General features: G+C 38.0%; 1 protein-coding gene and 2 pseudogenes across 3 annotated transcripts; 1 reads left to right on the top strand and 2 right to left on the bottom strand.

Moving 5' to 3' along the window:
- Window positions 1-7,168: 7,168 nt before the first annotated feature.
- LOC143567565 (heat stress transcription factor C-1-like) lies at window positions 7,169-8,879 on the bottom strand (annotated as a pseudogene). Its single transcript, XR_013141436.1, has 2 exons — window positions 8,513-8,879; window positions 7,169-7,794 (listed from the first exon to the last, which is right to left on the bottom strand). The product of XR_013141436.1 is annotated as a heat stress transcription factor C-1-like (transcript).
- Window positions 8,880-12,116: 3,237 nt separating this feature from the next.
- Window positions 12,117-22,960, bottom strand: LOC143567566 (DENN domain and WD repeat-containing protein SCD1-like; annotated as a pseudogene). The gene is made up of 29 exons (XR_013141437.1): window positions 22,735-22,960; window positions 22,049-22,142; window positions 20,063-20,264; window positions 19,845-19,986; window positions 19,666-19,766; window positions 19,083-19,146; window positions 18,878-18,991; window positions 18,122-18,339; window positions 17,862-17,916; window positions 17,691-17,774; window positions 17,397-17,599; window positions 16,730-16,859; window positions 16,583-16,643; window positions 16,136-16,180; window positions 15,955-16,030; window positions 15,764-15,837; window positions 15,642-15,692; window positions 15,369-15,525; window positions 15,205-15,252; window positions 15,057-15,114; window positions 14,876-14,959; window positions 14,543-14,795; window positions 14,281-14,456; window positions 13,737-13,801; window positions 13,460-13,583; window positions 13,185-13,366; window positions 12,692-12,966; window positions 12,430-12,608; window positions 12,117-12,355 (listed from the first exon to the last, which is right to left on the bottom strand). The product of XR_013141437.1 is annotated as a DENN domain and WD repeat-containing protein SCD1-like (transcript).
- Window positions 22,961-30,289: 7,329 nt separating this feature from the next.
- Window positions 30,290-32,824, top strand: LOC143567562 (indole-3-pyruvate monooxygenase YUCCA2-like). The gene is made up of 3 exons (XM_077053954.1): window positions 30,290-30,962; window positions 31,988-32,236; window positions 32,583-32,824. Exons 1-3 carry the CDS (start codon window positions 30,327-30,329, stop codon window positions 32,754-32,756), a joined length of 1,059 nt encoding a protein of 352 aa, XP_076910069.1. The 5' UTR covers window positions 30,290-30,326; the 3' UTR covers window positions 32,757-32,824.
- The last annotated feature ends 29,580 nt before the right edge of the window (window positions 32,825-62,404 follow it).

Raw genomic sequence — 62,404 nt, 5'->3', positions numbered from 1 at the left:
CACTTATGGCACTGAAGCCATGGTCCCGGTCGAAATTGGTTTACCCTCACCAAGGGTCTTGATTCAGCCAGAAGACAATGATGTGGAAAGACGGTTAGACCTAATGCTAACCGAGGAACGCAGAGACTTAGCCGCAGTGCGTGAAGAGAATTACAAGCGACAAATGCAACAGTACTACAACACGCGGGTAAAACTCTGTAACTTCAAAATAGGAGACTACATACTGCGTAACAACGAGGCTTCGAACCAAGAACGCCCAGGAAAGTTGGCCCCGGTCTGGGAAGGGCCATACATCATTAAAGAAGTCCTGGGAAAGGGCGCATACCGGCTCGAAAGGCTCGATGGCACTCCCATCCCAAGAACATGGAATGGAGCTCATTACGCAAATGTTATAAGTAGATCAATTCCAAACTTGTAAAGAAAAGGCCTAGAGCCACTTCTAATGGAAATGATTCTCCTTTCACAATGTGTTGATAGCCTTACCTTTATACTTATGAACTTCCCACACTATTGTGCCGGTATTCACTGCATAAATGGGGGGAGAAGTAAGTCGTTACGTGTGGAAGGCGGCAAAACCCGCATAAACACAACGCTAAAAATGTTAAAAGTTTTAAGGAAAACCTACACGCAGGTCAGATGTAGGTAAAGTTTAGCCATCCTTGTAAGTGCAAGTGACGGTCTTACCCGCACAATCACAAACAAGGAAGCAAAACTTCAACCTATCATCTACCACGTTCAAAGGTTAACTTATTCTGAACACTTAGAAAATTTCAAAGGAAAAGATGAGGAAAACTTACACGCATGTCAGATATAAGTAAAGTTAAGCCATCCTACTAAGTGTAAGTGACGGTCATACCCGCACAATCATGAAAGAGGAAGCGAAACAAACTTATAATTTACCACGTTAAAAAGTTAACTTATCTAAGTACTAAAGAAATTGCTAAGTTAGATCAAAACATGCGTAAAATAAACAAGGCAATGAACAAACACAATCTTTATTTCATCAAAATTCAAATATTACAAAGAGCTATACAAAAGCAAAAATCTACGCTAGTGGTGGAAAGGGATCTTCAGAATCAAGCTTCAGGACCACTTCCACTTGGATCCGCTCCATCAGTAGAGCGTGGTGGTTCAAGGAAAGCTCTAAGTATAGCAAGCCCATCATCAGCAGCAGCGACTTCGTTCACCTTCTCCACCACCGGATGCGGGAAGGTGGCATACTGGTTCACTGCTTGGTCATAAGCAGCTTCAGTATCCACATCAAACAAAGGGAAGTTGGAAGGCGGGATGCCTTTCTCAACGAACCCTAGACCAAGCAGGAAGCCGGCCTTTTCCCCATCCTCATGAGAAGCGTTGAGGGCTGCGCTCATAGCATCGTCATAAGACGTCTCTGAGAAGACCCGATGCACAACCTACAAGAAAATATACAAGTATCAGAACCCTTTCTATTTACAAAGAAAAGCGTAAAGACATGAAAGCTTACCTGATACAACGCTTCTCGAAGAAGCCATTCCTTGGCAACCAGAGCTTCTTGGAGGGCAGCTTGAGCTTCGTTACGGGCGCGTTCGGCTTCACTCTTGTTGAGGTTGGCAAGCAACACTTCTTTAGCCGCAACCTCTTCGACGCCCTTTAGCTTCCGCTCAGTATGGTCAAGCACCCCCCTCTGTTCCAAGATCTCCTGGAGCTTTTTGGCGTCTTCCATCGCCAAGGCATCATGAGCCTGCTGGTGAGCCTCTAATTTGGCTTTAAGCTCTTCATTCTCCACGCGTAGAGGCTCAGCAACAGCTTCAGCCTTGGTGGCCCTCTCGGTTGCGTTCCTCGCAGTTTCCTTAGCCAGCCGAAGCTGTTCATTAACAGCTTGGGCAGCCTTGGAACGGGCCTCGAGTCGAGCCTGAACTTCAACCTCGAGGGCCTTGAAGGCCTTCTCCTTTTCCGCAGCCACTGCGGAAGGCCTTTGGTTCTCCTCCCGGACAGCCCGCACCTGAGCCACTTCTTTAAGGCGAGCTGCTTTTAACTTGTCGTTTTCACGACAAAGCAGCTCGACGCGCGGCTGCATCCGGGCGAGGAGAACCCGAAGCTCATTGGTTAGCCTACCCTCCTGGTAGCTAGCCATGGCTTCCCCCAACGCACCACTGGGAGCAGCGTGACGAGCCCATTCCACGCACTCCACAGGGGTTCGAAGGGTTGTTCCTCGGCGAATGTTCCATCGTGGAACATACACTTCATTGGAATCCGACACTGCAAAAAACATAAAGCAGTTAGGAAAAGATGATAAAAAAAATATATGAAAAGGGCCAAAAGAACCCTACGCACCTGTAGGGTCAATAACAGGCCGATAGCCGCCGAACCCATCACCTGAACCCAAGGGAAATCCATCCAAGAGGTCAGGCAGATGGGAAGGTGGCAGAGATTGGCGCGAAGCCCCATGCGTACCTGATGGATCGGCCGTCGATGACGGGGGCATGGTAGCAGCCGCCGCAGTCGCCGCCGCGGAATCCGCAGCAATAGTAACCGCCGGCTCCGTGAAAGATGCTGTAAAAATCGCACTCACAGCCGGCGGTGACGTCATCTCAGCTGGAACAGTCGGCTCAAAGGAGTGAGCAACTGAACCAGCGGAAGCAGGCGCAGGCGCCTGGCTCGACGCCTCAGGTAGGCTGACCAAGCCTACCGTCATTGGCAGGGAGGTACTCCTCTGCGCTCCACCCTAGAATGCGTCAACATCCACGCCTGCGTAAAGAAGATAAGTGTTAACGATATTAAACTATAAAGATAAAAGCTAAGGTTGTACTTACGGGTTTTCTTGAGCCTGGAAGTACGGACGGGCGGGGACGAACCCGATGGAGCCGGCCTCTTCGCGCCGGTTACCGTCGTCTTCTTAGGCTCTCCGGAGGTGACAGTCGCAACCTCCGGAGCGGTGGTCTTATCACCACCGGGATTCCCCGCCACCTCTTCGCTCTCGGTCTCCGAATCAGACCGAGGCGCTGGATCGGCAGTGGAGGCCACCTCCTTTCCCTTCCCGCCGGCAGCCTTCTTCTTCCGCACCAACGGAGGACCATCTGCGGATTCCTCATCAGAACATACGATTAGAGGAATTCCAGCAGAGGTTTCAACATTGAGGGGTCGAGGGTTGAAGAGCGCCTTACCTGGCCTCCTGGCGCTCAGGATCTCGTGGCCTAGCGGGTAGACCTCCACGAACCGATCCGCAGTCTGTTCTAGGATGGGCAACTCGTTCTCGTCTAGAGCGCGAGTACCCATCCGAGCGGGACCGTCAGCCTCCCGCGGGTTCAGGAGCGACTGCAGGTCGTTCCCCTCTGAAATAAACAGGAAAAAAGTTAGAAGAAATTCAGAATCAACAAAAGGAAACAAAGCATACCGTAAGGAACAGAGTTCGAACCGTATTCGAGGACGATGGGAACCTTTTGCGCATCCGCCGCCTTCCACACCCGGCTCATCCCCAACATCACCATCCCGGACTCCGCAAACCGGTAAACCGGAGATTGGACCCGGGAAATCCTAGAAAACCATTCCGCCTCCTCGTAGTTGGAGGCGTGAAGGCTGGGAAGAGCTTGCCCGTTCTTAAACTTCATGGCAAGGGGGATGGCGCGAGCGGATATGAAGAAGAACTCCCGCTTCCACGCGCGAAGACTGCGCTCGGTCGCGCAAATCTTCAAACCCTTGATTCGGGTAATCAGGGTATACCACCCCTGGATGCACCTCCAAGTGTAGAAGGTCATCAGGCGGTCAACATGGGGCTCAATGCCCAAAATCCGGCACACCCACTCAAAGTGGCGAATCTTGGCGATCGCCATGGGGTGCAACTCGGTCAAATGAACACCGTGCCTCTCAAGGACACGGTAAACAAACTTTGTCAATGGGAACCTAAGATTCCCATAAACAAAGAATGCAGCATAAACCCCGATCTTGCCTCTGGGGGCATCGTACACCGTCTGGTGGGGTTCAGGAAACTCAGGCTCGAGAGACTCGAGCATGAACTTCCTGACGACGTACCGATATAGATCGCCAGGCAGAGCACACTGGCACTCACCAGCAGTACTCTTGTCATCAGCTGTAGAATCGATGTCACGAGACATCTTGTAAAAGAAGAAGAAAACGATTTCGGGAGAATGCTTGCCTGAAAAGGATGAGTATTCGCCGGAAATCGCTTAAAAGATGAAGAGAAGAGTGAAAGTGTGGATTACAAAGAACCCTCTCCCCCTTTATATACTAATCGCAATTAATGCGATGCATTTAATGCGGAAGAGAGAGAAATCGAAGGTGCAATGAAACTATGACACGTGGCAAGAAGCAAGCTGGCAACAGCTGTTGATAGGACGCATACCATTAATTTAGCGGCCACGCGCCCGAAAAATCGCGCCCACGCGCCTGAAAAAGCGTCTGGAATGACCATGTACTGTCACGTCACCATAACTTCCTGCACGTCCTGACACAGTCAGAAGAAACCGTCGCACGACGTTTCAGATGTTTGGACTGTTCCTATCTTTCCACCAACTCTTCGAATTTCGAAATTCAAAATTCAAAAAGATTCAAAAGTAAGCGGGAAAATACCCATTACCTTGGCAACCAAGTAACCATAAGATGGGTGCGGGTACAGTGTCAAGGCAAAACCCTTCACATACTTAGCACCCGCAGGGAATTGACGCCAAGAATACCTTGGAAATAAAGTAACCGTAAGACAAGTGCGGGTACAGTGTCAAGGCAAAACCCTTCACATACTTAGCACTCTGCAGGGAATTCAAACCAAGAAGGATCTTCTGGGCCATGCTTGCGGAAACGGGAATAACATCCCCGCATGACGGGAACGTCGAGAACTATATTGTTTGAAACTCCAAGATGGAATTGGTGGTTTTAGCATAATTGATCACTATGTTGAAAACTACCAAGACCCCATGGAGAATCCACACAAGTGGGACTCAACGCTCCTGACGTGCGAGGAGGTTACAAACCTACCCGCTTCATACCCAAATATCAAGCAGAAAAGTCGGGAATTTCTGCGTGACATCAGGAAAACCGCGGGAAGAATCACCACGGAAAACCTAAAAACTAAACCCTTTTTCAAAACCCCTTGCTAAGTCCAAAAGTTCACCTCACTTATTAATAATTCATGAGAAGAACATTGGACTGGGGGGACTTGAAGAGGTAGGTCCCAGCAGAGCCCAGTTGGACCCGCAAGACTCACCTTGAACAGGGACGTCTGCGCAATGACCAACTGCTCCAGCAGGACACACCATGCTCAAATAACCTTACGCGCAGTACGCCAGCTGTACCCGCAGGGAAAGCCTCCCAATGGTGAAGTACCCCGCCTGTTCCCGCAGCTGCGGATACAAGCCATCAGGGAAGGCTACCCGCACTAACAGCAAGGCTACACGCACAAGGCATTAGCTACTTCAGTAGTCACATGAAGGAATGAGCAAGGCGGGAATACTCCCGCCCAAATGAGCCAGTCCGTATGCTTCTGGAAGGTCTTTCGTACTATACCTACTAAGGTATGGGCGGAACAGACAAATTGACCAGAGCAGCCCATGAACCAATCACAGGGTGACAACTCACCGACAACAATACGAGGAGGAGCACCCTCTAGTACTGTTTGTCACTATTAGCCGCTGCCTACTCACCAACCCTTATGAGGGGACGTGCGCAGCCTACAGTTGGTGGAACAGTGCGTAGCCGGCAGTAAAGGAACAGTACACAGCCGACCTTTACTGTTGGCCGTAGCCTACCCACCAACCAGCATGGCCTGTGCGTAGTCCACTGTTGGTGGAACAGGAATACTATTCAGCCGGCTGTACCTTCTAGGAAACCTACCTTCGGCTATAAATACTCCAACACCTTGGAATGGTAAGGACATCATCTGATATCTCAATCTTATCTAGCAATCTCTTAATATACACTATATTCAGAGCAATCTAGTCTGATTCTCACGCCGGAGGGTGGTCACAAGGAGGAACCCCCCCTTCTCAGTGACGAGCTTACGGTGTCTGTTTTGCAGGTCCCCTGAAGAACAACTCTCTGCCGGACCTCATCCTCGTGGGAAACATTACTTAACCCCCAGATTATCTATAATCTGTCCAGGGTTCACTTAGTGTTTCTTCAGGTGTGGATTATGTAAAAGCTTGTGTAACTTCTTGTGATATATAGAGAAATCAAAACACGGTTTTGATTTTATGATTCGCCTCTTGGTTATGTAAAAGCAACAGAACAAATGAATATGAAAAACAGACAGAAAAAATGTGGGTAGTAAATAAAGCTTATTTGATTGTATATATGATGCAGTCTTTTGTAAATATTTTATTATATTGTTTGTTATAAGTTATAAACTTTAAAAAGTGCCAATATTCTTCATGATTATAACATGAAAATATTTAAAATCTTGATTTTGTTTCTAGAAAAAGTGCATGATAAGATTTTGTAAGGAAGCATGATTTTTGCCAATTTAGTCACATGAAAACATGTTAAAAGCAGAATGTGCTTGTATTAATTAATAAATTAAATTATCTTAATGTTTAACCTCTTTTTATTAGTTTTATTATTATATAACATATATATCATAATACTAAATAGATTTTCTAGCCCACCTTGAGCTAAAACTCGTTCAAAATAGCTTAAACTTTACTTGTTTTAAGCTCTATGTGTGAACCTGGTGTCAATTTAACAAACTTGGAGTTGAATTGTTTATTATATATTATTATCATTCATTTTTACGTATTTTACTCGTCTATCAATATAAACTATATGAGTATATGGACGGTCGTTATAGTAAGTCAATTTTATATGATATAAAATTATATCTGGTTATAGCTCTTTAGAAATTAAATATATAGTCCAAAATATTTAACTTGCCAATGTTTTACAACTCGTTTACAACCTACCAAATCATTTACAACTGTTGAAATAAATCACATATTTTAAAACTTCTTGATTACCGATAAGAATTTAACATGTAATTTGACTTATATCATTTTTATTATCTAACTCGTGTACTATTGCAAATTATACATTTAGCAATTAAATTAATTGATTTTTTTTAAATAATTCAGAATTTTAAACTGGATAAGAAGAAAATAAGAATAAACTTATGACTTTTAGAAAACAAAAATTACAAATAGATAAAAAAAAATAAAATAAAAAGGAAATTACATCCACCTAATCATATTTATAATAATAATACCAATAATAACTAAACCGACTACTGTAGCTAAAACCCACCACCCAATAGTGAAAACGGATATTCCGGCACCGGTTCCGGCGAGTACCCGCCGGAGCTATCCATATTGTAATTTGCATACATGTTAACATTGTCTCCAATGTCCGCAGTGTCATGTACAGAGTTGATACTGCTAGTACTGCATGTACCAACTCCGTACATATATTGTGCATCCTGCAACACTGGTGGAGACATTGTAGCATTCAAAATCCGTTGGCGCTTTTTATGTGCCAACGGTTTTGAACGTTGACTTTGACTTTGATCAGTCATCATGCGCGGCAAGATCTGAGATCCTCCGCGACTTTATTTAATAATGCCATCATTTGCTCTGGCCGCCGCTCGGTGGCTTCGAGCCTTTTGCTCATTCCAACTAGCTCTTGTTCCATGGCTATTTGATCTTGTTTTAACCTTGCAATCTCTGACGCCATGTCGTCGTCTTCTTCCTCGGTTCGGTTATAGTTTCGGGTTTGAATCTTGCTTCTCCTCCCTATGTTCTTTAGTAAATGTGTTTGTCCTCGCAAAAACCACTCGTTTGCGAACTCCCATCGGTCCGGATCCACCTTTTTGAAACCCTGATTTTATTCAAAACGCACGTTAATCCCACACTGTTTCAAACAGCTGTCTAGATTGAGAAAGTAGTTATGACAAAAAAACTTTCAAAATTTGACTGTCTATGGTTAGAATGGCTATCCATATATTGGATGAACGACTGTTTTTACCAATAATTTTCAAAGTTTAACCTAGTATGTTTAAAACAGTAGTCTGGATATTGTTCAAACGATCGTTACCAATAATTTTCAAAAGTTTGACTTTATTAGCCAAAACGGTTGTTTTGAGTGTTTTGTGGAAGACCATATTTACCAAAAAGTTTTAAAGTTTACTGTCTATGGTAGGAACGACCGTCCAAATATTGGCCGAACAACTGTTTTCACCAATAAATTTTAAAGTTTGATGGTCAAACGGTCGTTCGGGTATTGGTGAAACAACCATTTTGATCTATAATTTTCAAAATTTTGGCATTTACTCGTCAAAACAACCACTTAGACAAAAAAAATGATAATAAAAGTTTGACTGTTATGGTTAGAATTGTTGTCCAAATATTAGCCGAAGACAGCTCTAACCAATAATTGTCTATGGTCAGAACAACCAATAACGAATATTATTCAAACGACCGTTCTAACCAATAACTTTCAAAACATTGACTTTTTTTCAAAGTCAAAACGGTCGTCTATCTCTTTTATAGACGACCATTTATAACAAAAAGAAACAAAAAAAAATAGTAACACTTACATAAGTGTTCAACTGACGAACGAAACTCGAGAAATTGTTATGTTTAAAATACGCGGGCAACAACCGTTGTGAGAACTCGAGAGGCTCGACGACGATGAAGCTATTGTTACCGGGGCCCCACCGAATGAACCCGTCGAAAGAAGGGTCATTGACCATTTGATAAGTCTTGAGGACAAAGGGTGCAACAATGTTGTCATATGAATCCATAGAGTTGTTGTTATGTTATGTTATGACTTATGTTAGTTCATGAGACAATATTTAGTGTTTGTGTTGTGTTGATAATATGTATATATAATATGTATATGTGAAGAAAAACAAGAAGCATGGTTGTCATGGTTTGTAGGTCCGGGTGTTTAAGATTTTTTGTCAGGTGGATCACGCGCCAAAATGAGAGTAAGTAAAATACTCAACTTGTTCAAGTTGTAATAAAAATAAAAGAACTACCCAATTAAATTCAATATCTAGCAAACCAACTACGTCATTTTTTTTATATATTTTCATGTGTTTTAATAATTTCGTCAAATCATATTTTCTTGGTTTTCACGTATAGAGTACCAGTAGTACCAACTTTTCCAACAAAACCTAAGAAAATTATGAGAATTTTTTTAAGTAAAAAGTCGGATCTAGTTTATACTTTATACTTTCATTTTATTTACAACTTGCATAATTATATATAGATTAATGAACACGTAGCCTTATGCTTTAGTGCCACATACTCGATTTTGATTAGATAAAATAGTAACGTGTTTTGGGGTTTGTTTCATGTGAAGAAAAAGGATTATAATAATAATATTAGTTATTGTTTAGTAACATCAGAACCGGTCTTGAGGATTCATAATTCACGTATCTTATACAACCCAAAAAAAGCCACAAATGAATTATTAAACGCTATTACAATAAACATAGCAAAATCATAGTGTTAAAACGACATATCATAATAGCTGAATGATGACATACCTATAAATTTTGCATGCAAAAAAACCGTATGCTTGAGGCCGTCCTTGAGTAGCATACTGAAGAAACATCGTACCCTACACCTACACATACTATACCAAAAAAATTGATGATTATTAATAAATATTAATTATGTACTTATAATAGAAACAACGGACGAGCACCATTTTTATATTTTGTTATACTTTCACAAATATCTAATATATATAAAGCTTCTATAACCTATTTCACTTTTGTGACATCAAAACTCTCTTTTACTATACATAGATATTATCTATATTTATTATCTATTTATTTATTCATATATAATTGAACTAAATTTGGGCATCAATGTAAGCTAGTATTAGAACAAATCTTAATTTTTTATTTAATAAATCGACCAATGAAAAGAAGCCAACAACACGCCTAAAATTGCATGGCTATAAAATTCACGTAATTATTTATTGGTATTATATGTCTAAAAGCATATGTTAATTTAATATAAAAGCATAGCCATTATTTGCCCCAAAAGAGAAGAAAATAATTAAAATATTTCTTATAAAGGTGACTAACCTCTTTAAATTGGAGCGTGAGACTTCGAATTGATATATTAAATGTTTTTGTAATTTTTTATTGTATTTTAATTCTCCTTATGGATAATAATATGTCTTTAATCTTGTTATTATAACATCCGGGGGCAATCTAGGAAAAATTGTTCATAGGTAGCCTGTGTATAAAATGAATAACGAAAAAAAAAACGGTAACACTAAATATGTACTTCGTCAAAACACAAATAAGGGTTCAACCTATGCTAGATCAAAACCTTCTCATTATATATATATTAACATGGTCTTGGATTCTATGGTTCATAGTTCCATTCAGGATCTAATTTCTTAATACACATTTCGATAGTATAGACGCAGATAAAGAAAGCGTTAAAAGAGACACAATGTGAAGTCTACGAGACTTTCTTTAAAGCTCGAGTCAACCCATTTACAAGAGGGGTTGATTTTGATTTCATGGGAGGAGAGATACTAAACATATGAATATATTGATTTAATTCTAATGGTACAATATACTAATTATAACCATAACCGACATATCAATTTTGTCGATTAGTTACGTTATCTTTATTCGGTCCCATAAATTTGAGGGAGTGCCATCAACTTTCCATAGTTGTTTCTTGGTCTAAACGGTGCACCGTTCCTAGTTCATGTTAAACCTTAATGAAGCTCTTCTTACCTTGCTTGAAGATGCTAGACCAAATTGAATTATAGATTTATAGTTTCTCACTCGTCTTTAAAGTATATTGAAAGCCTTGACGTGATTAGAGACATAACATGTGTTTTCAGAATATCAGGTACATCTACTCAACTATTAATTCAAATAGTCAATAAAGATGTATATTGATATGGTCATAAGCCTTAGTCATGTGTATATTTATATTCATATTATATGTTAATAATCCCCTTATGGTATTTATGTCATAAACAAAACGTATACTGGATTATTCTAGTTTACTCGAACGTTATTCATTTATTCTAATGATCCTTGAATGCGAATTAAGTCAAAACAAAAAATGTACTACAACCCTACTTCACTGTTAAGTGATCTAATTCCGTGACTTGTGACTACATATCAACATCATAAATAATAAATGCTAACATGTTTAATTACTTGATATGTACGCAAAAATCCATATTACATCAAATAGATTTTTTAGATTGGAAATTTGAGGTTTACCAACCAATTATATTTGTTGGAACAACTTTTTCTTACAAATATAATTTTATTGGTCGGCAAATTACAAAAATCAATTTCATTATTACTTTTTAACTTCTAAAACTATTTTTTTTATTATTATTATTAGTACTATTATCGTATTTTGATTTTCTTTTGTAACCTTTAAGATACGATGCATTACAAATTTTCGAATTATGAATAGTGGTATACAAGTAATCGAACCACAATTTTTTGAATTTGTCTTTATCGTCCAAAGGAATGACATCATATACGGGACAACAGACAGGTGTCGGTGGCCTTGTCTTTTCCGGAAGAAGACGATGCATGAGCGTGTTGCAACGGATTTATCCAGTTGTTGGGAAGAGAACATACACCATTTACCCGTTTGTTGTTGGGGTTCTGCTTACGATGATTTTCAAGTCGGCTATGAAACCTCAAATAATTGAGATGATTGAAATACCGTCACCCAAACTCTTTTATTGACTTTGAAAAGATTAAAAAGCCGGTGCCCACCAAAATCTTGAATCTGGATTAATTTGGAAGATCCTGTTTTTGTCCAATCACATATTTGGCCAAATTTGTGTTTTAACCAATTACACATTGACATGATTACAAACCTAAATCCCATGTTCTTTTTAGATTTAGTGACACTCACACGTGTCTTCCACTGAGATGCGATACATATAAAATTAATCTATTAAATATAAAAATAAAATTAATCTATTAAATATAAAAATAATTAGAGTTCTAAACTAAAATAATTATGTTATAAAAAGTAAAATATTTCAGTACCGGTACCAAGAATTTCCGATTTTCGGGATCGGTATTTTCGGTACCGGTACTGTACCATGCTCATCCCTAGATAAAACTCTATTATACACTTGTTTGGGTATAATAGAAATTTTGGTAAAACAACGAAATATTTGGTCTAAAAAATCAATCGCAAATAATAGCATTCAAAACATACAACCAACAAGTAGAGGCACTTTAGATTCCATGATTATGTATACATACATACATACACTTGAAAATAAAGAAAATATATATCATAAAAATAGAAAAAATAATAATCTAAATATTGATGGTTGCATCCCAGAGTCTAAGCAGCCCATTACGGCCACCGCTGCATATCCTTTTTCGTTCAAGATCCGAAGCCACGCATCTTACCTGATGATCAAACAAAATCACTCAATCAGTACGACGAAATTGAATCTAAATATGTACGCTAGATAGTTAGTTACCATAGCTAGTGACTTCTGCGGTGTTCTGTATAGCTGCCAGCTAGACATCTTGTGAGGGCGATTAAAGAGCGACATTGTATTATCAGCAGCTCCTATTCCCAACCAATTTTCCCCTGCGTTAATCGACAAAACCGCACCGCCGTGAATCGTCACGTTCTTTGAACATTTCAATCCTCCCCCTACACACAAATGAATTCCATTAATCTTTTTATAAATTTTTCTATATTTTATTTGTTTAATTAATAATAATAATAATTCTCACCATCCTCATTTTCCCAAAACCTCACTAAACCATCACTTGAACCGGTTATGACTCCTCTGTCTGACTTGGAGTAGTCAACACAAAGAACAGGGCCCGCATGACAAGCCAACACAGCGTCACATGTTCCTCGAGATATGGACCACATTCGGGCCGTCCAGTCATCACTACCAGTGATTACGGTATCCCCAACCATTCTTATGGACCTGATCCATTTTGTGTGCCCTAAAAGTTTGTGCATCTGTCGACCAGACCGGATGTCCCATATGTTCGCAACTCTGTTCATTCAAAACTAATATTATTATACGAAAGTTGATAACAGAAATCTGGGAACCAAACTTGCAATATGGTCAAACGACAAGGACCATTTGTGCAATTTTACCAATTATTATTATTATTATTATTATTATTATTATTATTATTATTATTATTATTATTATTATTATTATTGTTATTGTAATGAAAACAAAACTGTGTTGTTGTAAACACAACATACCCGTCTCTTCCAGCAGCAGCTAGGACACCGGTTGAGTCATCATATTCCATGCAAAGGACAGCACTGGAGGAACGACCGACAGTAGCAACACATGTATCGGTTCTTACATCCCACATTTTTACTGTTCCATCATATGCTGCTGTCAGCACACGCTCCCCAGATAGCATCCGAGCGCAGCTAACCTAATTGATAAACAAATTATTACATCTTCAGTTGTCAATCAACAGCTCCTTTGTTAAAAGATATGAAATACATAAGTAAAACAAGTAAACAACCACAGCATCATGGCCCTTAAGTTCTTCTAGAAGCTGTGTTGTCTGTTTATCCCATACAAGCACATAGTGATCATCGGATCCTGACACGATCTTGCCTCTATCAGAACTAATCGCCCTTACGCTCCTGCATACAATACCATGTTTCAGAACACAATATTCATATAATAGAACTCAATTGAAAAAAAAATTAAAAAGAAAAAAAAATATAATAATAATAATAATAATAATAATAAGAAGAATAAGAATAAGAATAATAATAATACACTTGCAGCATCACCTTGTATGTCCCTTGAGAGTTGCCCTGAGTTCGTTACCACGAAGACTTGGATCCCATATCTTAATCTGCATCACATTCATTCTTGGTCAAACATAGTAGAGGTGCAACTGATTTTCATACATTTTAGCCATCAGTTAGCCGTTAGCTATTACGGTATTTGATTTTCATGCATTTGAGCTATGTTTTTTTTATTATAGCGTTAATCGTCGTTTAAAAAAATTAGCTTATATGTCGTTACTCGTAAGGGCCTATGGGCCTTTTCATTTCGGGTCGGCCGAGGTATTTAAATCCTAATAGATAAACACAACCTTTGCTTTGTCTATCCTAAATAAAAACACACCGACAAACTAAAACCGACTAACCCAAAAATATAAATAAAAAGGCAATTTTGACCTTCATTTAATAAGCAGACCCATGATACCAAAACTCTTTTGTTCCACCAAGTTCCATGCACCCCAGTTAAGTCACCAACAACCCGACCCGTTTCGTGAAACCAAACGATTAATAAAATAGTATTAGATATGATTATACAACTATAGCATACCGTGCAGTCTGTACTTCCGCTTATAAAAAAGCCTGCATCTTCACGGTCACCAACCAAGTCCCAAACTTCTCTCTGTGTCACACAATGCAATGCAGTGATTGCACCATTATGACCCCTAAGTGTCCGGATGCTAGTTTGTACTTTAGTTTGCCCAGTAACACCACTCTCACTATTAGCTATATTCTCATAATAACAATATCATAATTAAATTTTATGAAAAGGAAAGCAGGTTAGTATATCAAAATTAATGAAAAATTTTAACCTTGATCAGTTGTCCATTTACGGACACGAGTGAACGAATTCGCGCGTAAAGTAGTAGTTTCTCTGCTAAACATGCTCTGAACCCAACTCCTTCCGGAAGCTTCTGCGGGTTGTTGATTGTCAATGGTAACATCTTGAGGCCGAGGAGAAGGTAATCCCAAAGAAGAAGACAGAGATTGAGATTTCACTGAGTAAGTGCCCCAATAACCGACACATAGTTGCTGTATATGTGACATATGTCCCCTCAGCTTAATCTGCCAAAAAATAAATGTAATATATCTAATAAATATACAGATTCAATGATATTCAATATGTGACTGTGTGTTTAACTTACAATATGACTGTAACCAATGTTATTCTTCCCTGCAATTGTTTCAATGATGTACCATGAATCCGTGTCAGAGAGACCTAAACCAGCCTTCATAAATTATAAACGACTATATCAGTATAAAGGGTAAAAAAGGATGAAAGAAAAATAATAACTTGTTGAGAAATATATATACAAATATATATACCATGTGTGTGGCCAAAATGATTAGCTGTGCAGTCACCAAAGCCGCGTAGTTAGTTGACCTGAAGATTTTGGACAATAACAAGGTTCAAGGTATTACTATTCAAGAATTACATCATTTCTCAACAAGATAATAACAAATAGCTACTTACTTGTTTGAAAAGCATTCCATTAGATACTCAAAGTATGCATCCCAGAAGCTGCAATAAGATATAGAAAACAGCGATAAATAAAAGCAAACAAATTAATGGGTTACTTGAAAAGTAAACAATAACAATAATAATAATAATAATAATAATAATAATAATAATAATACCGTAACTCCTCCCAGATAGAAAGAGAAGACAGTGCCGTTGAACATAATCTGGAAGATTGCTCCTATCTTTCTTGTACATTTCAGCTGAAACTTCAAGGGCATCTCTAATTGTTGCTATATCATTCCGTGATGTAGCACGAATGATTGCCGTTTTTAGCTGCATTAACAAACAAAATGCCCTTTTTATCATCTTAAACTCCAATTTCAGGATGGAGGATATCATAAACGAAAAATGTAACAAATAATTATATAAATATTTCAGAATTGGCATACCAGTTCTTTGACTGCTATGAACTGCTCTTCAGTCAAATGACCTTTCCAACCCTGCGAACATGTAGAACATGTAAGCTCCCATTTACCACAATAAACATCAATCAACTTACAATGTTACATACCGAGTGAATATGTTCCCTTATGCATTCGACAAACCCACTACCACCAATCCCTTCTGCGTCTATCTCTATCAAAGCTGCAATATAACGATAATCAAACTATATATGCCAATGCCAAAGCCAAAGCCAAAGCCAAAGCCAAAGCCAATAGCATTATTATGCCAAAGATGAATTTGTACTAGTAATCAGCGTACCAAGTGTTGTTCCGTACTCAAAGGATGAAAGGGGATCATCAGTGGTTTCCATGTTCAAAAGACGTAACCACAGACCCTGTTTAAACAAGATCAACATAACAGGACTTTTTCAGTTTATCAACTCCACAAGAACAATTCTCCCAAAAGAAAAACATAAAAGAAAAAAAGACCCTGATCTCACCTGCAGCTTCACTTTTATATCCAAGACCATGCGCTCCCGTTCAGCCTGTAATTTATGTTTAAATGTATCAAATACTAGAGATGCCAGCATATGAATTTGTGATTAGAGGTGGCAAAATTTACGGGTCCAGAAGAATGAGTATCCAAATATTTTGGTAGAACGAAATAGACCAAGTTGACTCAAATCTCTTCTTATTTTACTATTTTTCTTAATAATTAGGGTTTTTAAATAAAATTCCAAAATGCATAAAGCAAATTAGGAGGTTGTATTGTATGCATTGAAAGACACTATAGGCAACTTCCAACTGGATCAACCCGTTTCCATTTTAAGTTTTTAACTATCATCTGGTATTAGACCTATTTGACCCGTTACAGATGAACATAGCCCAAATTGACCAAGTGATAAAGACAACGGGTCAAAGGTATCATTGTAATGAAAAGAACTTACAGCTCTTTCTCTAGGGCTTAAACTTCCTCCTTTGGAGTCTCCATTGTACATTGAAGGAGAACTGATACAAATAAAAACATATAAAAAAACTAGCAACAGACCTTGATGAATGATTTCTCACTTTTAATATATTATAAGTTTTTTAACCTAGGAGTATGCCTGACAGTGTATTCAAGAGCTCCACTAGCCGCTGACAGTATCTGCTTCCTTTTCTCCTCTTGTTCTTCTGTTCTATAGTTGGCAGGGAACCTCTCATAAGTGTGTCTTTCACCAGTTCCTGAGTCACAACAAATTTTATAATTATGGTTTATTTAAGAAATAAGAAGCAGCATGATTCTATGATAGTTATTTCCATGGTATGTGGTACAGAGTATAGGTGATACCGATAGGTTTCTTAGTTTTTTTTATCTGTTCTGATTTGCTTTTTTTGTGGGGTTTTAACCATTACGACTTGGTTATTCTTTTCTACGGTAGTGTTTTATGCTCGGGTATAATTTTTCTTATTTCATGTTTAAGGACGCCGCAACGAGCGTGGCTCAATACTAATTATAATTAATGCTAGTACAGCACTGGAGTACATAAGTGATACCATGTGTTGAAGCATACAAAGTGTTATAAAAAAATTGTGTATTATTAAAATATAGCAATGGGTATGTAGAAAAGCCCTATGAACCAAGGTTAATATGACATTATGACCATATCTAACCTCACTACATCTTCTTTACTCATTCTCAAGTTGAAATGTAGATATCAAAATTGACAAAAGTAACATAAAAATAAATGCATACAATAAAACTAAACAGAGAATTATTACCTGATATTCCAAGACCAGGGTCTGATATACTTATAATCTGAAACTCTGCCGAGGACGAAGATGAGGGAAAGATAGAAAGAGGATCTTGACCGCGTCCAATTGCATCTTGTAACTTATCAAGAAGATTAATAACCGTTTCCATTAAAACCTAAACCCCTTTCTAAGTAATCCAGGAACCCTTGAGACTCTAGAAACCGACTTAACTGTCAAACAGTAAATAAAATTCAGAAGAAAAACAAATGATCACTTATAAAATTATGCAGAATGTGTGAGTATTCTAAGTGTAATAGCTACCATTTCATCTACTGGTTGTTGAGTCGCACGAGAGCGCTTCTTCAAAAAAGCTTGAGTGTTGAACACTTGATTGGCAGTATTTTCCTAGGCATATGATGATCATATCAAATAAGTGTATTAACAACATATGCACTTTTTATACAAAAACAAAAACAAGGTTACATTTCTTACTATGAAGTTGCGGTAGCCTCCCAAGATTGAAGCAAAAAACTTCAGAAAAATAATCCTGAAATACAAGAGAATGAATTCTCAAAGAATTGGCATCTATTAAATTTTCTTAAAAAGTAATCTTATCATATTGAACATAATTATGTAAAGTCTTTAAGATGAAAGAAGAAATATGCAAACAGTTCATATCGTTTTTCATTTTTATTTTTTAAAACCTCCGGGAACATCATTTGTTTTATGTTTATTGTTAGGTTAAGTATTACCTAAGGTGAAGATCATGCTGTTGTGACCACGGCTTGCTATTAAATCTTGCATATTGTTGATAAGATTCAAGATCAACCTTCATTGAGTCTATCCAAACAACATTTGGATGCAATAACTTAAGAATCTCATTACGTAATGTACTCATCTCTGGCTCTGGTAACAGAGGAATTTCCTCCGATGTCGTTATGCAATTTTTTTCAAGATCAACAACCACTACCTACATTATTATAGCTACCTAATGTTAGACCATTATATGATATAAAACTAGATTACCATAAATAAATGTTTTATTAAAAGGCAATATGAGCATATGAAACTAGATTTCCATGAATAATGTTTTATTAAAGTGATATTCAACAGTTCAAACTTCAAAGTCGAATTCGAATTCTGAGTAGTTTCATGTAAATAAAATGTATATCACAAAAATTTGTACTATTTAAAATTCTGTATATTTCTGAATGGTCAAAACTTGTAAATATATACATAGGGAACGAATCAAAGGTAGATATAAAACCAATAGTTTAATCATAAAATATAAACCATAAATTTAAGAAATAAATGTACTTTTTACAATTAACTTTCGTGGGAAGTTGCAACTATGAGGGCATCTGTTACTGTTTTCATGTAAAGTTGTCACTATGTATTATTATAAACTCTTTATCACTATGATGGGCTTTGTTACTTGACAACAAAGTTTTATTATCTTAAAGGCAATATGAGCATATAAAACAAGTAGTAAAAAAAAATGTTCTTACACCATCCATTGAGAGACCAGTAGTATCAACACATGAATGAAGTCCCATCATATATGGTGTGGGAGCATCAATATAGTCTACTCCACTAAAAAATAGCATTGGAATGTAGACATGCTTCAACACACAAACAAACCAGCATCAGATGAAATTTCACATAGCATATGATTGTGGGATCACGCATGATGACAATTTGGCATAAGCTTACCTGCCATCGAAACGGATAAATCAAATGGCATATAGCTTCGGAAGCAAGTGTTAGTAAAGAGTATCTGTATAAAACAAAAAATTCAAGGATTATTTTTACGTGCCTTTTTTCCATAAAATCATGCAGAATTGTAGAAATGTGCAGAATATCAGTAGACGTGATAAATTTGACCCCACTTACTCAAGGATGAGCAAGCACGTAAAATGAAAAATTGACGAAAAGGAAACACATCCAACAGGTCAAAGTCCCAAGGTTATTTTTAAATGCATACCCTCCCAAATCAATATATATAGACAACTCACAATTAGATTATAACAAAAACAACATAAGTTTCTTATCATTTTTTACACCCAAGTGTTTTGAGTCAACTAAATCCAACCGAGGGTCAAATAATCACCCATTTAGTCAACTTTATTCTATGTTCACATTTTTACTCTCCGTTCATTAGCCATGAATCCTTGCAATCATAAACTTAAAACACATTATGATCTACCTAGAAAATACATTGAATGACGAGAACATGTTTGAAATATTATGCCCTCAAAACATTGATTAAAATCATGTAGCTTAAGTAAAGAAATACTTGTTTGATCGAAGCAAAACCCTCCTCTCAATTAATACAGCAGTAAACAGTTTAATGAAATTATCAACATCCAGACACTGCACGAGCGGTTGAAATGATATCTGCACCCAAGTAGATAGATAACAGTTACAAATAAATAAAATTAATTATAATAGATTAGATGAGAAATATTTATTTACATCAGCATATGGAAGCCCATCCTTGGGTGGAAAGTCAACTGAAAGCAAACTATTTTCGATACCAAAGAGAACACGCTCTTTTCCAGGAGCAGGCAAAGGTACATTAGAAAGAGTATACGCAATAACATCCCATAATGGCTTGCTGCAAAAGAATCCATTATCATCATATAGTATTATATAATAAATTAATAATCAGTAGGATGAAAGAATAATATTACCTGCTACCGTTTTTGGAGAAACAAAGATTATATATTTCTTCAAGTGCTTCGCGAAGAATGTGAAAACTGGGAGCACGTGAAACAAGACAGATACATTTGTCAGCAAATGTATTTGCAGGAATGTGATAAGCTTCTGCTATATCGTCACAAACAGGATCCCTAAAAGCAATGCAACTCACGTAGATTTTAGAACCATCTCCCTCTGCAACAACAAAACAAACATATCCAAGGTTAGGTTAGCTTCTGGCTGGCAATTCGAGTCTTAATGGGTTTCACAGGTTAGAAACGATGTGCTTAACACGAGTATCAAACATGAATGCGACTCGTTTAACTACTTTATATGTCATGACTATAAGACAGTTTTTAAGTATCATATACCAATAAGGGAAAATGATGGAATCTAGCCTACTAATTTCAATTATTTAAGAAAATAAAAAAAATCGCATACCACACTTTTTGATTAACAGGTCTTATCGTATCTTAAACAGATACCCGTTAGCTATCCATATTTTCCTCTACATTTTCCTCTGGATTTTTCCCTATACTCGTGAATGAATCATGATTATGGATATTGATAACTTGTGAACATAGAAAAATGAGCAAAAGAAACAAGCAACAATAAAAAGGGAGTACAAAACAAACAAACCCAGTAAAATCCTACACCTAGCATGTAGGGTCTGGGATAGTGGTACGAGCGCGAGACTTTCCCCTATCCCAACTGACACCCCCCCCCCCCCAACATTAAAAAATTCATTTAAAATATAGTAGTCAGATGAACATAAAGTTTGGATAAAAGTAATAAAAAATAACAGCAAGACATAGAGTACTAATCATAGTGGTATTAGGATCCTAGCGGTATCATAGAGTGGTGAGAAAAACTATAGCGCTAATAAATAAGAAAAATAAAAAAAGGCAAGAACATGTAGCTAAGATGAAGGTACAGCTGAGACAACTGAAAACGTAGGAAAAGCCTAACTTCCTAAGACGAAGCTAAGACAGTTTGTCTAATGTCTACCCTTCCCTGAAAATTCATACCTTGAGTCAACATCTCCACAAGTCAATTCATAATCTTGTTGACCAAAGCTGCAACAAAGGTATTCAGTCTTCTTCGAGTGACTTATCCTTAAACCTTTGCCTTCTGAGTTCTAATGCTGCTCATCACCACAATCTCTTATTAAGGCGGCTCAATTTACTTTCTACAACTAACACAATATCGTATGCGAAAAGCATGCACCACAAGAGTACTTGCATTGAAATCAAATATCAATGTTACTACCGTCTTACTGGATCCACACATTTGTATATTTTACAAGTGATCTCAATCATTCAATCAAATCACATCACATAATTATTTGGTTCTAATGAATTTTCAGACATGATTATTGGGCCTGCACACTGTGGTATTTTCTGCTGCTGGTGTTTATGGGTTCAGCTGATTTTGGAGTTGAAGACTAGAAGATTTTGTTTGTTCTTTAGACTAACGGAAGCTAGCTTAAAGAGCTGTTTTAGAGTCTATGTGTGGATTTCTATGTTGGTTCTTGATTATGTAATCTGTCTGACTTTGTTGAGTTTGTTAACTTGACCTGGGTTGTGGGTTTTTGTTTTTCTTGAGGGTTTGATTGTTTGCTCGGTTGAGTAGTTTGGGCCTGGTTACGTAGGTTTTGGTTGTCTTGGGGTATGTCCCGGGCTCCCTAGTCCCTTGGCTTGTACATTTTCTTTTATTTATGAAAGCTTTTGCCGGGGTTCCGTCCCCTTTAACCAAAAAATATTAGTAAACAACAATCCTAGTGCCGGGTCTTGGGGGCGTAATGTACACATCCTTACCTTGCAAGACCCCAAACCATGACATGGCAGCAAGTGTGGTGATTATAAATTATAATTGAATTGATGCCTTGTAAAGAAAATGTTTCTTAAACATTATGAAGTGATATTTACTAATAGATGCAACAAGCCATTAACTACAAAGAGGCATACATAATTGCATACCAGTTAAAACAATAGGGTAACTGCGTGGGAAAGATAACGGATTGCTTGAATCAAATCCAGTCGAGTAGAATTCGACACCACCCGGTAGAACACACTGCATCAATCAAAATCAAATCATAAGATATATAATTATAATATGATTAAGAATAATACGATAAGACCTGTTAATCAAAAAAGTGCGTGCGGTATGTGATTTTTTTTATTTTCTTAAATAATTGAAATTAGCAGGCTAGTCTCCAAAACATTTTCCCTTATTAGTACATGAAACTTAAAACTGTCTTATAGCCATAGTCACGAGATATAAAGCAGTTAAACGAGCCGTGTTCATGTTTGATACTTGTGTTAAGCGTGTCGTTTCTAACCTGTTGTCAAGACACGAATTGCCAGCCGTGGCTGGCAATTCGTGTTTTAACAGGTTTAACAGGTTAGACCCGACGCGCTTAACATAGGTATTAAACATGAATACGACTCGTTTAACTACTTTATATTTCATGACTATGGCTATAAGACAGTTTTAAGTTTTATGTACTAATAAGGGGAAATGAAAACGATGGAGACTAGCCTACTAATTTCAATTATTTAGTAAAATAATAAAAAATCACATAAGGCACGCACTTTTTTGATTAACAGGTCTTATCGTGTTTAAACAGGTATGGAACGGGCTTAAAATAATGAAAGTAACTTACAGTGGGTAGCTGTGGAGGTGGAGGTGGATTATTAGTGTTTGTAATAGGAGGGTACTGGTCAAGTAGTGATGGTAAATAATAAACCCCTGTGCCTTGATATCCTTTTTCGCCTTCCGGTGTCCGAATCTCGGGTCCGATTCCGCAGACTACAAAGTACTCGAACAAATGCTGCTTCTGCTGCTGCTGATTAATCATTCTATCTATCTCAATTACACATAGCAGCTATGTATATTATATATATATATATATATATATGTATGTATGTATATCAATTGATTGATTTGAAATTGAAAGCAGTAGATCTGATCTGGTATGGTATGGAAACAACAAGTGAAATGGCGGTGGATCTGATTGATGAATCTAAGGTTTTTGATAGACTAATGGAAACCACAACACGACGTTACACGAAATTACAAAGACTCGTTTTAAACTGATGAATCAGTTTTATCTTTCCATATTGTACGTCGGTTTGGCAAGAAGTTCGTCTGTTAAATAAATGAACCGGACATGGATACAAAAATTTCGTTCAGTGAGCTTAACAGACAAACACGGGGCCGCCAAGTCTATCAGATAGTGTTCATGAAAGTCCGATTATGTTCGGTATTGTCGGCCCGGTAACCTGTGTCCGGTATTGTAATTTAATTGTGGAATTTCTTGTGTTATTAATCACATTTTTGTGTTATTACTTTTTGTTAATATATTAAGTGTTAAGTATATTTGGATATTTTATGGTGTAATTAACTAATTACAAATTTGTAACTAGAGTTGTTTGGATTTATGTCTGAATTTAGTATGTAACTGTTTATGTTGGTTCATTAGTGCCTATTGTTCGTTAATGTTCACATGTTTGTTTGTTCATCAGTGTCTGTTAAAGTCCGCTTACAATATTAACGGGCGGACACGGACAAACTCAATTTCTTAATGGACGAACACGGACATGAATTTTCGTTCGGTGGAGTGTTCGTGAACCGTCTGTTTGTCTGTCAAAAGCTTAACGGACGGACACGGACATGCTCTCGTCAGGTCTGGTTCGATCAGTGTACACCCTTACTCTTGGGTGAGTGTTTACGAATGTTGGCACGAGGATTTTTCTCGAATCAGAAGACGAATGTATCAAGATATGATAAATTTAGTTAGTAGCTCGGCTACATTACATAAATGTTCAATTAAAGTATATGCTATCTATGATATTTCTGATTTTGATGGGATGAGATGGGCTGGGCTGGATCTCTATTGAACCTTTTGCTTTTCTATAAACTTCTTCTGGGTTAAGAATCTGGGCTGGGCTGGGCTGGGCTGGATATTTGTTGGACCTTTTGTTTTTCTATAGACTTATCATCTTATGGTTAAAAAGTAAATAAATTCTTATGTTTGAATTGAAAGGCATCTCAAATCATAGATATACTTTAGTAACGCTTCATTCATTACAGCATTTAAAAATTATAATCAAAGCAATGGTTTTTCTTTTCATAACAGTTTAGCATAAATGGTCTTTAACTATTATTATTATTATATTATTAGACACTATTATAGAAAGGGATGTGATTCTCATACACCAACCTCACATGTTTACACGGCTTGTATAGGCCAATACGGCCGTATAGAGTACGAATGACTGACAAGGGGACAAAAAAATAGTTTTTTGCAGCCTATATGACCGTATAGGCCTATACGAGCCGTATAGGCATTAAATGTCTCGTATTGCTCTCTGACAAGTCATAAAACCTATACGTTCGTATAGGGCTATACGACCGTGTAGAAAACATTTGCAGAAACATTCAAATTGCTTTAATTGCTGCCGGAAAACGATTATACGAGCCGTATAGTGCTATAAGACCCGTATAGACAGATTTTCAGTTCTCTAAGCTTAATGTATGTGGACCAGATGTTAAAAAGACCTCAAATTTTTACTATATGTAAGCTACAAATATGCCTAAAATAATAAAAAACCTCAAATTATTTTTAGAAAATTTAATAATAAACAAGCTGGGTCAACAGCCTTGAGCTTTTTGACGAGCTAAGCTTAAGCTCAACATATAAGCCCGTTAATATAACGAGCCAGATACGACCCGTATAAATCACATATTTTAAATATATGGTCATCATTTCTTTTAAAAGTGTATGTACGGCCCGTATCGGGCTATATGAGGCATTGCAAACGATGGCTGGCAACATCAGACAAAAACTGACACGATTCAGATGCTATACGACCATATAGCCCTATACAAGCCGTATAAATAAAATGGTGTGGGAAGATAATAGATGGTGTAGGAGGATCCCTTGCCTTATCGAAATTTCTATTTATTTGGATACCAAATATTCATCACTTATCAACTACTTTCTATTTTCAATTATAAGAGCTAGGCCGTTATTAAAAAAACTCATTGACTCATTAATACTTCACTAACCAACAAAACAACTAGCAACACTAACAACTTCAAAGTAGTTAAGGATAGGAAAACCGTGTAAGCTAAATTCAAACTTAGATTTTGCTAGAGGGACTCAAAACACTTACTGTGTCACCCTTTGAATGTTTTTCAGGCATTGCTTGATTAATCTAAAAAATAAAGAGTTTAAAGATGACACGATTATTTAATGTGTTATATCATATGTTTAATTTAATGGCCCCATGCTTCGTGGATAACACTGCTAACTAGTAATGAACGTGTATGACCTATATTTTCAGTGAAGACGTGAAAAAAATTACAATGTTAGGAAACGAATCAAATTGATTATGAACACACTCATTTTGCATTTATAAGTACTATAGAGAATATAACATTTATAACTACACCATTATGGACTCCAATTGATGTTTAATAATAATAATAATTTCAATTATACTTTAGTTAGTGACAAATACAATAATTTGCTCTTTATTTTTCCCAAAGTGGAAACCAAGGCTCCCATATATGTACTTAAATATATAAATATTCTTGATTTAGTTTATTAAGTTCTATCAAGATATTTGATATGACGAACACCTTTTAGGAAATTCTAGTTGTTCTTGGGTCCCTCCATTCTCTTAATCTTTTTAAACTCAGGTGGTTTTAAAGAATAAAAACTATTAAAAAGTAAACAAATGAATAAAAAAAGGTGGTTGCATGAATATATAATTAATTCTTTTTTTAAAAAAAAGGTGAGTGATGACTCTTCTTTTCAAGAATAGCCAAACAATAAATACTTGTGACAAGACTAACGATGTTTTATGTATACCGTATACATAACATTCGCTATTTATAGTACATCATGATCGATCGCTAATATAATCCATTATTCAAGCTTTAGAGCAAAACCTGACTCCGATGTTGTTTTAGGTAAGTTAATACGTTAACGGATTAATTGTATTCTTGAGTTTCTCTCTACAAATGTCTTCTATTAGTATAGAAGTCAAAGTTAAAAATCTATCACGAATAAAGAAAGTATAACTTAATCTTGGGTTCAAAATTTTTACCCTTAAAATATATCTTTCAATTAGTGGTTTGGATCAAAGAACATTCATTTCAAACCCCAAAAAGCCACGTACTCACATGTCACGTAAGTCGTAAGATGAATTTTAAACATCCGCAGCATTCATTTCTCCTTAACCTAGACACATTCAAATATCATTTTTATTTCCACATCATCACATATACTTACACTTACTTTTTTATAAACTAAATTATTTTTTCTAATAATTTATTTTTGTTTAAATTTTGTATTATTAAAATAATAGAACTGCAATTTACAAACCCCTAATATTTATATATATCATCACTTAAATAATGTAATATATATTTATAGTTTATGAGTGTAAAAATTAAAATAGATACGCTTAAAAATTAAAATTATATAATCTTAAAAACTGACATGACCTTAACTTTAGATTTAATATATATAGGCTTAAATAATAATAATAATAATAATAATAGATCATACATGCTCTACCAAATCAGCTCTTAGCATATATCATGCTTCATCTTATGAACTTAACAATGTATGCTTAATTCAAAGAATGTTTTGGGTCCAAAGATAGGTGGTTTTACATCATGATCACGCGATCAATTAGTTATAGCATGTCTTTTATCTTGTATGATCATACTAAGCAACCCTTTCTTGTGAACTAATGACACCTTTGAAATGCCTTCTCTTCTCGCTTTGTGGAAATGTTAAACTCTTAAGTATCATGACCCATTCAAGATATATTCGATTCGCAAGATAGTATCCAATGATATGTATATATACCTTTGTGTTTTCCCTTTGAACGTCTTGAACTTTTGGTGTTAGTCATGGTGAGTATTGAAAAAAAAAACCCAACTACGATACTAGCTATAGTGGTGTTCAATAAGTTGTGTCGATGATAGTGACGGGGTGGCAACACCGATTAATAGGTAGTGGTAGCGATGATATATTCCGTTTCTTTCATGATTGTTTTGCCAACCCAATGCATCATAATATTTTTTTATAGATTCCGGTTACTTAAAAATCATATTGCTTTAACAAATTTATTTCAAAGCGAGTTTTTTTTTTCAAATTCTGATTCTTTTAATCTATTCTTATTCATTAAAAAGTTGCACAAAAACTAGAGCTCGGCCTTAAGCTGGTTTATTTGTTTTTTACGATACAAACTTTAGGTTTTTCATTTTCTAGAACAACAAATATCATTAAAAACTACAACTAGCAAGACATAAAATACATTGCAAATTATAACAACAAAATATCAAAATTATACCATGAAATCCAATTCAAAAAACTCATTTAGTTATATGCAAGTAATGCTACATGTTGGTTAACCTAAGCGGGGACCATTTTATTTGATTTAGTGACATAATAATAAAGCATATATAATGATGATTAGAGGGGATACACTTTGCTTTCTTATGGAAAACAAAAAGTATTCCCATTATTAGTAGGCATATTTCACAAATATTATAATCACCACACAAGAATCTTCCTATATACATTTATCTATATACAATTCAATGTTGGGGAAAGATCTTGGAAGTGGGAATAATAGAACAAGTTTATTATTCTTTGTCTATAAAAACATAGATTTTTTAAACAAACTAAAGTCAAAGTTATAAAATAATGGTTAAAAGTACTATACTATAAACAACAAATCATAACCTAAGATTTTTAGAATTTTAGGTGAGTGGTTTCTCACTTTATAGTTTATAGCAATTTAAAACATTATGATTCTATTTATGGAAGTTACTTATAACGTACCAAAGTAAGAGCATCTAGAGGATTGATGTTTAGTCTCTCTCTTTATGTTGGCATTTGCAAAAAAACTCTTAATGGATGAACATTATCTCCTTACCTCCCCCCCCCCCCCCCAATAATCAGTCTCGTTCTCCATATGATTTTTTTGAACAACTTGAGTTACACGTTTTTTTTGTCACATACATGATTTGAACCTTCATCGCACAAAAAGACAAAGATTTATTCAGTATCTTGATACCGCCAAAATCCTTGTTTTTAGCGTTGAATACTCATCTTCCCATCATAAGCAGTCTCTTTATCCATATGATTATTTAAACAACTTAAATTACACAGTTTTTTTGTCACACACATGATTTGAACATTCATCACACAGAAAAACAAAACTTTATTTAATATCTTGGTATCGTTAACCTAAATATCACAACCAAAGTTCTTGTTTTTACTGTTGAATAGTATATGAAACTCGTTACTTTGAGCACTCTTGTGTATTAAGATAGTAGTACGTAGAAGACAACATATAGCGTTGAATAGTATACAAAACCCGTAAGTATGAAAAAGCCTAAGATGACGACATGTCGTCGCTGTACAGGTCAACCTATGCCGACGACTTTGTGTCATTGCTAGTTCCTTGTTGCCCATAGGCTCAATCTTTGCTTATAGGGTATGATATGACATGACTATAAATAAAGTACATCTAAGATACACACGATACGTAACTTAATGGTTCGGTTGATAGAATCCATCAAGCTAGTAGATTTGGAAAGGCATTAGTACGTTACTAAATATAAACATGTTGATCATTAATCATTAGTGATATATAGCATGTGATAATTAATATAGTGCAGTTCATTTAACCACATTCTGTCGTTTCATTTGGATGGATTTGTCTCATCAAACTATACCAACTTATTTGATTAGGATATAACCAACGAATTTTGGTCGAGTTTTTTTTGTTGGTTTCTTTGTATATGTTACATCATTAAACCTTGTTTTGCGCTATTCTTGCACCACGTTAAAAAAAAAGAAAAAAAAATCTTGCACCACGAAGGATATAATGTTGCTCATTAATGTAAGTTTACACGTTTTCATACAAAAAGTTGCCCCCCCCCCCCTCATGCACTTTTGTCCAAGTTTCGCTACTGATAACATGGGAGTCGAAATTGTTTGCATTCGGGTTTTTATATTGTTGTTTTATAGTTCATTTATCGCCTACAATAATCGTCAAGCAAAGGATGGGGTATATATTCTTATGCCACTTGATAAACATTAATATATATATAGGGATGTGTTGTAATAAAAAGAAATAGTTTTTAGAAAGCGTAATAAATCTAAGCCCTTGGATTTATGATCTAGTGGTTGAGATTGATAGTTTTTAAAATACCAAATAGTTTCCTAGGATATAGGATTTAGGCTAAATAGTTTCCTAACTCAAAATTTTATGTTAATCATACTCTTCCTACAAAACTATGTCTTTTTATTTTAACCCTTTTCTATATAACACATACACGCACACTAAAGTATTCTATATAGTTTTAAAAATAGGACACTCAATAAAATATGACAAAAATAAATTACATTGGTTTGTTGGTAAAAACACTTGATTAAAATTTGAAGTGACATATATGAATAGTTGTAATAAGGTTAATATATCATTCGTGTTATAAGGGCACCAACATCATATCGATGGGTGGCACCATCTCTCCTAGCCGACGGGTCCAAGCCAAAATCGTCATTGTACGACCTGTCTTTCAATCCCACTCCATTTCTCGCATTCCCCTACCCACGCCCGTGAAAATAAATTTATGCCATCTCTCTTCTCGTCAAATTATCTGTCTATCTATTCTATAGTTGCAAAGACGTTTGTCTACAAACGTCTAGGCTCCACACATGACCAAAGACGTTTACGTACGTTTAGGTTAAAGATGCTCAAAGAAACACAAATTTCTTGTCATAAAATACTTAAAAACGTATTTAAATTTCATCACATTTTGTAGTAATGTGTTCTACCCCACCATCCCTATAGACGTACACATATATATTAGAGAAAAAATAACCTAGTATTATTAAAGTTTTAGTATAAAAGTGTTACCAGAATTAGAAGATTGTATTCCATAATTAGAAGATCGTATTCATTAGGGTTTTCATTATTCTACAATATATATACACACATATAAAATGCATGCGTGTATAGTCTATACCTGCATCAAAGCACCTCTCTCCATTGGTAAACTCCTCCTTTTAGATATTTCTTACTAAAACATATTCTTTTCACCCTCAATCTTTATATTTATCAAAGAAAAATAGCTAAAATTTATACTTTCGCATGAATTGTTAGCCAGTTAATGGAGGAACTTGCAAAGAGAGTACACGATCAAGATTTCCGGCCTCGAATGGCAACCAAAACGGTTTTAGAAGACTCCCTTGCAAACCCCGTATGGGTGCAAGGCCCTGTCATTGTTGGAGCGGGCCCTTCAGGGCTCGCTGCAGCTGCCTGTCTCAAGAGCCAAGGCATTCCCGCCTTGATTCTTGAGAAGGCCAGCTGTATAGCATCTTTATGGCAAATCAAAACATACGATCGATTACGTCTTCATCTTCCTAAACACTTTTGTCAACTCCCACTTATGCCTTTCCCTAAAGAGTTTCCAACTTACCCTACCAAGCAACAATTCTTAGCTTACCTTAAAGCCTATGCAAACAAGTTTGATTTGAAGCCGGTTTTTGGCACAACGGTTGTGAGTGCGGAATACGATAGAGTGTGTGGGTTTTGGAGGGTGAAAACAAACATGAATGAGTATGAATGTCCGTGGGTGATAGTGGCTACCGGAGAGAATGCCGAAGAAGTTGTACCGAAGATTGAAGGGATGAATGAGTTCAAGGGATCTATTATGCATACAAGTTCATACAAAAGTGGTGATCGTTTTGTAAACAAGAAGGTTTTGGTGGTTGGGTGTGGCAATTCTGGCATGGAGGTTTGCTTGGATCTATGTAACTACAATGCTTGCCCATCAGTTGTAGTTCGCGATTCGGTACGAATTTATGCTCTCTAATCTCATGTTCTTACACATCTTTGGATTTTAAAACATTGTAATAAAGTATTAGGGGTTGTAAAGGCAAAACCAATTCATCTTTGCATGAAGAACAGTGACATTATTTCTTTTTAAACTTGGTGAACAATATTGTGTTTCTTTCTTTTGACGTTGTGGGTTGAATCCCACTCATGTGCTATATTCTTAGGTTTAAGCCTGGATAAAGTACTACTAGGTGGATTAGGCCTCACATCATCAAACCCCCTAACAGTTTTCCAGAAGCGTTCATCGTTAAATAAAAAGATAATAATGGAAACGACAAAATTAAAACATTAATTCTATTTTTTAAACAAACAAAAATCTTAATGAAATTGATAAACCAAATAATAATAACTATAATAAATAATAAACTCTACTGAAAATTACAAACATATATGTGATCTTCTTGAAAGTAGTATTTGTAATAATCAATTCATATTTTGTGAATCTTGATCCTACACATCATTAATATAAGAAAGCAACTTTCATGCATATTTGTGAATATAAAAGAGCTTAAAGATTAAAAAGAATGAACAACTTTATTCCATTAAATTGGAAAGATTTATGTAATTTTTTTTTGTAACTAGCTCGGTTGTTTGGCTGTTCTTGCTCTAACGTCTTGTTAGGTGTCCGGTTGAATGAAAGTTGTCGTTAAAAAAATAAAAAAAATTAGACACGCTAAATTAGTAAAGAATCTTCATTAAATCTATAGAAATATGGGAAGTTCATGTTAACATATTTAGAAAAAGAACCTGTAAATTTGTGATAAAATTGCTCAAATATTATAAAGTTTTTAGTTCTCTTTCTGGCGAATCTAACCATAAACGTGTTTAATTTTGCCTTTCACTTTCTTGGATTTCGTTTGCATGCGTATTTCTACTTGCATTTGATAATATTCTCTCTTTCTTGTGCTTAAAAGATTCTACTTTATGCAAAATATATGAAATAATGCACCTTTTTAATATTGATCATGATTGACTTTGTAGTTGCATGTGTTGCCACAAGAGATGTTTGGTAGATCAACCTTTGGATTGTCCATGTGTTTGCTCAAATGGTTCCCCGTTCGAGTAGTGGACTGGTTCTTGCTACTAGCCTCTCGGTTATTGATTGGAGATACAGATAAACTCGGACTCACTAGACCTAAGCTTGGGCCGCTTGAGCTAAAGAACCTTACTGGCAAAACACCCGTGTTGGATGTTGGCACACTTGCAAAGATTAGAAGCGGAGACATCAAGGTTTTTCTTTCTCTTATTAAAATGCTAGTTTTTTATAACATGGTCGGCTTAACCTTTTTGAGAGCTTAAGCCGTCTGAATTCAAAGTTGTTTTCCTATAAACAAAATTTTGTACACGATTTCTAAAAGACATGAAATTACATAACGCCAATAGAAATTTTGAATGTGAATTGAATATAGCCATATAGGCATACCTTACAGATCCCCCCCCCCCCCCCAACAACACACACACACAAGCGTCAGTTTATTTTCTATACTGTCAAGCCGTCTCTGACAAATTTAATAAAAGTTGTCGTTTTCACCTTGTAATGTCGTTACTAAACGGAAAAAAATGAAACCTGATGTAGGTTTATCCAGGAATAAAGAGATTAGCATGCAATAATATTGTGGAGTTTGTAGATGGAAGACTTGAGAAATTTGATGCTATTATTTTAGCCACGGGTTATAGAAGTAATGTGACTACTTGGTTAAAGGTATGCTATAAATTCAACTTTAAGATTTGCTTATATACACAAGATTAAATAAGATTAAATTAAAAGCTAAAATTAGTGTACAAGTTTTGTACCAGAACTAAGCACACAAGAAAATTAATTAATTAACATAGAGCATGTTTGGGATTGAGTTTGAAAAGTGTTTATGGCTTTTCAAAAAGCCATTTTAAAAAGCCAGGATTTGGGGCTTTTCGAAAACTGCTTTTTAACCCTTTTAAAAAGCTAAAATAGAAGTTTTTTTTTGTGATTGTCAAACACCATTTAACTTATTGGCTTTTTGAAAAGCCATAAGCACTTTCCAAACTCAATCCCAAACATGCTCATAGTATAATTACACTATAATTACACTGGTACAAGGTTTTGATTTCTTCATGATTTTATTATAGGACACAAACTTATTCTCGGAAAAAGATGGGTTTCCCACAAAGCCATTCCCGGAAGGATGGAAAGGTGAGAATGGGCTATATGCTATCGGGTTCACAAAACGTGGCTTACTGGGTACATCAATGGACGCCCTTCGTATTGCAGAAGATATTGCACGTCAATGGAACATCGCAAAAGATATTGCACGTCAATGGAACATCGACATGAAGCCATTAAAGTCGTTACACCATCAATAGACGCTGTTCGTATTGCAGAAGATATATGTTTAATCAGATTTAATAGGAAATATGATTAATTAGCTTATTGTTAACAAAAAAAAATTGATTATTACAAGTTTTGAACCTATAACATATACTTTAGTAACAACGAATCCTACCATCACACCAATACATTAATTTGAGTTTACTATATATATAATGTTTTTTTTTATTTGGAGGCCTTAACTAAGTGTGGGCCTAAAGCTCTAACTTGTTTTCCTTGTCTCACGATCGAGCCACCTCTGGTTTGTGCATATATATATATATATATATATATATATATATATATATTTCTTTTTGGAAGGAAAAATTGTTATATAATTGATGTGAATATGTTATATGTTACTCCCTCCGTCCCGTTATAAGCGTCCTAATTTGATTTTTCTAGTCTTTCTTGTTTAACTTTGACCGACAATATTTTTGTTTGTGTTATATAATACTTGATGTAAAATATATGAATGGATTGGGTTTTAAACGTATTTTACGTTGATATAATCTTCATCAAGTATTATATGACACGAACAAAAATATTTACGGTCAACGTTACAAAAGAAAGACTTGAAAATTCAAACTAGGACACCTATATGACGGAGGGAGTATTTGTTATATGTTATATCCACAAGTGGAATTGCTCTTACGTAGTAAAGATTGTCACTTATGAAATAGGATATGAAATTAAATGAAACTGAGTTGAAAGTATTGACGGGTGAGAATTGATAATAATATCACAAGTGTGGTACTATTTGTGTAAGTACAATATTGTGGAAATTTCGATAGGATGAATGTTGGAGCTTTCAAATCTTTATCATACCCTTATGTCATGTATCTATTGATCCTATGACTTAAGGTACCTAAATTATCATCCACATGACTTCTCTCCTTTGGCTGAGTTATCAGTACCCGATAATAATTCAAAAGATAGGGCGGGTGCACATCATTTTGCTTAGGGACCATTGTAATCGTGCCAAACCTTCAAAGTTCAAACAACGATGCTATGGTAAGCACTTGATTCCCCTCCAGGAGAGGTATCGCCTTCGAATCTTTCTTACACTAGTTTTCTATGTAATTTCTTGAAAGCTACCTGCCCGGTGCAAGTTGCAATTTACCTGACCTCACTAGCTAGGAGAGCTAGTATTGGAGGGATCCATGAGTTTAATAGTAACAAGTACGCAAATTTGTAATCTTGTCAGCTTCGATCAAAAAATGATTATAACGCATCAAAACTCAACATTTGTAACATTTTGGTCGTAAGGGAGTAACCTAATAAGTCATTACACCCGAATTGAAAGATAACTAGAAATGTTGAGTATTTTAAAAAGTAGTTTGTGACCTAATTAGCATGCCAATAATTGCTACAAAAGATCAATTTTTTTACAAGTGTTAGGAAGTACCTCTTAATTTCTGGATGAATAAATTTCAAGCATAAAGGAAATAAGTCTCTAAATTTCAAGCACTGTACTTCTAGTGTCTCATCATGACCAACAACTCATTTTTGGTCGCTTGTGAAGCCAAATTGGTCGCTAAATCGCCTTTTGACGTCGATCAAATTGTCATTTTCTTAAAGGTACTAGGTATTGCAAAGCCTCTTTTGATAGTACCACTTGCGAACGACGTTTATGTTGAGTGTTCTAGGAAACAATAAGAGGATCCGAAACTTATAGCAAGGTCTATATTCCAGTATTGCAACTCTATATTTATTGATATCCAAATTTAACAAGGTATTCAAACTAGCATATCATATTAACAGTTGAAATAAATCCATAAAAGTTTATTCAACTGTTACGATATGCTAGTATCGTAACAGTTGGAATAAATCTTTTTCAGCTCTTACGAGTAATCAACTCAGTCACATATAGTTGTCTTAAGCTAGTTTATTTCACATGTACTGTCTAATGCCTATATAAGAGGTAACATTATTGACTAATAAAATGCAAGCTTACCAGAAAATTTTCTAACACACCGAATGTCCTAAATACTAAACCAAGTCCACCAGGGGACACGAACCCTCGACCTCCAAGTGAGAGAGCACATTATAACTTAAAAAAAGTATCAATATTATCGTGTCGTCTCCATTAACATAAGTTGCATCCATTAAACACTTAATTGGTTCGATTAATGCATACGAGTTAGTGAAGGTGAGACTCAATATAACCTAATCAAAAGGAAACTAGCTAGCTTAAATGATGAGAAGTATTGGACCACTTTGATCATATAATCCCAAGGAGTGGGTAGTGTGGGGTGGGTAGTGTTCTAATTTACCAGGGTGCACCACAACTCTCTATCATTTGAATAAGAGGTGTTTATATATATCAATGATTGGGTTAGGCCCTACTCCAATTTAAGACAAAGGCTACTAGTTATGTAATGACAAATGGATGGATGAATTGTCAATGTAGCATGCAAGCCAAAGATAGAATATCGTAATCGAGCTTTTAAAGAATATCGCGATCGATCATTTCAAGAAAGAATAAAAGAATTTAGATTGAGTTGAACAGGTGAACGTGAATGTGAATGTTTTATGTCATGATTTAATTTGACATTAATAATAGTAGGCTAAGGATTTGAAGTTAGGAGAAGATATGAAAGAGTGTGATGGTGATGTAAATAAGTGATTGAATTGAGTAGAAGATGACTTTGAATGTATGATATTGTTTAGGGTTTTCAAACATATCAGAAAGAATTTTGATATGATGTGTGGACTTTATCAAACTTGAGATAGAATATGAATAGTGAAGTAATTCTAAATAACGGAAAGTTGTGTGTATGCACGCGCATGTGTAATTTTGTGTAAAATGACGTTTTAATTTTTAAATACTTCTACAATGTCACATTTAAGACACAATGTCAAGAAGGGGTAAAGAGGTGGCACCCAAGAGGACCAAAGGTTTAGAAGCGACATGAATGTATGAAAGTTGCATCAAACATTTGCAATTCGGTCCATTACTATTATGATATTATACGTACAAGCTTGTACCGGCGGGCCAAAAGTGTTACAATGGTGCATCTGACGTTTTATGTTTGATTCACTATCTTAACAAGTTTGCATTTTGTATATTAGCTTTGAACTTTTCATACACATATGTAAGAGTACATCTAATAAATACTATATTATGTCTAATCTATTGAATGGTGTGTCTAAGTTCTTCAATTTGGATTAATGTTGTAATTAAATTTGACACAAATGCATATAAAAGTGTGTTTGCCTATAATAGTGCGTCTAATTCATTAAAAACATGCGTTAACATATTATAAAGAGAGATGTAACTTGTTTTTCTTATTGAGTGTTGTATTTGGTTTTTGTAGCAAATAATAACAAAAGTAAACAATTGTACGTGACTCGTTCAACGTTAGATCCTGTCACTTGTTTTCCTACGATCAAGAAACGTCTCACGAGATCAAGGTAATATACATATTAATTCTCTAGGCTAGTTGTTATTGCTTGAGAAGGCAGTGGTACAAGCACAATATATGAAATGGCCATCTCCACTTTGGTGGGATGGTAAAGGCTTAGGCCTTTGGGTGTGAGGTCCAGGGTTCGATCCCTGGCAATGGCGGTTTATTGTAAATAGTAGGAGGCAAGCTTAAACATTCAAAAAAAAAAAAAAAACAATATATGAAATGGTCCATAGGCATGTGACATTCACAAGGACGTCATAAATTACCCATACCTATTTCACGATATGTGTATCATATTCAAGAATGTATATAGTTTTCAAACATCATGAAAAATATATTCGTTACAATGACAATATTTATATCGCTTTCTCAAATCATTGAGTATCTTTATTCTTGAAACAATTCCCTATCAATTATAAGCAGGCCCGACCAGACCCTATACAGGGCTCGGCCACCGTCTCATATCCATTTTCAACAGGGCCTAAAATCTTTAAAAATATATGTTTTTATAATGGTCTAGGTTTATATATTAAGAGCTTGAAATTTTTCAGAAGTCCAGATATAATAAAAAATATAATGGGTTTAGGCATTTTAAGCTCTAATAGATTAGTGATAAACTGAGCCTAATAGTTTGTTTAGTTGATAAATTGGGCCTAAGTCCGACCGGCTGCTCTAATTAATTGATAAATGATCGTAATCGGGAATTCAAGAGTCATAGGTAGGGTTGTAAACGAACAAAACGTTCAGCGAGCAGTTCGTGAACCGTTTGACGGGAAGTTCGCTTATGTTCGTTCGGTTAATAATTGAACAAACATGAACAAGAAATTTCGTTCGATTAGTTAACCAAACGAGCATGAACAGAGCTCTCGTCCGTTCAGTTGCGTCCATGAACGTTCGGTAATGTGTTTATGAACGTTCGTTCATGTTCGTTTGTATATGTTGTTCATGAGAGTTTTTTTACATTTATTTATTTTATCTAAACATTTTGTATTCTTTAATTTCTTACGCCTAATAACATAAAATAGGAAACCATATTTTCGCATTGCTTTTTCAATGTTCTCGTGTCCCTTCTTATTATTCACATTGATGAATACATCGATAGGCTTTGCCATTTTATTTATGTCCGTTTGTGTTCGTGAACGTTCATGAACACACTCATTTCCTTAATGAACGAACATGGACATAAAGTCTCGTTTGCTAAGGTTCGTTAACTGCTCGTGAGCGCATTATTTCGTTAACAAACGAACATGAACAAAGCCTTGTTCGTGTTCGTTCTGTTCGTTTGCAGCCCTAGTCCTAGGCGCCAGTGAGAGACACTTGTCTTGATAAATAGTTACATATAATGCTTATGTTTCATACTCATCTTTAACACTCGAAATCTTGGATACGGTCTGATAATAAGATAGGACAAAGATGGTGGATGGTCCGGTCCATTGGTGGGTTATATATTAGACCTTCGATGTCAAGACCCTTGTAGGACCGAGCCATGGGTTGCACCATTGTGAGTGCACATGGTGTGGCATTGGACTTTTGGTCCATTTTCTTCAATCTTTGATGGTTGGTTATTCTTTTGTGGTCCATATGTGTACGTTTTTGCAACTAATTAATACGCCTGTGGCCTTTATTCTTATTATCATTTATAAATTGATTATGATACATGTGAGATCGTAACAGTAGTATTTTTTAATATATATATATATATATATAATATTTTTATTAAAATTAAAATGGATTAAATGAGTTTTAAATATAATAATAATAATACCAATATTTTTAGTAGGGTTAAATAGAAAAATCAAATAAAAATATTAACTGAACCAGTCCAATCCATCAAACCGAAACAATTACGGGTCTGATTGACGGTACAACCAACCGCATGCCTAGCTCTCACCCCATACGAGGCTTGGTGATCGTGTCGGGCCCTTTCGGTGGGCCCCGAAATTGATTATGTTTATTGAAGGGTCTGGATATAAAGGGTCTATAAATTATCTCGAAAGTCCAAATATAAACAACGTAATAGATTTTAACCATTCTAAGTTGTAACAGATTAGTGATCAACTGGGTTCTTCTCGTCGATCTTTTGAAAGAAAAAAAATAGTATAAGACTCATTTTTCATACTTGTCTTGAATACTCGAAATCTCGGAGATGATGCTGACCAACCGGTCCGATTTGAGTCTTTAAAAAACTTGTTGCGAAGTTACAAAGTACAAACTACATGTGCTCCAAAAAGGGTGGAAAAGCCCATCTAGTGCACTTGTTTTCAAAAGTAAACTAACACAGGAAAGGGTGATAAGATATTATGATTGTCCTGAAAAGGAAAAGCCACTATACCAAGATTCTAAGTTGAATGTAAAAAATAAAAAAATAATAATATTAATGGGTCATGTAACTTAAAATTAAGGAAAATTCTCAACATATCACTATTACGCTACAAGTCATGTAATTTACTTTTCTAATGCCTCAATTTGTCCAGTGAAACATGAGTGCCTCTGTGTCCTTGAAAATTAAACTAATCAAAGGAAGGTCTCAAACCAATACCATATTCAACGGGGTTTTAGACAAGATTAAAGGGCAAGCTTTTATAATCGTGTATGCAGTTAAGATTACCTAAGTTAACCTGTCTCAAATATTCTTTGTTTTTCATATATGTATAAACTAATAAACTCTAATATGATATCTTAACATAATATCCATAACGGGATATTAAGTTCTTTTTAAAACATTTTTTATGCATTATAAGATTACCTGAATCAAAGGAGGCTAATAAAGCAGTAAATGTACTAGAATTTGAACTTGATACCATCTTAACTATAACAATCCTTTTAATAAGATCGATTTAGCACATTAACAAGAAACAAAAAGATGAATATAAAAATGTACAACGTGCTACCTTTTTCTTATTAAAGATGAAAAACGAAATCAGATTATCAATTACAAAACATCAACCCTTTTGTTTAAAGACCAAATTCTAACAAACATGTATCATCCAAACTAGCCCATAATTATCTACTTATAAACAATTAAACACAAATATCTATATGGTTTTTTTTTAGTGTTTTTGGACAAGACTATAGTGGCAAGTAACAAAGTGTGGTAAAGTAAAAGTGGTTTTATCACATCATAATTGACGAAAGACACCATCCAAACTATAGTGGAATCCTCCTCATGTCTTGTTCATTCTACACAAGAATATTCTCATCAACTAACATGTGAATATTCCTCTCTTTTTTCTGTGTTCGTTCTTTTTGTCGCGCAATACCGTTAAATTAGGGTTTCTTTTTCGCTTTGTTGTAAGAACAAGACATAACTTTGAATTCAGTCTCTGACATGCAACAAGTGGTCTGCTTACGTCATCTTTCTTCAAATCTTCAATCAGCAACAAGAATCTTTCCAAAATAGCAGCAACAAGCTCTGATACCACTTGTCAGGTCCCCGATTTCAGCTGGATCTTACTCAAATCATGTCATAACTCACACAAATAGATGTGTCAACAAGGGAGTTAATGACGGGTTGCTATATTTAGAAAGATTACCGTTTATTAAAGGCGGACTCAATAATAAACAGGGTGGTTGCTATTAATAATCAAAGGTAACTAACGCACACAAGATTCACTCAAAAGATTTCCATTCATATAATGTTAATCATACAAAAGGATAATCGATTTAAGGTTTCTTGAAGGGAAAGTTTATCCGTACGAATCCTAGGACAGCCGTCACACTCAGAAAATATTCTTTCTTATCTGAAAAGTGTAAAGGGCTAAAATCCTTAGGAGGTCCTCTTTCTGTGTGCCCTAAAACATTCTATTTATAGGCCTGCCACCCTAGGACAGCTGTCATTCCTTATAGAAACCCCAAACGTAAATACATATTCAAATTACATAATCAGAAATATTCTAAGTGTAAAACAAGTCTTCCGGGTAGGCTTTGCAACATCATTCATTTTCCGAGTAGGCTGTGTGCTCTGCCATCCTTCAAGACTTGGTAACATAGAAGTGTGCCTGGGATCAGTTTCCGGGTAGACTTTACTTGAAGAGTATTTTATCAAGTAAAATACTCACCTGGTATACTCCAATCTTCTTGACTTTGCCAAACTTTGCCCGACAAAACCTTACGAGCAACCTTGTTCTTCAATGATCCATTCAACTCCTTGCTAGAAAATAGCTTATTAGCAAAGTGTGCCCGACAGCACTGTTCCTTGCTTGAGTTGAACCTTCCCCGATGTTACTTAGAGATATTCCATTAAAACATCAAGCATACTCGGACCACAATTATTAATTGTAGGTTCCCAGGACGGATCACACGAGATATCGCGGTCTACTCAGGTGCGGAATCCTTGCGTAGATCGTTACGAGTGTAGAAAGCAAATCAAACAAACACGATACGATAAACGAACACGTTATATTGATAACCGAACACGTGATACGATATCACTATTACAGACTCACGTCAACTCGATCGACTCAAACGACTAACTTGAACAACCAACCTTAAACCAAGCCGTAAGTTGTATTATAAATACACGACAACTTCGCCTGATATGTTCAGGCGAAGTTGTCCATAACTTCGCTTGTTCAACAAGTTCGCCTAGGCGAACTTGTTAACAACTTCGCTTAAACAAAAACATAAATAACATTACAGACTCGATTACAGACACTAGACTATGAACTACTGACATTTATGCACCAACATTAATGAATACCTTACATGGTCTTCCAAATACTTGGCTTTAGAGCTTGGTTAGCCAAAAGCTTACTCGGGAGTGAACTTTACTTGGCTAAGAAGAACAAACTTGCTTGATAAAGTGAACCTTACCCGGATTTGCATAAACTAGTGAACCTTGCCCGGTAATACACTAATTTGCAAACCCTGCTCGGATATCCACTAAAGAAGACTTCTTGAAGATAACCTTGCCCGATAGACAAAATATCGTACCCGGCTAAGTAAAAGCTTGCTCGGAGGTCTAAGGTGTGCCCGAATCCATACTTAGCGAATTCTGAGGAGGTTGAGAAGATTCCAATCTTCCAAATATCATCCTTAGGTCAAATATTTGACTCAACAATCTCCCCCTTAGGTCAATTGTTTGACTCAACAATCTCCCCTTAGATTTGAACACCTCAGCTGACCCAAAACATTTCTATGGTTACTTACACTAGTCAAAATACACATCAAATCAAAATCAAAGTACATATTCATAACATAGACAAATTACATAATCAAAATTCTGTCCGAAGATATTACATAACAAAGCCTAATCTATGAATCTTGTCTCTTCCTTGCATTATGGGCGGCTTGTCTTCTGTTTACTAAAACTGATGCAGCTCTCAGCCTAAAGATATCAAGGATTTGATAGTGTGTATGACTTTCTGGTATAACAAAATCCCTTATATCCATCAGATCCTCATCATGCAGGTAGGTCAAGTCTTCATCCTTCTTGATTATCCCCAGTATTTTTCCATCAGAGTTTCTCAGCAAGTAATGGTCAACATCTTCTTTGTATTCCACTTCAGTTATGATGCCATTTCTTTGAACTGAGTAGTTGGGGCGAGTCATTCTTCTTTCTAGGCTTATGCATGTGTTCATGTTTGACAATGGATTCCTGTCTCTGACATTCATCTTATAGTTCCTTTCAGCACTGTCCATTCTTCTCAATTTTTCTGTCCTTCTTGACCTGTGAAGTTGAATCATTCTCCAACTTCTCTTTTCTTTTAAGAACTGGATGTAGGTTCCCGGACGGATCTTACACGGGATATCGCTATCTGCGCAGGTGCGGAATCCCTGCGTAGGTAGTTACGAGCGTAGAATACGTAAAACACGAACACACGATACAAACGAAACCACGTTATATTATAACTCGAACCACGTCTATTACAGACACTTGACACGTGAAATGATCACACACTATCACTAACTCTCGAACAGACTCTCGAAAAACCAACCACAAACAGTAACCCGTAGGTTTACTTAAATACACGACAACTTCGCCTCAGGCGAAGTTGTCAATAACTTCGCTCGTTGAACAAGTTCGCCTAGGCGAACTTGTCAACAACTTCGCTTGGTTAACAAGTTCGCCTAAGCGAACTTGTTAACAACTTCGCTGTTACACAAACAATTACATAAACAATATTACAGACTCGATTACAGACTTTATACATATGAACTACTGACATCTATGTACCAACAGACTCCCCCTTGGCAGTAGCTTCATATCTTGATCTTTCAGCTCTTGTCTTGTAATCCTGTATCTTCATGCGTGCACTCCTTCTCTAACACACACCGTGACTACTCACTGATATTTCCTTGCTTCATCCTTCCAAGCAGGAATATAGAATATCTTCTTTTCGTTCAACGCTTGCAAATCAGCTTTCGATAAGTTAACAAGATGCATCGGGTCATACACCCTCAGCACTTCTTGTTCATCTTCGTCTTCCATCACGGCTTCAGCAGTCTGGCAATCAACGTACCACCATTTTAGATTCTTCAACACATCTTGAGGCATATTCTTCATTGGAACCTCCTTGATGCATCGGATCGGCTTGTACTTCATCACCATCCATGGCTTGCCATCTGCTCTCAATCCCCTCTCTGTATCCTCCACGAGCTTTCCCTTCTGTGGCTTTAATAGTTCAAACTTCTTTTCTTTTACGCCTTCTTTCCATACAATCTTCTCAATCATTCTTGCCATATTGTTGTTACTTCTGTTTATCAGGCCCAACCTGCCCAAATCTTTTACCTCGCATTCCGGCAACGTGTTGAAAGATCTCAACATTCTCTTGAAGTATTGAATGCCATCATAACGTTTTACCACAAATAACTTGATCTGTTCATCATAAATCCAACAGATGATTCCCTTCTTCGCCTCAGCATAGCCTTTAATGTTATAGCTTTTCTTGAACATGGCTGGAACAGCAGGCTTCTTGGTCTTGATAAACCAATGAGCACAGCCTTCCTTCCACCTAGGCTGCTCCTCCCACTCAGTAGTCTCATCCATCTCAGCCCTCACATCGGCTTTCTCAACCTCAGGGATCTCGTGTTCGACATTTTCTTCCACAATCTCTCCTTCCTCCATCACATTCTCAACAACAATTTCTGCACCAATCTTTTCAATCTCACTGATTGGCAGAACATCTTCATCAAATAACACATCGTCGCTGAACATGTCATCATCAAGTTCCTTCAGCGCATCGATCACGTCATCTTCCACCATCACTACATTATCACCACCAGCCGCTTCGGTAGACTCCCCCTCAGCTGTGGAAGCCCCAAGAGCTTGTGAGGTTCTTGGTAGCTCACCACCTGCACCTTCCGGTGCATTGGGATCATCGTCTCGGTCTTCTCTACGCTTGGTCCTCAACTCATCTCCTCTACAGCTCATCTCCCCCTGAGATGCCAAAAACTCCTTCAAGGCATCTATTATTTTCCCGTGCTCAGCCAGGAGAGATGCCTGCAGTTGATTTGCTTCCACTAGGCTTTGAATAGTCTTTGACTGCTCAGCTACAATCCGCTCTAGTGAAGCTATCCGTTCCGAGTCAGAACTGGGCGTGTCCGCAGGTGGTACCGTACCCGATACTCCTGCAGTAGTGGTGACCGTAGACTCAACAAATCGTGCTACTACCACCGGTGGAGTACGCGTTTGAGGTGGTAGAGACACAATTTCTGGAGCCGACGTCTGGACGGATGTGATCTGTGGAAGGTCAGCCGACGATGTAGCCACTACGGGAACAACCGTAGCGCTTGTACTCGATACCTGCACAGAGGTAGGAACAAGGGACATACCAGACAAGGCAGGTGGAGCAAAACGTGCAAACCTTGAAGTCTCTCCGGCTCCTACACCCATACCTGTCGTTTCCCTTCTTGAGCGCTTTCGCACCAGCTGCACAGCCTCTTCTTCATCATCTTCCTCATCGTCGTCATCAACAATTCTCTTCTGCTTACCCTCCGTTCTCTCATGTCTCACCATCATCTGTCTGGCCTCTTCCATCACCTCATCAAAATCTGCTTGTGGACCCGAGACTTGAATATTCTCATGTGGATCAAACCGGTCCATATCAAACAACCCTTGCCCGCCGAACATGGCGTCAAGATCAATCTCAGAAGCTGGCACAGCAGCAGATACAGCAGTAGATACAGCAGGCGCAGCTGATACAGCCTGGGGTGCTGCCGCCTGTTGTTGTCTTGGGTCCCTAAACTCGTCCCCTGCCGCAGGCACATACTCCGGGTTAATAAGATACCCAAAAAGCGGAGTATGCCTGGGACGCAGCTCAGGCTTGCTTCGTGCGCTGGAAGTGCGACACTGAGCAAAGATACGTTTCGTCACACATTCCACGTATCGAATAGGGCGTCTTTGAGGTAGTGACGGAGCCACATGATTTAAAATCATCTGTAGGAATCGTGGATACATAGTAAACCGCTCACGCGCCACAGCCCTCCTCTGACGATCGATCTCGTAAAAGATCATCTGACTAAAAGAATATCTTTTATTGTAAGTCAGGGCAGTCATAGCAGACTGCATCGTCGCACCCATTCCATCAGTGCCCGCCTTCCGTCCCGACATACAGACTATCATGACATGCATTAGGAAGCGCCACTGATCTAATAAGAATCCTTTCCTTCGCTGTGTATCCCCTAAGAGACCTGAATACCCCATCCTTAGGAACGCGCCATCACGAAAAGGAGCAACAAACTCCGTTGGATCATCTCTTGTTTCTTCTCCAAATTGCAACGCCACCCGTATGTGTTCAGAGGAAAACTGAACAACTTGACCATTAACGGTGGCTCGCATCACCGGGGGCTCAACCCGGCAATCATACTCTACCGTCTGCCAAAGTCTTCAGTATTCGGCAGTGAAATAGGCAGGGTAGTGGTTATAGCGTGAAATATTCTTGAGCGCAAGAGAAAAGTAATAATCTCCCGGTAGTCCTCCACGCCTTTTGCATCTGGATCTAGAGTGATGAACTGATTATGAGCTGGAAAGAATTGCCTCTGATCGTCACCGTCATCACCACCAGCTCCTCCAACAGCAGCCATATCTGCACTAAACGCACCAAGTTAGATAACCGTTAAGCAACTCACAAGTTCGCTTTATACCATGAGCGAAGTTGTGATCAAACATGTATAGGCGAACTTAAAGGTGAGGCGAAGTTGGGAACAACTTCGCTTCATCTGTAAGTTTGTCTAATTAATTTTAAGTAAAATGATCAAGGCGAAGTTGATGTTAACTTCGCCTTATCACAACATCGCCTAGGCGAAGATAAGAGTTAGGCGAAATTAAGCTTCAGGCGAAGTTGCGGATAACTTCGCCTCAAGCGAAATTAAGCCCCAGGCGAAGTTGCGGATAACTTCGCCTAAACCCTAACTTCGCCTACATCTGAAACGGCGACTGTTCAGATTCAAACGGCCAAAAATCCGATGATTTCGCATGATTTGACGATCCAGGAGAGAAGAACACAACATATTAATGTTATTAAGACGAAAAGTTCGTCCATGAACACGTAACACAAGTTTGAAAAACTCGGTTTTGAAGGTCCGACGACCCGAGGTCTCGAACCGGGTAAAAACGACCATGAAAAGAACATGTTTGTGAGGTATATCGACAACACGTACCCTCAACCGATAATAGAAACTGAGAAAAGAAGATCGAAAACGAATAGGAATCAAGTTCGCCGGATAATTCTTAAGTTCGCCGGAAAACTCGGAGCTTAAGTTCGCTGATAATTTTGAAAATAATGAAATTTACTGTTTGAAAAACCTTATATAGGGTCAGAGTTTGTTCAGGCGAAGTTACGGATAACTTCGCCTAGGCGAAGTTAAGCACAAGTTCGCCTGATTCAACAACTTCGCCTATAATTTCAAAATCAAACCTTTAAGTTTGAACATTTTGCAATTAACATTTGAAACTTCCAAAAAGAGTTAAACAAATATGATCATGTCTAAGTAACCAGTTATAAAATAATACAACTACAAAAATAGGAAAAACTTATAAAAATTTAACAAATAAGGGATCAAATTTCAGTCTAGTCAGGGACACCACGTTTTAGAAAAGATCCTAACAGGAATCATACTAACTACGTGACTGTTACATAGATCCGTGTTTAGCTGTATTATGACATATAGAGACAGGTTGTAAGCAGGTAATATACTTAAGATGGTTTTTATCGTTTCTGTGATACGAGTTAGGTTCAATTAATCCTTAAAATTTAAGTGGGCAACAACTCAGAAATATTGATGCCTCCTATCTATCCTCAAAGCGTATTTGGCTTTCCCCAAGTCACCCCGAATTGACTTCGACCCATAGTGTCTGATTATCTTGTAAGTATTCTATGTCTGGATCCCGTATTCATTCTTACTCCATGATTGAGAAGTCTCGATATCTTGAACTCTCTAATGTTACAATAACTACATAAGTACTAATTTTTTTTTTAAACGTACTTATAGACTTCAGAGTAATAAATAATTGCAAGTCTAGAATCTGGATCACTGCAGTGTCTTGAAACGCTTTCTTCACGGGAATCAGAACACTTACGGGTTCGTGTATGACTGGGTAATCACTTTTCTACCTATCATCCGGAAAGATATACATGAAGACACACAAAACTCTTAAGGAGTTTCCACATAAAATCAAGTAAACTTTAATTTGTATCACATCTACTTTTACGCACCATAAAAAGTTACCATGACATACAATGATTGTCCTAAAGCCTTTTAAGCCTAATAACTTCACCAGTTAAGCACACAAAGTTAGTATATATATCATTTTCCAAGGTTGGATCAATTTTCTGTTAAACATAGCAGAGAACTTCTTTACGAAGTATTAGACTTGAAAAGTAATTTCATTTCCCAAAAAAAATTTTGACTTTAGTCACCCCGATCACGTCAAAGTGTTCAGGTAAACGGCAATCCCGAAGATCCAATGGATCAACTGGACCGACCACATACAAGTATGTGTCCTTCTCACTAAGAAAGACCGACTAATTTTCAGCGACAGAAAGAAAACACATCTTAACTGCCCCGGTCACTTTCAGTCATCTGGTTAATGGCGACCCTCATTCTCTAAGTAGAAACGAGGACCAAAACATATCCGAGGATATGTCCATCAAACTGAGGTAACCGACCAATTTTAAGCAATAGTGATGTTTTTTTTTTTTTTTTTTTTTTTTTTTTTTTTTTTTTTTTTAAATAATCACAAAAACATGGTTACTCGGGATTGATCATCCCGTTCAGCTCAATTAGGTTTTGAAATCTGGATTTATCAAACGCTTTTGTAAATAAATCAGCGAAATTTTCCAGCGTATCGACCTTTTCGACCTTGATCAGTTTCTTCTCAGCACAATCCCGTATGAAGTGATGACGAATGTCAATATGTTTAGTTTTACTATGCTTCACGGGATTGTTAATTACTGAGATGGCAGCAGTGTTATCAATTAAAATAGGAGTGAGTAAGAAATTCAGACCATAGTCGCGCAATTGTTGCTGAATCCACAAAACCTGAGAACAGCAGTTGGATGCTGCCATATATTCAGCTTCGCACGTTGAGATTGCGACTGACGTCTGTTTCTTGCACTGCCATGAAACTAATCTTCCACCGAGAAACTGACATCCTCCTGTTGTCGACTTCCGACTCTGATTGCACCCTCCATAATCAGAATCTGTATATGCTACCAGTTCTACGTCTCCTCCCTTCGGGTACCACAACCCTAGCTTCGGCTTGCCTTTGAGATACCGCAAAATCCTCTTCACACCTTTCATGTGAGATTCCTTTGGGTTTGCCTGAAAACGAGCACAAAGACAAACAACAAACATTATATCAGGCCTAGAAGCAGTTAAATACATCAAAGAACCTATTATAGCCCGATACTGAGTTGGGTCCACATCTGCGTCACCGTCAATTTCAGCTCCCAACTTGTGGTAGACGCAAATTGGAGTGTCAAATGGAGAAGAGTCCTCCATCTTGAAACGCTTGAGGACATCATGAACATATTTTGTTTGATGAATGAACATCCCATCCTTCTTTTGATCAACCTGCAATCCTAAAAAGAATGTTAGTTCACCCATAGCACTCATCTCGAATCTTTTCTTCATAACGGCCTCAAATTCCTGACACATGGAGACTCTTGATGCAGCAAATATGATGTCATCCACGTAGACTTGAACTAGCAGGAAGTCACTTCCTTCTCTCTTCACAAACAAAGTACTGTTGATCAAACCCCTTTCAAAACCATTTTCTAGCAAGTAGTCCGATAACGTTGAATACCAGGCACGAGGTGCCTGATGTAATCCATACAGCGCCTTGCTCAACTTGTATACGTGATCAGGAAAGTCTGGGTCAGGAAAACCCGGTGGTTGCTCAACATACACAACCTCATCCACTTTCCCATTGAGGAAAGCACTATTCACGTCCAACTGAAACACTTTCATCTTTTTAAAAGCAGCAAACGCCAAAAACAATCGTATCACTTCCAACCTGGCCACCGGAGCGAACACTTTATTATAGTCTATCCCCTCTTGCTGATTAAATCCTTTAACAACCAGCCTCGCCTTGTTTCTTATAATGATCTCCTTTTCATCTCTCTTGCACTTAAACAACCATTTTGTGCCTATCGCATGCACATTCCTTGGTTTTTCAACCAAAGTCCAAACTTCCATCTTCTTAAATTGAGCCAACTCTTCTTGCATGGCCTCGACCCACGAGCTGTCCTTAAGAGCCATTTGATAATTTTTCGGTTCAATCTGGCTAATAAAGCATGAGTACAAACATTCGTTCATTATACCCGTTTCTTTTAAGCTTGTATAAACACAGGTGTGCTCATTCAAGCTGCTTCTGGTTTGTACACCGGAGGACACATCACCTATAACATTCTCCAAAGGGTGATCTATGTGAATTCTCGTGGTCGGCACAGCACCGACATGCAAATTATCTTCTAAATTAGTAGAGAGCTCATCAATGGTTGTTTTTGGCTGAGAGTGAAAAGGATTGATAAACTCATCTTCAGGAGAGACAGCAGGGGAACCAATAGAATTTGATGAGGAAGGTTGACAATCATTAAATAGTTGTTTATGGGCCAAATTTTCTTCCTCATCTAGAATCATCTTCGTAGCAACACGTTCTTCTTCTTCTGTACGAACCAAGTCAGGTATGTTAAAAGACTTGAAGAGCCTATCATAGACGAAAATCCCGGGAGGTCCGATGCTCGGTCTTGGCGATCTGTAACTCGTAATGTCGGTGTTACATACCACTTCAACCTTGCCTTTCGTTGTATTAAAGACACGCCTGTTGGGAGTCCCAACTTCGTAGCCGACTAAGATTCCTTCATCGGCTGCTTCACCAAACTTTGAATGTGCCTTTAAAATTGAACACGGGGACCCGAAAGCTTCAAGTCCACACAAATTGGGCTTTCTTCCATGCATCAGCTCGTAGCATGTTTTATTAAGTCTTTTTACCGTTAAAACTCTATTCAGGACATAGCAAGCTGTAGAAACAGCTTCAGCCCAGAACACCACCGGAAGCTTCGAATCAGCCAGCATTGTTCTGGCTCCTTCAATTAAAGTTCTATTCTTCCTTTCAGCCACTCCATTCTGTTGCGGAGTATACGGAGCGCTGAATTGGTGTTCTATCCCTCTTGACAGACAGAAAATCTCCATTTCAAAATTTTTAAACTCAGAACCATTGTCACTTCTGATGAACTTCACTCGTTTATCCATTATGTTCTCAACTTTGGTAATCAGATTCTTCACCAGTTGAGCCGTTTCGTCCTTTGATTTCAGGAATTATACCCACGAGTATCGTGAGTAGTCATCAGTAATCACCAAGCAATAAGTTGTACCACCTAGACTTCTTACATTCACAGGACCGAAGAGATCCATGTGAAGCAGCTCTAGTGTACTAGCAATTGAGTTTACCTTCTTGGTGAGATGGGACTTCTTGTGCTGCTTTCCCTTTTTGCACGCAAGACATTTGTCTTCAAAATTGAAACTTTTTAAGGGAACACCCAACACAAGCCCATGTCTGACAATATGGTTCATCTTCCGAAGATGAATGTGCCCCATTCTCCTGTGCCACAGTTCAGATTCCGATTCGCTTGCTTTCGTCAAAAGGCACGATTCTTCCGTTGACATTTCAGTTGAACTTAGATCCATCATATACGTATTTCGATCACGTGGAGCCTTCATTACTATCCACTCCTCTGGTATTTGAAAACCAGGCTTCAACACAATAGCATCAGTCTTCGTAAAGTGTACGGTATAATCTTTATCACAAATCTGCGACACACTCAGCAGATTGTGCTTCAGTTCTTCAACAAAGTTCACATTTTCTAACGTCATCTTCCCGTTAGTTACCGTACCCCTTCCTGTTATTCTGCCACCACTTTCACCAGCAAAACTGACTCTTGCTCCCTGAACAGGTTTTAAATCTTGTAACAAATTCTTGTTACCAGTCATGTGCCGGGAACAGCCGCTGTCCACAACCCAAAGATTATTAGAAGCCCTGTTCAACTGTTCCTGCACAAACAAAAGAGATTATTAAAATTTGGGGACCCAAGACCTCTTGGTCTTGGGTCGACTAACCTTCTTATCAGAACTCACACACCTTGACTGACCATAGTTAGCAATAGGAAAATTTTCACGAGTCCTAACAGGATACCTCCTTGGAGACTGATAGTGAGGCCAACCAAACTGACAAACATTAAGAGAATTAAAAGAATTATAGCAGTTGGTTTGGTTATTAGTAGTGTGAAAACGAGATGTGTTTCTTTGAAAACTGGTATTATATCTCAAATTTGAATGGTTTTCATTTTTAACGTTTAAACGATTACTAAAAACCTTAGTCTCAGTTTTCGAGGGCCTCACCTCTCTGAAACGCTGCTTCAGAGGGCAATCAGCAGCAAGGTGCCCTGTTTGATTACATCTAAAACAACATCTATACTCAGCTTTCTTTTCAGCAGATGTTTTAGATGTGGAGGCAGTATTACCACCCGTACGTCTCACATAAGGTGGGACATATGGGTTGAGTGGAGTACTCTTTTGAGTAGATTTAACCTTTTCTCCACTAGTGGGTAATACTTCCTTCTCTTTTGTCTTACCCGACTCGGATGACTTATCCGAATCAGATGAGACTGGACTTGAAATTTTAATTTTTGAGACAGGCGAACTTGTTTCGCCTTTACTAACTTCCGGTACATTACCAGTTTCCTTAGCAGTACCTGTCTGATCAGCTACAAAATTAACAGATTCATGAACACTAGGATTGAAAGTATAATTATGGTTATATGGTGGTGGAACCTCATGGTAACCAATTCCTCCCCTCTTAGGTGAGGAACCTTGATCACTGACGAGGTGATCAAGAATAGCAGAGGAATTCCGGAATTGCTCCAGTTTCCTATTAAGTTCCACCACTTTTACCTGGTGATCAGCAATCTGCTTTTCTTTTTCAGCAATTAACTTGGTTTTCTCTTCTAAAACCTCGTAGCTTAGATCGATCACATCAATTTTTTCAGCTAATTTGGTTTTTAAACTTTTAACGTCCTTTTCATACGCTTTAATTTTTGTTCTATAATTATTTTCTCTTGTTTTTGTAAAATGGTGATCTTCTTTCAAGGTTTTAAATTCGGCATCCAATTTAACAAACTGATCAGTAATTGTTGCAAGCTGTTCAGACAAGTTCTCACACTTAGTACAGATAGGTTTAGTACATACCTCGGTGTTCTGATCATCAGCCATGAAGGCTTCTTCATTTTCAGCAGCTTTCACACATTCTTCAGCTGCAACTTTCGCCATGTGAGCTTGCTCAAAGAGTTCTCCAGAGAACATATTCCAGTTGTATTCTCCAGCATCAGACATCATGGCTCTATTCCCATTGTTATTTCCACTCTGCTGTGTTGTCCTCCCCTGACTACGTTCTACCCGTGCATTAGTGCACTCTTTTGCAAAGTGTCCATTCTGTTGGCAATTGTAACACCTCACCCTTGACTTGTCAAATCCTGGCTTTCCACCTACGAACTTTCTGCCAGTCTTCTTCATGAAACACTTTACTCTTCTTACTATCATCGCCATCTGCCACTGCAGATCCATCTCCTCCAGATCATCAGGATCGATCTGGTCATAGTCTTCTTCCAAAACAGCAGGGTCCACAATCTTCCCTTGTATATAGTTCTCGTAAGAAGCAATAAAAGATGCATAGACTGCAAACTGCTCTTCAGCAGATTTGACACTCATTGGCATCTTAGTGTAGTTATTGCCTGAAGTACTGGGAGAGAAACTACTTGTGGATGCTTGAGGTTTCGAAGCACTTGATCCTCCAGCAACGAAGCAAACATCACCGTTCATGTTTACAGACACATTTCCTTCATGAGAAGAGTCAGAACCTGACTCTCCTTTGGAGTAGTAAGCAGCAGAATCAGGCTTCGAACTTGAGCCTGAGTTAACTTTGGCACCATACATACCAGGGTCTTGAATCTGATCTGTTGGTGTCTCTTTACGAACCATATTAAGCTCAAAGGTTCTGAGCTTGTTTACGGCTGTCTCCAAATCACAATTAGGAAAGTCTCTGTCTTCCCTCATTAAAACAGTGTACATTTCCCACTTCGGTGGGAGAGCATCGAGAAGCTTCTCAACTATTTCCTCTTCTCTGTAAGCAATCGAATAGTTGTTCAGCTCTGTCATTAGATGATAATATCGGGTGATAATATCATCGAGTGATTCGTTCTTCAAATGCTTGAATACAGAGAACTGGGTCTTTAACAGCTTGATCTTCGAGGCACGAATACCCACGTTCCCTTCGAATCTATTTTCAAGAGCATCCCAAAGCTCTCGTGCAGAAGTGTACTTCCTGAAAGTATGGAGAATCTCTTGAGGAAGAGCCATAGTAATTGCAGCATGGGCCTTGCTCTCGGCCTCATACTTTTTCTTCTCTTCTTCCTCCATCTTGCTGTACTTCTTAACCACATCACGACCTTCGTACACCATTGTCGGTGGGATATATCCATCCTAGATGCACACCCACATCTTTGCATCCTGGTATTTAATATATTGAATGAATCTATCCTTCCACGCTACAAAGTCAGTTCCTTTCATCAACCTTGGGGCCTTAGTAGCCGACCCCGCTTCTACTTCCATTTTGACTAATTCAGAGATATTAATTGGCGACATCTTCGCGAAAACAAGAAAAACCCGAAAATAAAAAAATCTTCCAAACAGTACTATAGGCGAAGTTAAGGCTAACTTCGCTTAAGTGTTAACTTCGCTGGAAAATTCTTAAATTTCGCGTGACTTGGCGAAGTTGAGAATAACTTCGCTTAAGGTAAGCGAACTTAGGAGGTAAGCGAAGTTGAGGATAACTTCGCTTAGGCGAACTTATGAGGTAGGCGAAGTTGTGGATAACTTCGCTTAGCCTTATATCTTCGCCGAAACCCTACTTCCAGTGGCGGCAACTTCGCATGAAGAACAACAACTTCGCCCGAAGAACACTGAAAATATTCAGATCTGTTTTCGACGATTTAGCAGTTTCCGGTCGTTGTAACGGCTTGAATATGACTGTATAAGGTGAGTATAACACAATCCCAACGTAAACGCGTCCCGCGAATAGGTCAAACGAGACGTTTTCTACACCCGCGTGAAATCCCGAACCTCACAATCGAGCCTAAGCCCTGATACCAATTGTAGGTTCCCTGCGTAGGTAGTTACGAGCGTAGAATACGTAAAACACGAACACACGATACAAACGAAACCACGTTATATTATAACTCGAACCACGTCTATTACAGACACTTGACACGTGAAATGATCACACACTATCACTAACTCTCGAAAAACCAACCACAAACAGTAACCCGTAGGTTTACTTAAATACATGACAACTTCGCCTCAGGCGAAGTTGTCAATAACTTCGCTCGTTGAACAAGTTCGTCTAGGCGAACTTGTCAACAACTTCGCTTGGTTAACAAGTTCGCCTAAGCGAACTTGTCAACAACTTCGCTGTTACACAAACAATTACATAAACAATATTATAGACTCGATTACAGACTTTATACATATGAACTACTGACATCTATGTACCAACACTGGAATCCCTTGTCAGCTTCTTCCTTCTGCAGGTTCCCTGGACGGATCACACGAGATATCCCGATATACACGGGTGCGGAATCCCTGTGTAGATCGTTACGGACGTAGAATACAAGCTTACAAACACACGAACACGATACGAACAAAACCACGTTATATTAATAACTCGAACCGTGTTACTTACAGACTCTCGACCTCACGTCACTTGACTCACTGAATTACACGTAAATTAACCAACTCGATCAACTACAAAACAGTAGACCGTAGCCTATATAAATACACGACAACTTCGCCTCAGGCGAAGTTGTCCATAACTTCGCTCGTTCAACAAGTTCGCCTAGGCGAACTTGTCAACAACTTCGCTTGGTTAACAAGTTCGCCTAAGCGAACTTGTCAACAACTTCGCTTTAACAAACAAATATACAAACAATATTACAGAATCGATTACAGACATTAGACATATGAACTACTGACATCTATGCACCAACAGACTCCCCCTTGGCAGTAGCTTCATATCTTGATCTTTCAGCTCTTGTCTCGTAATCCTGTATCTTCAAGCGTGCACTCCTTCTCTAACACACACCGTGACTACTCGCTGATATTTCCTTGCTTCATCCTTCCAAGCAGGAATATAGAATATCTTCTTTTCATTCAACACTTGCAGATCAGCTTTCGATAAGTTAACAAGATGCATCGGGTCATACACCCTCAGCACTTCTTGTTCATCTTCATCTTCCATCACGGCTTCAGCAGTCTGGCAATCAACGTACCACCATTTTAGATTCTTCAACACATCTTGAGGCATAGTCTTCATTGGAACCTCCTTGATGTATCGGATCGGTTTGTACTTCATCACCATCCATGGCTTGCCATCTGCTCTCAATCCCCTTTCTGTATCCTCCACGAGCTTTCCCTTCTGTGGCTTTAATAATTCAAACTTCTTTTCTTTTATGCTTTCTTTCCACACGATCTTCTCAATCACTCTTGCCATGTTGTTGTCACTTCTATTTATCAGGCCCAACCTGGCCAAATCCTTCACCTCACATTCCGGCAACGTATTGAGATATCTCAACATTCTTTTGGAGTATTGAATACCATCATAACGCTTCACCACAAACAACTTTATCTGTTCATCATATATCCAACAGATAATTCCCTTCTTCGACTCAGCATAGCCTTTGATGTTATAACTCTTCTTGAACATGGCTGGAACAGCAGGCTTCTTGGTCTTAATAAACCAATGAGCACAGCCTTCCTTCCACCTAGGCTTCTCCTCCCACTCAGTCTCATCCATCTCAGTACTCATGTCGGCTTTCTCAACATCAGGGATCTCGTGTTCAACATCTTCTTCTACTATCTCCCCCTCTTCTATCCCATCTTCAATCTCAATCTGCTCACCGATCTTCTCAATCACATCACTCGGCAGCACATCTTCATCAAACAACACCTCATCACTGAACATATCATCGTCCAGTTCCTTCAACGCATCAATCATATAATCCTCCACCAACACCACATCATCACCACAAGCCGCGTCGGTAGACTCCCCCTCAGCTGTGGAAGTACCAAGAGCTTCAGAAGTTCTTGGCAGCTCACCACCTGCATATTTCGATGCATTGGGATCATCGTCTCGGTCGTTTCTCTTCTTCGTTCTGAGCTCGTCGCCCTTACAGCTCATCTCCCCCTGAGATGCCAAGAACTCCTTCAAGGCATCGATAATCTTCCCATGCTCAACCAGGAGGGATGCCTGTAGTTGATTTGCTTCCACTAGGCTTTGAATAGTCTTCGATTGCTCTGCCACGATCCGCTCTAGTGAAGCTATTCTCTCTGAGTCTGACATAGGCGAAGGCGAGACACCAGAAGCAGGCGTAACCGCAGGTGGTACCATACCTGATAACCCTGCAGCAGTAACGACCGTTGACTCTACAAATCGTGCAGCTACCACCGACTGAGTAAGCGTTGGAGGCGGTAGAGACACGATCTCCGGAGTCGACGTCTGGATAGCAGTGATGGATGGAATGCCAGCAGCTGATGTAGCCACCACGGGAACATCCGCAGCGCTTGTACTTGTAACCTGTACAGAAGAAGGAACAATAGACATACCAGACAGTGCGGCCGGAGCAAAACGTACAGTCCTTGAAGTCTCTCCAGCTCCCATGCCAGCACCTGTCCTTTCCCTTCTTGATCTTCTTATCAGCTTATGTATGTCTTCTTCCTCTTCCGACTCATCATCATCCTCCGTTCTCTTTCTTTTCCCAAACGTTCTCTCTCGAGACACCATCAACCGTCTCCCCTCATCCATGATCTCATCCAAATATGAGTCAGCCATCGACGTAGCTGCTCTAGTAACACTCACACCCGAACCCTGTGAAGCCGAGACCTGCACCTCTTCAACTTGATCCATATCAAAATAACCTTGAGCTCCAAAAACAGCGTCAAGATCTATATCCTCAGCAGTTGATACAACAGGCACAACAGGAGCAGGAACAGCTTGAGTTGCTCTTGCCTGTTGCGGTTGAGGATCTCTGAACTCGTCCCCACCAGCAGGAACATACTCTGGGTTAATTAAAAACCCAAACAGTGGAGTATGCCTGGGACGACGTTCAGGGTTGCTCCTCGCACTCGACGTGTGACATTGAGCAAAGATACGTTTGCTCACCGATTCCACGTATCTGATCGGTCTACGCTGAGGTAGATTCGGAGCGACATGGTTCAATATCATCTGGATGAACCGTGGGTACATAATGAACCGCTCCCGAGACATCGCCCTTCTTTGTCTATCAATCTCGTAGAAGACCATATGACTGAAGCTATAACGTTTGTTATAGGTCAGTACAGTCATTGCAGACTGCATGGTCGCACCCATACCGTCAGTGCCCGCCTTCCTCCCAGACATGCAAACTATCATAACGTGCATGAGGAAGCGCCACTGATCTAGAAGGAAACCCTTCCTCCTCTGGGTATCACCTAATGGACCAGAGTAGCCCATTCGGAGAAATGCTCCATCTCGGAACGGAGCCACGAACTCAGTTGGATCGTCTCGAGTCTCCTCTCCAAACCGTAGCGCCACCCGGATCTGTTCAGAATTGAACTGAACTTCTTGATTGTTCACAGTCGCTCGCATGACCGGGGGCTCAACACGACAATCATATTCTACCGTCTCCCAAAAGTCTTCGATATTTGGTAGGGATATCGGCAGAGTGTTCGTGATCGCATGAAAAATCCTCGAGCGTAGGAGGAACGTTATGATCTCGCGGTAATCGTCCACACCGCTCGCCTCCGGGTCAAGTGTAATGTACATATTGTGACCCGGGAAGAGTTGACGTTGGTTATCACCATCGTCTCCTCCTGCACCACTAGCACCCGCTATCGCAGCCATATCTGCAACAAACTAAACAAGTTAGATAAACGTTAATAGATAACACAAGTTCGCTGGTACCATGAGCGAAGTTGTGATAAACTCTGTATAGGCGAAGTTAAAGTTGAGGCGAAGTTGGGAACAACTTCGCTTCAGCTTTAAGTTCGTCTAATTAATATTAAGTAAAAATGATCTTAGGCGAAGTTAATGTTAACTTCGCCTCATCACAACATCGCCTCAGGCGAATTTAAGTTTCAGGCGAAGTTACGGATAACTTCGCCTCAGGCGAACTTAAGCTTCGGGCGAAGTTACGGATAACTTCGCCTCAGGCGAACTTAAGCTTCAGGCGAAGTTACGGATAACTTCGCCTAAACCCTAACTTCGCTTGAATCTGAAACGGCGACAGTAAGAAACTGCAAACATCGAAATCCGATGTTTCGGCTAGTTTAGACGATTAAGGACCCTTAAAACAAGCTTTTTAAAGACATGTTGACAATCAGTATGGTGATTAACACGTAACAACAAGTTTTGAAAATCGGTTGAATGTCCGACGATTCGAGGTTAATAACCGGGTCGAAACGACCCTTGATTAGCATGAAAGAACTTGTAATATATGATAAAACAACATCTCGAACCTTTGATCGGTGTGAAAATCGGGAATAAATAACACGTAATCGGGGTTAATAACAAGTTCGCCGGAAAAGATGTTCGCTCTGGATATAAGTTCACTGATAATGAACAGTTTGACTCCAAGTATTCCTTATATAGGGGCGAAGTTATACAGGCGAAGTTACGGATAACTTCGCCTAGGCGAAGTTATCCACAACTTCGCCTGTTCAACAACATCGCCTATATATTTACAAAATTTAACCTTATAAGTTTAACAATTTTCCAATTAAGTTATAAAACTTTCCTAGAAGAAATAAATGACATGATCAATTCTAAGTAACCAGTTAAAAAATCATAAAACTATCTAAGTACAAAAACTTAAAAAATTTAAAGTATAAGGGATTAAATTTCAGTCTCGATAGGGACTGCAATGTTTTATAAAAGATCCGAACAGGAATCATACTAACTACGTGACTGTCACATAGATCCGTGTTTAGCTGTATTATGACATATAGAGACAGGTTGTACGCAGGTATAACTTAAAGTAGTTTTCATCGTGTCTGTGATACGAGTTAGGTTCGATTAAGCCTCAAAATTTAAGTGGGCAACAACTCAGAAATATTGATGCCTCACATCTATTCTCAAAGCGTATTTGGCTTTCCCCAAGTCACCCCGAATTGACTTCGACCCATAGTGTCTGCTTAAACATGTAAGTACTCTTCTTCTGGTTCCCGTTCTTCTTCTTGCTCTAAGATTGAGAAGTCTTGATATTTTGTCATCTCTAAAATGTTTCAATAACTCCAATTTTTATTTTTTATTTTTTTAATAAACATAGACTTCAGAGTAGAAATTAACTGCAAGTCCCGAATCTGGATCACTGCAGTATCTTGAGATGCTATCTTCACGGGAATCAGAACACACATGGGCTCGTGTATGACTGGGTAATCGCTTTTCTGCCTATCATTCGGAAAGATATATATGAAGACACGCAAAACTCTTAAGGAGTTTCCACATAAAATCAAGTAGATTTAGTTTGTATCACATCTACTTTTACGCACCATAAAAAGTTACCATGACATACAATGACTGTTCTACAGCCTTTTAAGCCTAATAACTTCACTAGTTAAGCACACAGAATTAGTATATCCATCATTTTCCATAGTTGGATCAAATTTCTGTTAAACATAGCTAAAGAACTTCTTACGAAGTAACAGACTTGAAAAATAATTTCATTTCCCTTTTCTTTCAAAATTTAAACATCATTCGCCCCGACCAAAACGAAGTCTTTAGGTAAACGGCTATCCCGAAGATCCAATGGATCAGCTGGACCGACCACATACTAGTATGTGTCCTTCTAACTAAGTATGTTCGACCAATTTTAAGCGAAAGAACGAAAAACTCATCATAAACCGCCCCGGTCACTATCAGTAATATGGTTAATGGCTATCCTCAAAATCTACAAGTAGAAAATGAGGACCAAAACATATCCGAAGACAAGTCCTTCAAACTGATGTAACCGACATATTTTTAAGCGATTAGTGACGGTTTCTTTTTTTTTTCTTTTTTTTTTAAATATACAAGAAAAGCATGGTTAATCGGGATTGATCATCCCATTTAGTTCAATAAGGTTTTGAAATCTGGATTTGTCAAACGCTTTAGTGTATAAATCAGCGAAATTATCAAGCGTATCCACCTTTTCAAGTATTATCAGTTTCTTCTCAGCACAATCCCGTATGAAATGATGATGTATGTCAATGTGTTTAGTTTTACTATGTTTCACGGGATTGTTAGTTACTGAGATAGCAGCTGTGTTATCAATGCAAATAGGAGTAAGTAAGAAATTCAGACCATAGTCGCGCAACTGTTGTTGAATCCAAAGAACCTGAGAGCAGCCATTGGATGCTGCCATGTACTCTGCCTCACAGGTTGAGATTGCGACTGAAGTCTGCTTCTTGCATTGCCACGACACTAATCTACCACCAAGAAACTGACATCCTCCAGTTGTTGACTTCCGACTCTGATTGCACCCTCCATAATCAGAATCTGTGTAAGCGACCAGCTCCAAGTCTCCTCCTCTCGGGTACCACAACCCCAGCTTCTGCTTGCCCTTGAGATACCGCAGTATCCTCTTTGCACCTTTCAAATGAGATTCTTTTGGATTTGCCTGAAAACGTGTACAAAGACAAACAGCAAACATTATATCAGGCCTAGATGCAGTTAAGTACATTAAAGAACCTATTATTGCCCGATATTGAGTTGGGTCCACATCTGCATCACCGTCTACTTCAGCACCCAACTTGTGATTGACGCAGATTGGAGTATCATTTGGAGAACTGTCCTCCATCTTGAAGCGCTTGAGCACATCATGAACATACTTCGTCTGATGAATGAACATCCCGTCCTTCCTCTGATCAACCTGCAATCCTAGAAAGAAAGTTAGTTCACCCATAGCACTCATTTCAAACCTTTTCTTCATGACGGCTTCAAACTCCTGACACATGGAGACTTTTGATGCAGCAAATATAATGTCATCCACGTAGACTTGTACCAGCAGGAAGTCGCTTCCATCTCTTTTAAAGAACAACGTGCTATCAATTTTCCCTCTTTCAAAACCATTCTCGAGCAAGTAATCCGATAAAGTTGAATACCAGGCACGAGGTGCCTGATGTAATCCATACAACGCCTTGCTCAACCTGTACACATGATCTGGATAGTCTGGGTCAGGAAAACCCGGAGGTTGCTCAACATACACAACCTCATCAACTTTCCCATTCAAAAACGCACTCTTCACATCTAGCTGAAACACCTTCATCTTTTCATAAGCAGCAAACGCCAAAAACAATCTTATGGCTTCCAACCTGGCGACAGGAGCGAACACTTCGTTATAATCAATCCCCTCTTGTTGATTAAAACCTTTAACGACTAGCCTCGCCTTGTTTCTTATAATGATCCCCTTATCATCTCTCTTGCACTTGAACACCCATTTTGTGCCTATAGCATGCACATTCTTTGGTTTTTCAACCAAAGTCCAAACTTCCATCTTCTCGAATTGAGCCAACTCTTCTTGCATGGCTTCGACCCACGAGCTGTCCTTTAAAGCCATTTGATAATTCTTCGGTTCAATCTGGCTTATAAAGCAGGTATACATGCATTCATTGATTATTCCTGTCTCCTTAATGCTTGTATAAACACAGGTGTGTTCATTCAAGCTACTTCTCGTTTGTACACCTGAGGACACATCACCAATCACATTATCCAAAGGGTGATCTTTATGAATTCTCGTGGTCGGAACAGAACCGACATGCAGATTATCTTCCAAATTAGAAGAGATCTCATCAATGGTTGTTTCATGCTGAGAGTGAAAAGAATTGATAAATTCTTCTTCAGCAGAGGCAGCAGGGGTACCGATAGTGTTTGATGAGGAAGGTTGACATTTTTCAATCAGCTGTCTTTGCAATAGATTTTCTTCCTCATCGAGTATCATCTTCGTCGCAGCTCTTTCTTCTTCTTCAGAAATTTCCAAATCCGGTACGTTAAACGACTTAAAAAGCTTAACATAGTCGAAAAGCTCAGCAGGTCCATTGCTAGGTTTTGGCGGTTGGTAACTTGTGATGTCAGTGTTA

Source organism: Bidens hawaiensis, unplaced genomic scaffold (assembly GCF_021521415.1).
Source record: "Bidens hawaiensis isolate Kalapana, Puna unplaced genomic scaffold, B.hawaiensis_p1.1 tig00023428_1, whole genome shotgun sequence".
Taxonomy (NCBI): domain Eukaryota; kingdom Viridiplantae; phylum Streptophyta; class Magnoliopsida; order Asterales; family Asteraceae; genus Bidens; species Bidens hawaiensis.
Note: the sequence above shows the minus strand (reverse complement) of the source record. Positions and strands in the feature narration are given on the sequence as shown.

Coding starts and splice junctions, on each gene's coding strand:
- LOC143567562 (XM_077053954.1), top strand. CDS start 30,327: ATGGCAACCAAAACGGTTTTAGAAGACTCCCTTGCAAACCCCGTATGG. Junction 30,963..31,987: donor CAGTTGTAGTTCGCGATTCG/GTACGAATTTAT, acceptor TTGACTTTGTAG/TTGCATGTGTTGCCACAAGA. Junction 32,237..32,582: donor TTAGAAGCGGAGACATCAAG/GTTTTTCTTTCT, acceptor AACCTGATGTAG/GTTTATCCAGGAATAAAGAG.